This window comes from Chinchilla lanigera, unplaced genomic scaffold, assembly GCF_000276665.1.
Source record: "Chinchilla lanigera isolate Chin_1 unplaced genomic scaffold, ChiLan1.0 scaffold00063, whole genome shotgun sequence".
Taxonomy (NCBI): domain Eukaryota; kingdom Metazoa; phylum Chordata; class Mammalia; order Rodentia; family Chinchillidae; genus Chinchilla; species Chinchilla lanigera.
The window spans coordinates 6198499-6270587 of NW_004955464.1; the positions used below are offsets into that span (position 1 = coordinate 6198499).

The 72089-nt window shown below is 41.0% G+C and overlaps 1 protein-coding gene, 1 long non-coding RNA gene and 1 pseudogene across 2 annotated transcripts in view; 1 reads left to right on the forward strand and 2 right to left on the reverse strand.

Moving 5' to 3' along the window:
* Positions 1-25789, reverse strand: part of Scp2 (sterol carrier protein 2) — a 127047-nt gene extending 101258 nt beyond the window's left edge. The window contains exons 1-5 of the mRNA XM_005398565.2: positions 25597-25789; positions 13983-14040; positions 8544-8615; positions 6558-6689; positions 3680-3744 (exon numbers count right to left, since the gene is read on the reverse strand). Of these exons, the coding sequence (XP_005398622.1) occupies positions 3680-3744; positions 6558-6689; positions 8544-8615; positions 13983-14040; positions 25597-25665 (396 nt within the window). The 5' untranslated portion in view covers positions 25666-25789. The remainder of the gene's footprint in view (positions 1-3679; positions 3745-6557; positions 6690-8543; positions 8616-13982; positions 14041-25596) is intronic.
* A 2453-nt stretch (positions 25790-28242) lies between these two features.
* LOC102014757 lies at positions 28243-31681 on the forward strand (annotated as a pseudogene).
* A 2216-nt stretch (positions 31682-33897) lies between these two features.
* Positions 33898-53601, reverse strand: LOC102015089. The gene is made up of 3 exons (XR_263206.1): positions 53470-53601; positions 35762-36166; positions 33898-34082 (listed from the first exon to the last, which is right to left on the reverse strand). It is a non-coding gene; the product is annotated as an uncharacterized LOC102015089 (long non-coding RNA).
* Positions 53602-72089: the final 18488 nt, after the last annotated feature.

Sequence of the window (72089 nt, forward strand, 5' to 3'; positions counted from 1 at the left end):
AATCATACAGGAGGTGGCCCTGAGACAGACAGAGGGGGGGGAGAGAAACAGAGAGAGAGAAAGAGAGAGAGAGATTGATTCAGTCATTTCAGCACCCCAGCTGAGCCTAGCTTCAAGGGCCCATGAGGGATCGGACATGTGAGTACTCATTTTGGATGTTCTAACCACTTGAACCCTCAGATAACCTCCAGCCAACATTCTATGGTGTAGAAGAATTATTTAGCTGGGTGCAGTCACTTATAGAACTGTAAGCAATAAATCGCTCATTGTCTTAAAGTCATTAAATTTGGGGGTGACTGTTATGTAGTAATAAATAACAAAACAGTGGGAGAAAGGATCTTAGGCTGTATCACATGATGTAAACTAGTTTCCCTCAATGCCCTGATTTTGAAATGACCTCTGTCTCTGTGCCTGTCTGCCTGTCTGCCTGCCTGCCTGCCTGTCTGTCTCTCTCTCTGTGCCTCCATCTTCCTCTCTGTGTGTGTCTCTGTCTGCCTGTCTGCCTGTCTGCTTGTCTGCCTGTCTGTCTGTCTTTCTCTCTCAGGGACCAAACCCAAGGTCTAGACAAGTGCTAGACAAGTGCTCTGCCACTGAGTTACACTCCTAGCCCACTGCTGTCTCTCTGTACGTAAAATTCAGGAGTCCCTGTAGTTTAGAAATTTACAGCTCAAATTTATCAACGGACATTGACCTTAATACCCCAATTGTAACATTCACAATCTCTACCCTGATATAGTTCAAGCAGAAATTCGGCAGTGTGATGATCCCTTGGTCCAGGATCTTGACCCCAGGTAGAAAAGTTTTCCATCAAACCTCTACCCTACCTAGGAAATTTTCTTTATCTTTTTCTGTGAAGTCTGTTTGCAGTTTTTGAGAAGTTACAATTCCTTCTGCAGAATTCTTCCAGCAGATATAATATGGACCTTCTGCAGAATTCTTCAGCACTATTGAAGTCATTTTTGTCTGCTAATGCTTTTAGTAAGATTTTAATGTGCCCAGCCTTAATTACAATTGATTAATCCATTAAAATAAATAAATTTGGACTTTCAGTTGGCAGTCTCTGTTGTGATCTCTATGATCTTCCTTCTCAAGGCGCTGAAAGATGAAAATGTGTAATATCCTTGAAAATCAGCACTGATAAACAAATGTTGTGAGACTATAAGAGTTTACTAAACATAATAATATTCATAAAAATTAAAATGATTAATAGAAACACACCTAAAAAATAAATATGGATATTAAACACTCACCTTGTACTCCTTTTCAGCAAACCTAACCTTACGCATGAAGGGCTACATCATACCAGACATCCTTGGCAGACAGGGCCAGCAAACTCTTTCAGATATATTTCACTAACTTCTCTAAATTCTCTACAACTACCCACCCAATTATTAGTCCCATAACCTTTGATACTACCCTCTTCTATCAGGCCTCCCTTTGTATATACCATGAGCCAACACTTAACAGTCCCTTCACTGGAGACACTTGTCACTGTAACCACGCCATCACTACCAAGAGGCCACAGACTATCAGTCTCATCTTACCTCCTTACCTGAGGTAAATGGAAAGTTCACCCAACCCAACTGGTTTTCTAGACTAACCACTATGTCAGTGTCTTCCCCATGTCTAATTACTCATAAGCCCTCTAAACTCTTTTTATGGGATCTTGTTAACATCTCCATTAACTTTATTAATTCAAGCTACAATAGGAGCCTCCTTGGCTGGTTCCATCTTGGTTGGGAAAGTGAGCCAAGTCCCTGATTTAGGGGACCTATACCTTATAACCCCTTTGTTCACTATACCTCATGACTTGTCTGTTCCACTCAGGAATCTTTTCCCTTTACAGCCAGGAAGTCTACCTGTGCCCGCTCACTAACTAGACAGGAACATGTGCCTTAGCCTATTTCTCAATATCAACACTGTCTCCAACAACTATCCCTCCTTGATCCCATTACTGACCACATCCTCCAAAAAGAAGGCAGTCACTCGAATCCCCCTTCAAGTTACATGAGGGATATCCACAGCAGTGCCCCCTGCGGTGGGAGGACAGACTACTTCTCCCACCTCTACTGAACCTGCTCACAGGACCTACAGCACAGCCTCGATAATCAAGGGCCAGGTCCAGCGGGACCATTGCTGTCCTGTACCATCATCTGCCTCACCGAGACTCGCGGATGGAACATGATGCTGTCATGTGTGAAGACTGCCTTAGGTGTGGTAAGTGAAGCAAAGATTACTTCTGTGGTAGAGTTTCCTTTGTATTTTCATTGTGGTTAACATAGGAATTAATTTCTGCTGTTATTTTCTAGATTGTGTAAGCAGGTAAACGGTTGATGTTAAAAATGTTGATGTTTATTCTCCACACCCATTACATATTAAAATTTTAATATTTTATTTTCCCACTAAGTACACATTGTTTAATATAATAAAATTCATAAATTTAAAATTAATAATTCATAAGTAGCAACACTTCTAAAAGTAAACATGGGCATTACACACCCCCATAGTGCACCTTTTCTAAAAATTTGCCATGTTGCCCCCAGGGCTACAAGATGCCACCCTGCCTCTCAGGAGCAGGCTAACGTAGAGATTTCGGTGCCCTCATATGCTGTTGTATTAATATAGTAAATCTTTCTGCCTCAATGGGTCATCTCTGGGTCTTAAATCTACCTGACACCCCTAGATTCTGCTCAGTACTGAGGCAAATTATCCCTATAATCTTATAGAAGTAGACAGTTGTACTTCAAGTTCATCCTTACCTAAAGGGTTTACCCCTATACACAGAGTCCCAGCTTAATGTCAAGGATGAGTACAAAACTAATGGAGGGAGGGCCTGAGCTGTGACTACTTTCCCCTTCTTTCCAGCCAGCTATAAAACAGGCTCACTGCTTTCTGATCAGCAAAGGCCTTGAAAGCAAGAGAAGTTTCAAGTCTTGTTAATTCTCTGGCATCACCTGCAGTTCTGCTCTCTTGTCACTCTTCTGTGCCTTAAGGGCTTTCTCCTATTCTGTCCAAGCATTTTAGTTGGCATCCATGGTGAGGCACATGATAGTACAGAACAGCAATGGTGAAATAAGGAGTGTGAACTAGGCAGGGGTGGTGGCACAGGCATATAATAATCCCAAATACTCTGGGAATCTGACGTAGGAGGATCATAAATTCAAGACTAGCCCAGACAAAGCCAGGCATGGTGGCGAACGCCCATAATACCAGCACTCGGGAGGCTGAGGCAGGAGGATCATTGAGAGTTTGAGACCAGCCTGGGCTACAAAGTGAGCTCAAGGCCAGCCTGAACTACATAGCGAGACCCTGTCTCAAAAAGACAAAAAAAAAAAAAAAAAAAGATTAGCCCAGGCAATTTAGGGACTTAGGAAGACCCTGTCTCAAAATTAAAAATAAAAAATGGGCTGGAGATGTAGCTCAATGCGAAGACCCTGGGTTCGAATCCCCAGTACCAAGACTTTGAACTAAGGACCCCTAAGATTCTTCACTATTCTGATACACCAGATGTAAGTGTAGATATATGGTATCACCTTTCACCTTTGTTAAATCACCTTATTAAATAACTGCTAAATTATGTTTTATATTGCTTACTAACAGACTATTTTATGATCACCAGATGGGCAAAGTTCTCTCATAGTATTATAACAGTTCTAAAATAACAGTAAGTGAGATTTACCTTTAGTTGAAGGGATCCCTTCTCCATCTTCTCAAACCCCAGAGCCAAAGTACAATTTGCCAAACCTTAAAGGAAAACATAATTATTCTGAAAATTCAAATTCCCAGATGTCCAACAAAATACTATAAATATTTCAACTTAAATACATATGTCATGAGCAGGTACAAATTCTCTATGATGAATGTTAACACTATGTTAATATATTTTAGATGTATATCTATATAAGCATGTCAATTTCTATAAAATGCAAAAGCACTTCATAATCCTATAAAGTTTTTCTCTTTTTTTTTGGTGCTGGGAATCAAACTCATGACCTTGCGCTTGCCAGGCAGGCACTTGCACCACTGAGCTATATCCCTGGCTCCTATAAAGTTTTTAATTAATGAAACATACAGAGAAATTCTTACATGCTTCTAAATAAGAGGAAAAATTAAGGTACTTAATTCTTCCCTTGATTGTCAATACACTAATAAAATCTTTTATTAATGTGGAAGTATGTTTTAGAAAGACAAATATAAAAAGCAAGTTCTGAATTTTAAAACATTTTAAAATTTATTTTAAAAATTAATTAAATTTTTTTTAAAGATTCCAAACCAAATCTCAACAGAACTGTTTTTGGAGAAAGGGAACATCTACAAATGACACTAAAGTTCAATTGAAGGGCAAAACATGACACCCTTGCCAAAATTTTTCATTAAAAAAGTGAAAGGAGGCTGCTCAGGCACCCTCCCGGGGAGGGGAGGTCCCGCAGGGCTGGGGCACAGCCCCACCGCACAGGCTCCCGGAAAGGGAGGCAGCAGGCGCCCGGGAAGCAGCGCAGATACACGCGCTGGCCCTCGGGCCGGCCATTACCACGAGGTCGAGAACCGCCATGCCACAGAGAAGCACCGGCACAATAGGCCCGCCCGGAGACATGCGTGAACCATCCCGACCGGGAGAAACCTCTGGGAAAACATGCCACACGGCGGGTCACTCTTGGCCCTGCCCTTGATAGCCACAAAGGTCCAGAGTTAGCAGAGGAGCAGCTGATGAACCAGGACTCGGAGAACAGGAGAGCACCGACGCCCGACAACTCAGCGGTCCAGCTGACTGGGGACGCGGGAGCCATTCGGGAGCCGGAAACCAGGAGGACCTTGTGCTATACCCGGGGAGATGCCCTGAAGGCCATTCTTCCCCTAACTGTACAGGCTGCGGTGGAGGAGCGAGAAGAGCTCCGCAGAGGTCTGCACCGAGACTTCATGGATTACATGGGTGCCCGATATTCAGATTCTGTAGAACCGCCTTCATGGAGAAGGAGGAGCCCCACGAAATCATGACTATAGAGGAAAAAGTGGATGGCCCGTTCCTGAACACTGGTGCTGGTCTGTCGGTCCTTCTTTTCAGCCCTGGCCTTCCTTCCATCCGTCACACCTCAGTGAGGGGAGTCACTGATGAGGAGGTAATCCACTATTTCTCACAACCCTTTTGCTGTAACTACTTTTTGGATCTTTCTTGCATATCTTTGTTTTCCTGAGAAACCACTTTGAGGATGCCAACATGTAATGCAGCAGCCATTGATGATCTCCTACCAATCTGTCCATAACTCTGTAATGTTTGTATTGTTCCCATGCTATTTCATAAATGGATGTAAGTTTGTTACTACATGCTTTCAACAACAACCATTGAGAATAGTCAATGACTATTTCATTGATCACTCATGTATAGCTCAATTTGTTTTCCCTAGAGACCACTTTGGAGAAACCAAAATACAGTATAACAACCATTGATAACTTCCTGCCATTTTTTTCTGTATCTCACTATTATTTGTCTATTTGTTTTCCTGAGAAACTATCTTGAAGATACCAATAGGTAAAATAACAACCATTGATAATGTCCTAAAAAAAAAAAAAAAAAGAAAGGAAAAATAATGAAGGGGAAGGAGGGGCACTAGCTCTGTCAAACGTAATATTTCAAAACGCCAAGAACCAAACCCTGAGAAGTGGAATTGTAATTAATGATCAAAACAGTGAAACAGAACAGACAGCCTAATAAAAGGCCTTAAAATATTCAAAACTTAGAATGTGATATAGATCTGCAAGAACTGAAAACATGGCCACAAAATATTGTACACAAATGTTTACAGCAGCATTATTTATAGTAGCAAAAAGAAAAAAAAAAAAAAAACCCACAGAAACAACAATGTCCACCAATGATGAACAGATAAGAGAAAATATGGTACAGCTATACAATGGAATATTTGCCCATTAAATGCTGATAGATGCTAACATATGATGAAAAATAAGACATTATGCTAAGTGAAAGAAGCCACAAAATGCCATGTATTACAGGCTTCTGTTCATATAAATGTTCAGAATAGAAAAATTCACAGAAACAAAAGGATTAGTGGCTGCAAAGGACGGGGGCGGGAAAAGTGACCGCTGCTAGGCACAGGGTTTCTTTGTGGGTACGAAAAAGGTTCCATAATCAAACAGTGGTGATAGCTGCACAATTCTGTGAATATAATTAAAAGACACTACATTGTATACCTCAAAAGGATGAATGTCATAATATGTGAATTATATAGCAATGAACTTTTCTTTCTCTGACATACTGAGATTCAAACTCAGGGCCTATACACTGAGCCACATCCCCATCCATCCACCTACCTACCTATTTATCTACTTATTCATTTAAGACAAAGTCTCACTAAGTTGCTGCCCAGGCTGGGCTTGAATTTGAGATATTCCTGCCACCACACCCAGCTAGAAATAAAGCTTTTTTTTTTTTTTAAAGGAAAACATTATAAAGCAATCTCTCTAATGATAATGTGGAGAAATGATGAAAAGCGGCAATAATGTCACTTGTATTGAAGTATACTAGAAAAATGAGCATTCCTTACCACCCTGAATCAGCTGCCGGGCCATAAACAAAGCAGTAGAACCAGTAGAGCAGTTGTTGTTGACATTGATTACAGGAATTCCAGTCAGTCCCAGACTGTGATAGATAGCCCTCTGCCCAGAAGTAGACTCACCTACATGAAAAACAAATAAAAAAATTAATGCCTACAACCCAGGAATCATGAAGCCTGTGCTCTGCACACAACATGGGCAAGACAGGAAATTCACTGATGGCGTCTTACTCAAAAGCACACAGGGCATTAAGCATTACTTACTCTGCAAATACAAAAATTTATCAAAACAAAAACTGTATGTGTGGATGTATGTTTATTATTATGTGTTTCCTACAACAACCATTGAGAATAGTTAATGATTTTTCAATAGGTCACTCATGTATAGCTCTATGTATTTTCTTTAGAAGCCACTTTGTAGATACCAAAGTATAGTACAACAACTCTTGATAATCCCCTACCTCTTTTCTCTCTAATTCACTATTATTTGTCTATTTGTTTTCCTGAGAAACTATTTTGTAGACAATAATATGTAAAATGATAACCACTGATAATTTCCTAGCATTTTGTCTGTAATTTGCTAAGTCCCCCCTATTATTATGTTATCCTTCTTTTATTCTTTAAAATAAAAAATTTAATAAAAAAAAAAAAAAACTGTATGTGGACCTTCTTTACATAACACAGAAGTAGCAAACAATTCAATCTGATGAGAGCTATGTGACAAAGGAAGCACAAACACTTGACAGATATAAATTTTAAAAATAATACCAACTGACTGAAGATCATTATTTGTTTTTCATATAAAGATTCTATAACATCAGCTGGATGCAGTGGCACATGCCTGTAGCCCCAACTAGAGGCAAGCTCAGTCAGAAAACCACCTAAGTCCAAGTTCAAGACCACGCTGAACAGTGTAGCATGATCCTGTCTCAAAAAAAGATTCCACTACTTCAAAAAGTTTAAAAGACCCCGTGTGCCAAGGTATTACCAAAAAAAAAAAAAAAAAACAAATGTGATCCACATTGAATAGACATGTCATGCCTCCTCCCCAGTAACATAACCACCAAAGTAGAAATACTAGAGTGAGACAGCACGCCTACAGAATCCCAGCACTTGGGAGGCTGAGGTAGGCGGATCCCCCCCAAGTTCAAGGCCAGCTTTGGCTCTACAGTGAGTTCAAGCCCAGTTTAGAACGCATAGCAAGAGCCTGGATTAACTCCCCACCAAAAAAATAAAAAGCAGATTAGAAAAATGTATAATGGACTTTACTGTTTTATAGAGAAAATCTTTCTGGGCATCATGCCAGCACTCAGAAGCCTGAGGCATGAAGATCTTGAGTTCAAGCTACAAAGTGAGTTCACGGACTACATACTGAAGCCTTGTCTCAGAAAGCAAAGAAAGAGAGAAGGAAAAGAAAATCCCGTGTATACACATATTCAACCATATAATACTCACTAAAGGATATATACCAATAAATGAAAATAGCATGCAGGCTAGGATTAGAGCTAACTTGTTTCTTATGCTTTTTGTGGTTCCTTTTCTTTTTTTATATTAACAAATATATTTTTAATCAGAAAATGTTTAATGAAAAAAATTTCTTAGGTATAAAAAGTCAATAAATACAAATTTTAAGACAACAAAGACAAAAAATTATCTTCTGAACAATAACTTTAATAATTTAAAGCTATCCTTACATGATAGAACTATGGGTAATTCCGTTCTTTTTAAAGATCAAAAATGTTTTAAAATTTTTCTTATGTTTGCTAATGTGATAATGGAAAAAATAAATAAATTACACAAGGCCAGTGCACAAAGGAAATCTATGATTGAGAACGCAGAATGCCAAATTCCATGAAAGGAACTCAGAATTCTGAATTCTGAGTTTTGAGGTTAAAGTTGGCAAACACCTTTGCACTGTTTATGCAGTTGCTTTTAGATTTCAGTGAATCATTTTAGAACATAGAGTTTACTACATACCATAAACATAGCCGACACATGCCTGCTCCACTGCTGAGTAAGGGATCTGAGCGTCTGCTAAAGCCTTCTGACCTATAAAAACAAAGGATTTTTTAAGAAAAAGTACTTTAGCCATAAAGAAAGACAAACTTGAGGCATTTGTCAATAAATGGATGCAACCTGAAAGGATAATGTTAAGTGAAATAAGTCAGACCACAAGTTCAAACATCACATAGTTTCTCTTACATGAGAAATTATATATAATTATACATAATATATATACACAAATGAGCAAAATACAAGAGATAAGAGGTTCAAATACTTCCCCAAATTACACATTCCATTATTTTAAAAATATTTCAATATATATGTTAATTTGTTTCATTTATACTAACAGTTTATTTTAGTTCACTGAACAGAAAGTTAGGTTATTATCTACTTGTTTCTCTTTTGTAAGAATCTATTTGGTTTATGTCTTGTATTGAATCACTACTTTGAAGATAACAATTCACAGTGTAATAACTATCGTTATTCTCTTATTATTTGGTTATGAAAATTTGTTCTATTTTTTCATAAAATGAAAAGTATTTGCCTTAGGTGAGTAAAAATTAAGTTTAGAGTTTTCTCAGATTATAGTCACCTCTCTATGGTCTACATTCAACTCAAATGATAAGCAATCACTGTGCTCTAAGCTACTGCATCACTTTTCCATAGCTTTTTCTGATACTTAACATTTTCGGCTCTAACTGCATATCTCACTACATTAAATCCTTAAGTGTCTTAAAGCTCCTCAGTGGCAAGGTCCTCGTCTTGTTTATCTGTGTGGTTCCATCACACACCTGGAGGGCAAAATGAGACAGGATGTCATTGCTGGGGATGAGGGGAGGGGTAGAACTGATGTCCTCATCTTACAAAGCCAGGATCCAGAGGTGATCTTTTTTATGAAACAGGAAATAGAGTTTTAAGGATGCTATACAAAAGGGGCAGAAATGACCAGTGAGCGGAACTGAGGAAAATGATGTACATAAACAGGAAAGGAAGAGAAAGAGAGGCTGGGGCTGGCAGTGTAGCTCAGTGGTACAGCACTTGCCTAGCACACAATCCCCAGTACCAGAGAGAGAGAGAAAGAGAGAGACCCCCAACCATCCTTGCATATGTGTATCTCCCTTTCTGTCTACAATTTGGAGAGACTGTGTTAAGAAAAACATTCTCAAGCTGCCAGTGAGACTCTCACAGTCTGAAAAATAATTTGGCAAGAACCTTCAAAATATTCACATTCACTACATTCTGTCCTCAAAAATAACCAATGATGAGAAAAAATATTTATTTAGCAAAATGCTCACTACAATTACCCCAAAAATCAGAAAGTTGGGAACCTAAATTTTAACAAAAATGAGGGTATAAATATAAATATGTACAAAAACATTTTTTCAAACAATTTTAAGTAACAGGGAAATGCTCATAATAAAATAAGCTTTAAAAATTAGAATACAAGGAAATGCTTCTTTTATTTTATGGATGAAGTGTTGTCCAATTCCAGAGTCAAAATAAAGACAAGTAAGATCATTCTTTTTAATTAGGATATAAAATTACATTTAGAGTATGATCCTGTCCAAACCAAGGAAATATGCTGAATGAAATGCAATACAAATACACAAGGATGTTAACTGGCTAGGTCTGGCCCACAACATTCTGTTCTCACTGTGACATAATTCTATATGCCAATAACACACATCCATTGCTCTTATATCAGCAAGAAAGAACGAGCCACAAAGACCCATCATTGCTTACTGTCAGTTGTATCCTGCTTTGCAACAAAGTTTTGCTTTACTCCGCCCCTTCTTTAAATACCAACAGCCTGTTGTACCTCACAGCTGACCTGAACTTGCCTCATCTCTACTATGTGGTAGGGGCCTCGAGCTCTGCACACCACACCATTCTGAATCCTTCATAGTGAGACCAGGAGGAAGAAGAGACGATACAAGGCTTAGGGCAAGAACCTGAAAACACTAAAGGCGAGCTGAAATGAGCCTTGGGAAACTGGAGCACAGGGGACAAAAGACAAGTGCCTCAGTAAATGTGACAAGCCTCAGAAAACTGGAGTGCAAAGGACCAAAAAAAATAATAAAGTCATCTTTCCATACATCAAGAGCCTAGCAACAGTGGCAACTGCATTTCACATATCTGTCTGTCCCATCTCCAAAAGCTGCACATAAGCCTGTAGATCTGGACACTACTTCAGTGACGTCCCTTGGTGCCACTGCCCACTTGTGAGAGCTCACCTTTTGTTCTTTCTGTTAAGCCACACCTGGTTCCATTCCCCACCTCGCTTCTGTGGGCTTCACTTTTCCACTGCCCTCAGGACAACAGCCCAGGAGAAAAACACTGATAACGACAGTGCCCAGGAGACACTCACTACTTGTTGAAATTTCCTGAATAAACTTTCAGAGTAAAATAATTATTAAATGAAAATGTTAAAGGGATGAGAAAACAAAGAAGCACAGATGTTAACTATCTAAAACGGTTTCTCAGAGTTTGTATGTCGCTATCCAGATGTGTGTCATCTGTGTCTAGATGCAAAGGGTCCCAACCTCTCTTGGACAGAAGGGAGGGTGAACAAAGATATGAAGTGCTGAAATCCCAAAATAATGGAAGTGACAGGACACAATTCCGGTTGTGTCTTCTCCATTCCATGCACTCAGAACTGCAGGGACAGAAAATGGTGCAAGAACTGCAAAACTGGTTTGGAGGAGAGGGTAAGACCTCTGGATTTACTGTTAGCACCCAGTCTACAAAAGAATCCCCAAGCACAAAGTGCAAAATGATTTACAGCGGTTTAGAGGTTTACCTCTCTAAACTGTGCATAGAAAGACATTCAACAAAATGTCACAGATGTGGTTTAATGGTGCTTTTTGTGAGCTGTATGAGTCTTTTTTTATCTCTCTTTTTGCAGTGCTAGGGATATAACCCAGGGCCTCAAGCATGCTGGGCAAGTGCTCTACAACTGAGCTACTTCACCCAGCCTGAAGTTAAGTTTAAAGGCTTATTCTGCATAAAAATCCCTTGTTTTTTTCCTACAGTTCCTTCCAAAATAAGAATGATATTAACAAGTAAGCTGACTTGTTCAGGTTGGTTTTCCTTTTTCTTTTTCCATTTTTGTTTTGTGTTTTGTGTTTTTTGAGATGGAGTCTCACTTTGTAATTCAGGCTGGCCTTGAACTGGTTATGTAGCCCCAACTGACCTCAAACTCATGGCAATTTTCCTGCATCAGCCTCCCAAGTGCTGGGATTACAGGTGTACACCACCACACCCAGCCAAACAGGTTTTCTTACTACTAGTCAATTTCCACAAAAGAAGAATTTCTACACACAGGATAAACATGAGACAAGTAATGTCCTCATGAGAAACAACAACAGTTAATCAAATCTCATAAATCTTAATTTGGGAGTGGAAGGTGTCCGCCTGCTGGGGGTCCCAAGGGAGATTTTCGAGGGTGAGGTCCCAAGGTTAAAGAATGTATGTGTGCAAGACATCAACTACCACAGAGGCAGCATGGAGCAGAGCAGAGCACGAGAGCACAAGAACAAGAGCAAGAGCCGCCTGTATCTTTACTGTGTAATGCTTATACAGTTTGCTATCTCACATTTACATTCTTACATAGTGTTGTAACCAGTGTATGCGCAACCTGTGCTAAGTCATGGTTACATAACTGTCTCCCACTGTGCACCTGCATTAGACAAGCATGACCTCAAGTGCCCTCAGACACTCCTGAGCTTTGAAGCAATCTGAGTGGTTCCTCACAAAGGTTAGGATACTGAGTAATTCAAAAACATGTAAATACTGAGTTGAGTAATAAGTTGGTGCAGAATTTAAATATACATGTATTGGGAATAACCTCAATACCTTTTTTTAAATTTCCCAGCTCTTGCATATCTCCGTCTTCCTGAGAAACCACTTTGAAGATACCACCACATATTACAGCAGCCATTGATATTTTCCTACTAATCTGTGCATAACTCTGCAATGCTTGTATTGTTCCTACACTATTTCATAAATGGATGTATGTTTATTACTATGTGTTTCCTACAACAACCATTGAGAATAATCAATGATTATTCAAGTGGTCACTCCTGTATAGCTCTATGTATTTTCTTTAGAAACCACTTTGAAGATACCAAAGTATAGTATAACAACCATTGATAATCTCCTACCACTTTTGTCTGTAGCTCACTATTATTTGTCTACTTATTTTCCTGAGAAACTATCTTGAAGATACCAATATGTAAAACAACAACCATTGTTAATTTCCTTTGGTAAGCCCCCCTATTACTATGTTATCCTTCTTTTACTCTTTAAAATAATAAAAAATAAATAAATAAAATAAATTTCCCAGCAACAAGCTAGCAGGAGCTAAGTACAGGGGCTCCCCAGGAGGAGACTGTGCCTAACACAGGCACTTAAGCTTAGGCTAAATGTCCTTTCCCTCCCTTCTTTTCCGGCTCCCTCCCTCTCTTCCCCAGTATTTATTTATTTATTTATTTAATATTATTGTGCTCGCTTTGGCAGCACATATACTAACATTATTTACTTCAGCCATGCAAAGAAGCTCTCATGCTGAAAAAGAAAGATGAAAAAAGAATTGAAATGTTTATGTACCTGTACCAAATCCCTACAATGAAGGTAATCATTATGTACTGCAAACGTATAGTAACAATAAATAATAAATAAATAAATAAATTTTAAAACATAGAAACAGCACAAGAAAGAGAATGATGGGAGGAAATTTCTCTGCTGGAGCTCAGACCCATAGTGCAGGCAGCTGCAGCCAGGCCCAAGCACACATCTCTAAAGAATACCAAATGCTGAAGAAAACAAGAGCTTGGATCCTTCTCTCTTTGAGTTCCAGCTCACGAGTATTCAGCCAAGTCCTTTGCTTACTGGCTCTAACACTCACTAGAATAAACAGTGAACAAAGGGCAACACCTCCTTTAGCTATGCAGTAGCCTAGTGACAGAAAGAGAATTCTCTAATTTGACTCAGTGAAATGAAGAGAGAAAAGCCACCACATAGGTACTTCACACATTTTGAATTTGATTACCCCTTCTCCAGGAAAGGAAGACATAACAGTAATTCTGTCATAACTCCAAAGACACACTAGAATCAAGTCGTCTGCTTTAAAGATGCCACCTTTCTCTTCCACAGATCCCTTTAACACCCCAACCAAGAGCTGGACAACACATAAACCATAAGCCACAGTTCACTCTGGCTATGTAGCTGCTGAGCAAACACGCCCTTTCTCCTTTCTCTCTGTGTGCCCCTAAGCAATGCTCTGCATAAATTCTTCCCACAGACTAGGCTTCTTCATTGTGTTTGAAGGCGGCTGTAACCTAACCATGGAATAAGGACAGACCATACCCAATTAAGCAATGAATGTTCAAAGATCTGAATTTTCTCTATTACCTGCTTCTTTTGCCAAGTCAGGGTAGTCCCTTGAATTCGCACCTCCAGGCTTCACGAACTAGAATATGGAAGATAATAAATAGAAACAAACATAGTTAGATTTTTTTCAGAATAGTATCACAGAAATTCATTCAACTATGAATTAAAATAAAACATGTTATGGCAGCACCAGGGTTTGCTGGTGCACACCTGTAATTCCAGCTGAGGCAGAGGGGCTGAAAGTTTAAGCCCAGCCTGGGTGGCTTAGCAACTTAACAATACCCTGTCTCAAAAAAAAAAAAAAAATTTTTTTTAAACTTTAAAAAGGGCTGATGAGATAGCTCAGTGCAAAGGTCATGGGTCATTACCCCATACTGTGTGTGTGTTGCGGGAGAGAATTCTGCACACTGATGGTTAGCAGCTTTATTCAGTTGTCAAAACTTGGAAGTAACTAGTATGTCCTTCGGTATGTGGACATGTGGTACACCAAAAGACAGCGTATTATTGCACTAAAAAGAAATGCACTATCAAGCCAAGAAAGGACAGAGGAAAGAAATTTTACCTAGTAAAAGAAGCCAATGTAAAAAGACCACATACTGCATGATTTCAACTAAATGATATTTTGGAAAATGGTAAAACAGTAAAAAGATTAGTTGTAGCCTGGTGATGGTGGGGAGAAAAGAATGAATGGTGAAGCACAGGGGTTTTTTAGGGCAGTGAAACTACTCTGTATGGTACCATAATAGTGCATGCACGTCATTATATATTGGCCAGAATTCACAGAATGTACACCAAACTAGTGAACCCTTATGCAAACTACGGACTTTGGGTGACAGTGAAATGTCTCAGATTGTAACAAATGTGTAACCCCGGTGTGGGTTTCTTTGGTACTGAAGGCTGTGTGCTGGGTGAGGCGCACATGATATATGGGAAATTTCTGTATTCTGTTCATTTTTGCTGGAGCCACTTGGTGTTTTCTTTTTCCTTTGCAGTACTGTGACTGAACTGAGGGCATCACGCATGCTAGGCAAGCACTTTACCACTGAGCTACGTCTCCTGTCTTCTCTGGAGCTATTTCAAATAAATTTCTAAACCTCTCCAGGAAGGTGGTACCGTATAGGTGTGAACACTAGTTTTCTGGGAAAAGGGATGGAAAACACCACCCGTCAGTATTCAGGGCCTCAACTTTGCTTCCATTAAGCCTAATGGCCCAGATGATTCTGGAGCTTTCTCATCTGTTCGCTTTCTCTAGAGACAAAGCTTCCAAACTGTGCCCAGAAAAGATAGAGTCACCTGGTAATAAAAGAGATCCTGGGGCCACGTGCCACTCCCAGCACAGGCCGATGAAGAGTGCCGGGCAGCTGGGGGCTGACGCGGAGCAGCAGCAGCTGCTGTGACCGCCCACCAACCTCAGGCTGTCTCTGCGTTTTGCTTCCCCTTGGCACGAAGTAGCAGAGGAGGGGGCTCGCCGATGAGGCCAATGCCCAGAAGAAAAGTTATTTCAGGGCTTGGGGTTTTTGTCCTTTTTTCCCCATCTCTCTTTTTTCTTTTTCCTTTTTTAACATTTTTCTTCCTTTTCTTTCTTTAATTTCCTGTATTTTGTTCTGTTTTTCTTTTTTCTATTTTTTCTTATTCATCCCTTTCTGTGATTCTTTCCTAATACTTTCATTTCCTTTCACTCCTCCATAGGAGCCCCATCTCATTTTGCTCTCCCTTTCATTGACAAATTTTCCAAATCCTACTTTTTTTCATTTTCTGATTTGCCACCCCCTCTACCTCTGCTATTTAACTATAAATTTTTATGAATCTTTAGCTAGCCAGTTAACTCTGTTATTGTTAAATAATGATGTATTGTTAATGGGAAAAAGTAGCTCCATTTAGTAGATATTTACTATAAGTCAATATTTGGTTTGCTTAGTGTTTATACTATAATTACAGATCTCTCTTCTACGGTTAAGGGTGGTACATTATAGATTCTTAGGGTATGTCAACATTCAGCTTCTCTTTGATGCTATTAGTATTGCTGATTTCATTACTATAGCTAAGGTGCCATACAGAGTTGTTGCTAGTAACTGGTTCACTCTGGATGCCAACATCTGAATTGCATCTGTATCATTAAAAAATATTGTGACCCATGCCTGGAAAATTAGTTACTGGGCCAAGTAGGCAACGACCTCTCCTCCCAAATAAATGGAGGTGGCTGGATCCTGGGATAAAGGCAAAGGCCCACAGAGCATCACTGAAAATCAGATATTAGCTAAAGAGGACTCCACACTAGCAACAAAGCTTTCCATTATAACAAACCTGCAAGCCTTAGCTCAAAAAGCAAAGAAAGAAAGAAAGGAAGGAAGGAAGAAAGGAAGGGAAGAAAGGGAAGGGAAGGGAAGGGAAAGGGAAAAGGAAAGGGAAAGGGAAAGGAGAAGGGGAAGGAGAAAAGGAAAGGGGAAGGAGAAAGGGGAAGTGGACAGGGAAGGGGAAGAGAAAGGTGAAAAAAGTTAGCTGAGCTAAATAAAACTATACAACACATGAATGACCAGCTTAAAAAATAATAGGAGTCCATAAAAAAGCACCAGACTTACATTCAGGAGATTAAAACTTCCCTCTAAAAAATAGGCACCAGGAGGGATGAATGTGAGGACAGAGTATCAGAACTAGAAGACAGGGCTGTTGTCAGTGGCCAATTAGAGAGAGATACCTTGAAAATGACAAAGAACATGAAAAATAGATCCAACAGCTGCTAGATGAAGCAAAGAAGTTTAATCTAAGATTAACTGATATTAGTGAAAAATCAGAAGATGGCAAAAATGGCATTTTAAAAACCTGTTTACAAAAATAATAGCAGAAAACTTTGCCAATATGGGAAAAGAATTTAACACACAGTTAACTGAAGGATACAGAACCCAAATGGCCATGATCAGAAAAGAACCTCTCCACAACACATCATAGTCAAAATCCCTGAACTCCAGCTCCAGAACAAAATCTTAAGAGCTGTAAGAGAAAAGCAGCAAGTCACTTATAAAAATAAACCCATCAGAATTGCAATAGACTTCTCAACACAAATCTTAATAGACCAGAAGAGCATGAAGTACAGTGTTTCATGCTCTGAAAGAAAACTTCCAACCCAGACTCATATACCTTGCAAAACTATCTTTCAAAATTGATGAAGACATTTCCATGATAAAGAGCACCTTAAATTCATGACCACCAAACCAGCACTCCAAAAAATTCTCAAGGATAGCCTAGAAGGAGACAATGAAGCTAACAACGACACACAGGGCTGGGAGGATGAATACACCAGGTAGTGTGTACAGTTAATTAGAAAGGAAAGAAAAGGAGTCAGCAAAATGAAAATGCCGAATGAGTTGGGCTGGGGATATAGCTGAGCCGGGGATATAGCCCAGCAGCACAGCGCCTACCTGGCAAGCACAAGGTCTTGAGTTTGATTCCCAATATACGCCCCCTCAAAAAAAAAAAAAAAAGAGTCAACATTTCAGTAATAACTCTCAATATGAATGGTCTCAATTCCCCAATCAAAAGACACTGATTGGCAAAATGGATCAAGAAACAAAACCAAATGGATACTATATACAAGAAACATATTTAACCCAAAAGGAAATTCATAAACTAAAGATCAAGGATAGAAAACAATAGTATAGCTACTCCTGCTTGTTTTCTGTGCCACAGGAAACAAGCAGGAGTAGCTATACTATTTTCACACAAAGTAGTCTCCAAGCCATAACTGACCAGAGAAGCAAAGTTCACTATATATTGGTAAAGTGAACAATTCCAAAGGAAGAGGTAACAACTATTAACGTATATGCACTGAACAATGGTGCACCCAACTTAAAAAACTACTACTAGGAATAAAAGATCAGATAAATAGAACTTAATTATAGTAGAGGACCTCAATATCATGCAAAAACATGGAAATTAAAAAAATACCCTCTTGAACAATTAATTGGTTACAGAACAAATCAAGAAAGAAATAAGACACTTCCTAAAATTAAATGATAATGTCAGTAAAACATGTCAGAACTTATAAGACTTAATGAAAACAGACTTAAGAGGGGAGTTTATAGAATGCAATAAAGCATCAAAAAGATTATACACCATGATGAGGTAGGTTTCACCCCAAGGATGCAAGGATGGTTTAACATACACAAATCAATAAATGTAGGGCCAGGGATATAGCTCCATGATAATGCGCTTTGCTTAGCAAGCACAAGGTCCTGAGTCCAATTCCCAGTACCAAAAAAAAAAAAAAAGGAGACAACTTAGTCAATAAATGTAACACATCACATAAACAGAAGCGAGGGCAAAAATCACATGATCATATCAATATGTGCAGAAAAAGCCTTTGACAAAATCCAAAGTCCATTCATTAGAAAAACACTGAAGAAAATAGGTATAGAAGGACTTTATCTCAATCTGATAAAAGCCATTTATTGCAAACCTACTGCCAACATATTAAACTGGAAAAAAACAAAGTTTTGCTTCTAAAATCAGGAAAAGACAAGGATATCCACTATCAAAATTCCTGTTTAACAGAGTACTCAAGTCATTAGCCAGAGCAAGCAGCCAAGAAAAAGAAATAAAAGGGATATGTATAAGAAAGAAGTAAAATTATCACTGTTGGCATACAACATGATTCTTTACATAGAAGATCCAAACAAGTCCACCAAAACCCTCTTAGAATTAATAACCAAATTCAGAAGTGTAGCAGTACACAAAATCAACACACAAAAATCAATAGTGTGTCTGCACACCAATAATGAATTCAATGAGAAAAAAATTAAGAAAATATACCACTCACAATTAGCATCAAGAAAATTAAATACTTAGGAATTAACCTAACCAAGGAAGTGAAAAATCTCTACAGTGAAAACTACGGTGCTCTGAAAAAGAAGATCAAACAGGATATCAGCAAATTGAAAGATATTTCCTGTTCCTGGATAGGCAGAACCACTATAGTCAAAATACCAATACACCAAAACAGATGCACTGATTTACTGCAATCCTAATCAAAATACCAACACTGCTCACAGAAGTAAAGAAAACAATCCTAAAATTCATATAGAACTAAAAGACACCTAAAGTATCAGAAGTAATCATGAATAACAAGAGCAAAGCAGGAGGTATTAAAATCCCAGATAGGAAGTTATATTACAAAGCTACAGTGATTTAAAAAAAAAAAAAAAAGCATGGTACAGACATAAAAACAGACATGGATCAATGGGACAAAATAGAAGACACAGAGACAACCCCAGAACATACACTGGAGGAAAAATAGCCTCTTTAATAAATGGTGCTGGGAATATTGGCTGCCCACATGTAGAAGATTGAGTCTAGACCCATATCTCTCACCACATACTAAACTAAAACCAAAATGGATTAAAGATCTAAATGTGAAACCAGAAAGCTTTCATCTGTTGCAAGATAAAATAGGTAAAACTCTTGAAGTCATAGGCATAGGCAAGGACTTTTTTTTTTTTAACAGAACCCCAACTACACAAGAAACACAAGAATCAACAAATGGAATTACACAAAATTAAAAAGCTTCTGCACAGCAAAAGAAACCAAAAGAATAAAAAGACAACCAACAGAATGGGTAAAAAAATTTGGCAAGCTATTCCTCCGGCAGAAGACTAATATCTAGACTATATATATAACTAAAAAAAATTACACCCTCTTATGGTTTGTGTCTAGCTGTCCCCTCAAAGCTTCATGCTGTCACGAGGAGCAGGCTTTTCGGAGACGGCTGAATACAGAATTTGTGATTGACTCAAGATCCAGTGCTGGGATTAGGGTGTGAGTGATATACCCACCCTAGGACAGGTAGTCTGCATACAATATAAAGAACAGAAAGATTCATTCTCTCTCTCTCTCTCTCTCTCTCTCTCTCTCTCTCTCTCTCTCTCTCTCGCTCGCTCTCTCTCGCTCTCCTCTCTTCTCCTCTCCTCTCTCTCCAATCTCTCTCTCTCTCTCTCCAATCTCTCTCTCTCTCTCCAATCTCTCTCTCTCTCTCTCTCTCTCTCTCTCTCTCTCTCTCTCTCTCTCTCTCTCGTCACTTTTGCTGTCTTCCACCACCATGCACTGTTGCCCCTCTGCTATGTGCCACCTTGCCTTAGAGCCAGTCAATTATGGATTGAAAACTCTTCAAACTGTGAACTAAATAAACGTTTCCTCCTTTAACCCTGGGTGCTGGGTATTTTGTCTTAGGGATGAGAGAAAAGTAACTAAGACAGACCCCCTCAAATTAAAGAACCAATCCAAAAAGTGCACTAATGAAATGAAAAGACATTCTCAGGAGTACAAATGGCCAATAAATACATGAAAATATGTTCACCATCTCTGGCCATCACAGAAATGCAAATTAAAACCACATAAAGATTCCATCTTACTCCAGAAAGAATGTCTATTACTAAGAAATCAAGTAATAATAAATGCTGGGTAGGCTGCAGGAAAAAAGGAACCCTTTTACATTGTTGGCAAGTAGATAAACTATACTGTATAACCACTATGAAAATCAATATAGAGATTCCTCAAAAAAATCTAAAAACAAATTTCATTTAACACAACTATTTCCCTTCTAGGTATCTTCTTAAAAGAGTTAAAATCATATTACAGTGAATATGCATACCCACGTTTATAGCAGCACAGTTCATAATAGCTAAATCTTGGAAGCTGCTCATACCATCAACAGATGAATGGATAAAGAAAATGTGGTGAAGTATTACTCCGCCATAAAGGATAAACTTGAATCATTTGTAGGAAAATGCATGCACCTTGAGATTATAACGTTAAGTGAAATAAACTAGACACATAAATATCACATGGTTTCTCTTATACAAGAAACCCAAAATATAAATAAAGAGCAAAATAAAGGATAAATGACAATAAGTAGGGAAATGGATTGATGGAGACCAATAGGAAGCAGCCCCAAGCAGGACTTAAATTAACCAATTGGTTTTTTAATGTTTACTTGTGAATCTGTCCAAAACCTAGGCTGCTTGTCTGGAAGTGGACAATGGACGTATAGTAAGTGAAGCTCTGTGAGTCACTAATCCCTACTAAAATTTATAATGGCAGATGAAGCCAGAAAGCCTCAAAGGATAAGATAAGATCACAGCCAAGGACACCTGGATCTGATCTCAACTAAATAAAGACATCTCACTCCTGGGTGGATTAACTTAATCCTTATCACGGATTAATTTAATATCTTACTTGGAAGGTCCTTGAGTGATTTTGCCTTTCTTGAGTAATCCCCACCTGCCTTCTTCTGATAACCAAATATGGGTCACCCAGAGAAGGTCTTGGTCTTAGCCCTGAGAAAATCTTGAATTCTGTGAGACAGCTTTGATCCTCCTGGAGCCCTTAAATCATTCCATTTGCCTTTTTTTATTTAGCCTTTGCTGTACACTGTTCGAGAGACTTCAGACCTACTCATCCCGAGATAACTAGGGGATATTATTAACCCAATAATGGATCCTTCTCACACAGGAAGGAAATTAAAGGATGAAGGGGGAAATGGATAAGAGAGGAGTTAAAAAATAATTAAGGTGTGTCATGTACATGTACTAACTCCCCATAAGGAATATAACCATTATGTGCAGTATCACTTGTGCTAATGGTGGGGAAGAGAGACAGACAGAGGTATCCAACTGTTCCGTAGCACCTCTTTCCTGCGTTCCCTCATTCCCATCTTCTTTGACACCCAGTCTACCCAAGACTTGGGTCTTCTGGAGTTCTGCCTGGAGAGTCAGCCTGATAGTCCCTCTTCAGAAACTTGGGTTGTGGGTTCCTCTGCTGTGTCAGCAACCACTTCTCTACCAGCTTTCAATCTTGCCAAACTTTCCTGACATCTCTCTATTGGTTTCCTTTCCGATTCCCCTTGCTCTTATGGCTTCATACATTTTTATTTCATTATTGTTTTAGCAGGATTTGGGATGCAATAACAAAGATAAATACATGTTTTTCTATGTGCCACATTTAACTCAATGTCCCAAATTCTTTCTTTAATTACTTGCTTTTCTTTTTCTCCTCCAGACTGTATATTCCTTAAGAACAGGAACTTTGCTTTCCCATGTTCCCCATCCCTTGAATACAACACATACCATGTATACTGAATAGATACTGAAATGATAAGCATGCTCTCCATACCTCCCACCTCTTCCCTCAGGAGAGTTATCATCTTCCCCACCTCTCTCTTCCAACCTGGGAAACATGAACTACATCTCCTAATTTTGTAACAAAGTATGCTTTTCAATATAGCCCATATAACTAGAAATCCAACCTCCAATGGAAGATGCTTAAAAATGACATATTTTAAGAAAGTTTTACTCTTCACCTATATTAAAAGGCCTCTCTTCTATGAAACAGGATGATCTTCAAGCTTTCACCTTCCAACATATTAGTCAACTTTTCTATTTACAAGTATTGACTGAATTTTGTCTCTTTCCACAATACAAGATAATAAAAATGTTAAGGTTGTTGTCACAAAAAGAGAACTCTCCCCAGAAACTCTTTCACAAACTGTATCTATTTCAGATTGCTCACCTAACATTCACTAAGGATCTTCAAACACCTTCACAGTAGCAGAGGGATAGCAGTGAATAAGACTTGGTGCCCACCCTGGACCCACTTATATGAGAATACAGACACATAAACAGAGAATTTCAGTACACCCTAGGAAATGCTAAGATGGAAGTGTTATGGTTTATATCTGGATGTCCCTCTAAAGCCTAATGCACTTACAGGTGGGACTTTGGGGAGGTAATTGGATCATGGGAGTGTGATATTATTGGTGGATTAGTCCACTGATGAGTTTATAGCTAAAATGTGACATGGGAGGTGCAGCCTGGTTGGAGGAGGTCTAGCTCCTTGATCCTAGCTCCTCCCAGCTCATCCTCCCTTGATCTCTCTCCATCTTTCTCTCTCTTTGCTTCCCACTGCCATGCATGAGCTATTTCTCCTCTGCCATGCCCTTTTGCCAGGTTTCCCTGCCTTCGTGCCAGGGCTGAAACCTTTATGAACTGTGAGCCAAAATAAACCTTTACTCTTTTACTTTGGAAGTGTTGGGTTTTGTGACTCGGCAATAAGGAAGACAGATTTTTGCACCAGTGAAGTGGGGGAGGGGGTCGCTGCTGTGATGCTACCAGACCATGTAGTTTAGAAGCCTTTGGAACTGGCTTCCAAGAGGAGTTTGGAAAGGCTCGGACATGCTGGCTAGGTAAGCAGCCCTAAAATGCTTTAAGATCTTGATGAGAGATTCTGAACAGTTCAGAAGATCAGAGCGCTGACAGTAACGCAGCCAGTAAAGACCAGGCTCAGGAAGTTTCACTTGGGAACATGCACTCCATTGGCAAGTGGATCCAGGCCATGTGTGTGATCCTGTGGCAGAAAATTTCTCTGCATTCTGCTCATGTCCTGAGACTTTGAGGAAGAATACAATTTTGGTTTTTGTTTGTTTATTTTGAGACAGGGTTTCACTTATGTATTTCAGCCTGGACTTTGAACTCATGATGTATCTCAGGCTGGCCTCGAACTCATGGCAATCCTCCTGCCTCAGCCTCCCAAGTGCTGGGATTACAGTGTGCACCACTTCACCCAGCTGGAAGACTGAGATTAAGTGGAGTGGACTAATTAATCTGGCAGAGGAAACATCAAGGCAGCCAAACATTTAGGCTCTGGCTTGGGCACTGTTGGGGGCTTTTAGCCAACTCTACATTGAGAAGCTAGAATAAGCAGCCCTGCTAATGGTTTTTAAAGTTTTAAGTTTGGCCAGAAAGGAAGCTCTGGTAAAGTTGGGGTCTGCATAGAGCACAGGAGAGCTTAGTTACCAAAAAGATTAGCCAAGTTTTCTGGAACAGGACAATATAAAAGATGGCCTGAGGACATCACAGGGAATAGGACCCCACCTTTCCAAGGCTCAGAACTGCATAGGTGAAAAAGACTGCTTTGGGGAGAGACCCCCAGGGCACCATGCTCCTGAAGGGCCACTGCCTAGGGAACGAAAATTGATTCCCCAAGATTCAGTTCACCATTCTCAGCCATCCAGGCACTCAGAAGCCTCTGCAACTACCAGAAAAATGTAAAAGGATACAGCACTGTTCCAGGAGGCAAGAGACCTTGGTATGATCCATATGGTGCTGGTTTTAGGTGCATGCAAAATGTAAGAACTGTGGAATCAGGAAAGCTTCCACCTAGACTTCAGAAGAAAGCCTGGAAGGGAAGGCAGTGTATCACTGAGGGGGCAGCGTGTAAAGATGTGAAAGTGACACTGAAAGTGCAGTGCAGACCCCAGGATGCTGGAAAAGCCAAGAATATGCAACACCTGAGGAAAGCCCCAAGGAGTGAGCAACAAGAGCCCAAGAGAGACCACGAGGGCTATACAACCCCTGCCAGTGTTATAGGGGAAGGGCCACCCAAGCTCTTTGAAGTTCACATCTCACCACAGACTGCACTGGGTGCTGGACATGGAACTCTGGGATTTAATGTTCACCCTGCTGGGTTTGGTCTTGCTCTTATCCCATTCCATTCTATCCTCATTTCTCCCTTTTGGAATGGGAATGTCTACTCTGTGCCTTTCTGTGTCAGCACTGTTTAACTTTCTTCGTGAATTTAGAGAGAGTTGCCAGAGAGCCTGCCTTAAATCTCAGAGGAAACTTTGGACTTGGAGGTTTCAAGAATGTTGGAACTGTTCAGACTTAGTCCACTGATGAATTTATAGCCAAAACTGATTTGGGAGGTGAAGGCTGGAGAAGGAAGGTCACCGGGGGTGTGGCCTGGAAGGGTCTAACTCCTTCAGTTCTCCTTTGATCCCACTCTTCCTCCCGCCAAGAGCTGTTGCTCCTCTGCTATGCTGTCCTGCCTTGGAGCCAGTGGACCACCGACTGAAACCTCTACCAACTGTAAACCTCGACTCCTTTAACTTGCAGGAGTTGTGCACTGTGTCTCAGCGAGGAGAAAATAAGAAGGAAGGAGTACAGGACTGTAGGAAAGGCCAGCTGATCAAAGGTTTCCTGGAGAAGAACTGAACTGATCCTTTCAGACTGCAAAGCAGTTTTTAAAAAGTGAAGTCCACGGTCCAAGTAGTGGCGACAGAAGCAAACCAGCAGAAGCATAAAAGAACAGAAACTACAGGTAGTTTGGTGTTACTAGCGCCTGGAGATGGTCAGGGTGTCAGGAAATGAGGTTGTGGGATCCCCTAAACTCCTGACTGTCAGGCAGGCACCTGAAAAACGGAAGGCAGATCGGAGGATCCAAAAAGCCTCTGTGCCCAGACGCTGGGCTTTGCTGGCGTTTCCGGCCCCCAGCCCTCCGGCGGCTGCCCCTCCTCCTGCCGGGAGGGCACAGCCGCTGACACCCACGACCTGCTTCCCTGCTGGTACGAGCTCCGCACACCTGGGACTCCACTGAGGGTCAAGGAAGTAGGAGTCCTGGGACTACAGTGGGGCGCTTATCTGACCCAGCAGATCAGAGAAGGAGGAAGGGGAAAGAAAAGGCGGGGACACCACGATCCCAGAGACACGGACATCACAGCCCCCGAGCGGCCACGCGCTGCCGGAGGCATCTCCGGCCGGAAGGACCCCGCCAGCGCCGGGCTCCCTGACCGCGGGACTCGGCTGCCGTTTACCTTGGTCATGCCAACCCCCACCACAAACACCCGGCGCAGGGCGGGAGGCTTGCACTCGGAAGAAAGCATGGCTCGGCAGCGCGGGACAGAGCGAACCGCAGGAGACCCGGATCCCGCCGACTGACGCCGGGGTCGCTGTGCGCACGGACAGGAACGAGGCCTTGGCTAGGGGCGGCGGGGCGGGGCGCGGCGGGGCGGGGCGTCTGCGCGTGCGCGAGCGCGTGCGCTTGCGCAGTATCGCCCAGGGTGCGCGTCCCCGTCTAGTGTCAGCTGGCGTCCTTCAGGCCAATGAGGCTGGAGCCAAGCTCCGCGATTGACCAAAAGGCCCAGTCCGGTCGAGCGCCTGACCCTCTCCGCCGTGTCTAGGTCCTTTATGATGCGTGAGGAGCCTGCAGTAGGGCCAAAGACAGGAGGGGCTGGCCGGAAAGGGGACTCAGAGTGGGGTGTAAAGGGCGCATGGTCCAGGAGTCAGCTCTCACAAGACCGACCAACGCCCCTGAGGAGGAGGGTGGACTGTACCCGTAGGCATGCTTGAAACGAGCCAACGGGGGCCCCGACCCTTGCACTAGGCATTGAACCCAGGGCCTTTGCACTCCCAGCTCTTTTGAAATTGTTTTGTTTACAGCAAGGATCTCCCTAAGTGGCCCAGACTGGGCTCATACTTATGATCCTCCTGCCTCAGCCTCCCAGAGTGCTGGAATTACAAGTGTGCACCACCTTCACAGCTCAAGTTTCTCGTTTAACAATACAGGCTGGGCTTATTATTTGAAGATTCTATCCTAGTCAACTTGCCTACTCCCCTTCACTTGTAACCTCCAAGTCAGTGCTGGAGTCTCCAGGTTGGTGAATAATTTGAGTTGCCAAAGCCACGTTCTCTGCGGAAGTGGGTCAAGGCCGCGCTCCGCCTTCTTGATGCAGCCCACATATTGCAAACAAGTGCCTTTGCCACGACCTATTTAGGGCCACAGTTTGTTTTTGTTTTTGTTTCTTTTGCTTGTAGATCTTGCTGTTTTAAAATCGCCTCCAGCCATGGTGGTGCGCCTGTAATCCCAGCACTGGAGAGGCTGAGGCAAGAGGACTGTTGCGAGTTCGAGACCAGCCTGGGCTACAAAGTGAGCTCAAGGCCGGCCTGAACCGCATAGGGAGACCCTGCCTCAAAAATAAATAAATAAATGAATAAATATAAAAATTGCTTCCAAGCATAGTGCTGAAATTGTCTCTGGTGTTCCCGTGTGCAAGAAAGCTTAGGTGAAAATACCTTATAGAGAAAATACATATTTTTGGTAAACATGTCAGGCGTGAGTTATACCACTGTTGGCCTTGCAGTGTTAATAAATTAGCAGTGCAGAATAAATAATTATTTTTATACATAAAACCAGGAAGAATTTGTATTGATTGATACAGGTACTTCACCCTGAATTCCCTCTAGGAGCAATGGTTTGGTATTCAGTAATTCAGTGCTCCTGTTAACTTTATAGGACACACCAGGAAAAAAGAGAAATCTAAGTTTCTAACCTTGCACATGTATTCCAACCTACTCAGAAAACAGCCTACGTAATAGAGCAAGACGTCTATTTCAAAAACATTTTTTTAATTTTGTGTGTGTGTGTTTGTATAAAACTTTTTAAGCCTGTTCTAGTCATAAGAATCTATGACAGCCCCTTATAGATTTCCATGCCAAAAACCACTCATTCTGGGACACCTCTTGTAATTATTCCTAGGGCTGCTAGAATTTAAATCTAGGTACATGCTTAACAAAAACTCCACTTTGCTGCCAGAGGAAGACAGCTGGAGAGGAAGTGAGCAGACGGGACACTTTATTGCAGACACAGCTCAAAGCATTGGACAGGAGAGGGCCCTGAAAGCTACAAAGAAACCCCAAAGAACTTTAGGGCCAAGCAGAGATTTTCTGAGGCTGAACAGGAAACAGCCTCCTCAGGGGTTTTTCTCTAGCTGCATAAAATTAAATTATGGATGTACCATAATATATTTAACCAGCCAGGCATGGTGGTGCACTCAGGTATAAACCCAGCTGGGTATAATCCCAGTACTCCAGAATTCAAGGATAATTTGGGCTACATAATGAGTTCAAGGCCACCCTGAACTACACAGCAAGACCCTGTCTAAAAAAAACAAAATAGGCAGCTGCCGCTGGAGCCAGTGTCCGGGCTGGTAATGGGGTTCATTTCCTTTCGTAAGACTCTTACTTATACCCACCCAGACCTGCCATCGCCCCACTGCGCTGCGCTCCAACTGCCTCCACCTCAGTAACGTGGGCCACTGAATAACATGATATATTTGGTCAAAGACAGTTCATTTCAGCCCAGGAATCTACAGTGGTGACAAGGACATGGGACTCCTCCTGCCAGATTACAGATGGTTCAATACAATTGACATCCTGGCTCACAGCTGTGGAAAGGAAGCTTTAGTTATTTTATTTTATTTGTGTGGAACACCACAATCCCAAATCAATAGACCACATCGGGCTTCAAGTCCCCTGTAGAACTCTGAAGTAACCTTTGCTAATGAGGATGTCTGATACTATTGCTATAAAAGAGGAAACTGAAACAATAAAGGATTTGGGGGGCTGGGGATTTAGCTCAGAGGCACAGCGCCTGCCTGGCAAGCGAGAGGTTGTGAGTTCGATTCCTGGTACTGGAAAAAAAAAATGAAGGATTTGGAGGCAGAAATGAAAGATACACCCACAGTTGAAAATCTTATCAAATCAGAAAACTATGGGAAGATTTTGGCAGAAAAGAATGAACGATATATTGACAACAATATTGATTTGCAGGAAAGAATTCAGATCCAGTTAACACAATCATTTGAAAAAGATGAGAAGCCCTCAAAAGATGAAGCAGAAAAGGGAAAAGCCAGTGATAAGCTGCCCAGAAAAGTGTTATCAAGAGATTCCAGTCAAGAATACACTGATTCAACTGGCATAGGTCTACATGAATTTTTAGTAAATACATTAAAAGAACAATTCCAGGGACAGAATGATGCTGCTGAAATTGGAGTAAAAAATTTTGGATTTCATTGGTAATGAGTCTCCATGTAAAAAACTCCCCTCAATAACGTCTTACCATAGGATGCTATTACACATAAGCTGCTTACTTTGCCTTAGACTACAGTGTTGATCAGAGTGGAAAGTCTGTCATAGTAAACAAAACTAGCAAACCAGAATGGAGATTACCCGCTACAGCCTTCAACCAGTGGTGCTATGGATGCCAACAACCCAGTGTCCACTGGGGTGTCTCAGAGGAGTGGGAAGTTGACGATTGCAGGACAGTAAATTTAGGCATCTATAAAAGAAAGAGAGCTGATCAGAAATTTAAGGAATATATTAAAGATGACAGAGGTGAAGATTTTCAGAAACAATATATCCTTAAGAGAGATAACCCTAGCTTTGACAAAGATGATAACCAGATGAGAATACGATTGAAAGATGACAGAAGCCAAGGAAATAACTGAGTGGCACAGCACCTGCCTGGCAAGCATGAGGTCATGAGTTCGATTCCAGATACAAAAAAAAAGATATGAAAGATGACAGAAGAAGCAAATCTATAGAAGAAAGGGAAGAAGAGTGCCAGAGAGCTACAGACCGAATATTTTCCCAAGATTCCCTGTGTTCTCAAGAGAATTATATTATTGACAAAAGAATCCAAGATGAGAATGCTAGGAGTACCCAGCAGAGGGGCCCGATATTTAGAGTTAGTAAAGATGCTTCAGGAAGATCAACAAATAGTCATCAAAGCAGCACTGAGAATGAGCTGAAATCCTCTGAACCTCGACCACGGAGCAGCACAGATTGAGACAGCTCCCCGAGAAATCTGAAGCCTGCTGTAACCAAAGCCAGCAGCTTTAGTGGAATCTCAGTCCTGACAAGAGGAGAGTTCTGGAAGCAGCAGAAGCATAGGCAGGCTTTCTAACACAGGTTCTGAGTCTTCTGGTAGTGTAGGGTCATTTACTGGCTCTCTTTCTCATCAGCGGCCTCTTCCAGGTACAGCTCTCGGCCAGTCTTCGCATGGCACACCTGTCCTCTGTCCGGCTGTCAGCACCCGGAGTTCTCCGTCCGTCAGTGGTGGCCTGAATGGGCAAGTCGCATCCCCTAGCACTAGCTTCTTTGTGCTTCCTTTGGAAGAGGCAGGCATACCACCTGGCAGTATTCCGATCAACCCAGGTCAGCCCTTCGTAAACCCAGATGGGAGTCCAGTCGTGTATAATCCTCCTATGACTCAAAGCCAGTTAGAACCCAAGTGCCTGCACCTCCACAGCCACCTCTGCAACTCCCACCACCTCAGCAACCAGCAGCTAATCACATTTTCTCACAGCAGCACGATCGCTGATTAGACTGACTTGGTTCTCAGTTCAGCCCGCCAGCCATGGTGGTTCTGACCCGCACGCCGCCACATTCCAGTCTACTGTTGTGCTTCCGTCTCCACAGCAGCCTGGTTATATTGGGACCGCAGCGCCTCCAGCACACCCTCCTCCACCTCCTCTGCCACCTCCTCCTCCTCCTCCCCTCGCGCCTGGGCAGCCAGTCCCCACTGCCACCTATTCTGCCTCCGGTCATGCTGTCAGCCAGCTTGTGCTCCAGCGGCAGGGAAACGTTCAGCAGCCCTTGCCACGGATGCCAGCCTGGTGCTGTGCTCCCGGCCACTATCACCCCCGTCAGCCTCAGTTCCGCCCTATCCCTTCTGTCCGTTCCAGTTCCCATCTAAACCAACCACTGCCACAGCCTGCACAGCAGACAGATTCAACATGTGAGAGAAAGCATGCAAACTTTGACTTTCTGAGTCTGGCTTTACGTGACGATCTCCAGTTCCGCCCGTTTTCTTGTTATCAAGTTATGCCCAACCAGCCGCAAAACTACCAAGGAATAGTTGGAGCTCAGCAGCCCCAGAGTCAGAGCCTAGGTGGAGGCCAACCCAGCAGCACCGGAAATCAGATTCAAGGAGTGGTCACCCGCGATCCTTCAGTGCCATCATACCAGCTCTCACCGCCTCAAGGTTCTCTAGGAGCAGCCCATCAGACTTATCAACAGCCCGCTGTGTTCTCTAGTCAGTCTAATCAAGGATCTATGCCCGCAGCAGGAACGCCACTTTACTACAGCGTCGTTTCACCTGGCCAACAAAATAATTTAAGCTCTGCAGTAGGTTACTTGCTACATCCAGGATCGAAAGTATGGTTTCCTCGAGTTACTTCACCGTTTCTCAGCAGCTTCAAGGCCACCAGCGAGCTGCGGTGCCGCCAGCGCCCCCTGGTGGAGGAATGATGCTGCAGCTCAATGTCCCAAACAATCTACAATCTGGTGCCCACTCACCCACGCAGTGGAAACAGAATAAATATTACTGTGACCACCAGAGAGGGCAGAAGTGCGTCGAATTTAGCAGTGTAGACGATATTGTTCAGCACAACCCTCAACTCAGCAGTTCCATTATTTCAGCAGCTCAATCACTGGCACCAGCTCAGCTATCCACCCTGAAAACTATACGTCCCTCTGGACCACCACTTTCCATCATGCCCCAATTTTCTAGAACTTCCTTCCCTGGGCAGGGAGACGCCAGGTACCCATCACTTGGTCAGCCACTGCAGGACAACCCTCCTGCGGTTACGCGTGGACACATTCCAAGCCAACAGGGTCAGTCTGGCAGCAGACACGGAACCGAGGAAGGAGACAAGCTAAGGAAGCCGCATCCACGGACCTTGGAGCAGGAAAAGCTGTCGCCGGGAAAGTCTTGGAAATTACTGAACTACCAGATGGAAGAACTCGAGTGGAAGCCGAGAAACCTGTGGGGGAACTCTTCAAAATTGGCGCCAGGATCCAATGGCTCCGGACCCCCAGTTGCAGCCCCGGCTGCGTCGCCCCGCCCCCTGCTGTGGCAGTGGGGACAGCACGGTCAACCCTGAATGCTCCAGACCCAATGACCTGGCCTCCACGTATACTGTCTTAGCCACATTCCCCTCCATTTCAGCTGCACAAAATGCACTGAAGAAACAAATTAACTCAGTCAACACATTTAAGCTGAGAACAAGCAAGAAGCACTATGACTTTCACATTTTGGAAAGGGCAAGTTCTCAGTAACACAGCCACCTTTGGACCCTTTACCTCTATGATCCTCCTGCCCTCTCCCTTCTCTGATTGGTTTGGCATTTGGAGCTCCTGTTAACATTTAGAGACTCCTAGGATGTGTGGTGATGGTGTTAGAGCTGTTGGGAAAAGGCCAGTGATCCAGCAAAGGGGGAAAAAGAGATACACGTTATACTCTACTGATTATAGGAATCCATACCAGAATGATACAGAACCAGCAGCTTTTTCTAAAGAAATGCTGTTCAAATGCCTCCTAACTTTTATAGTTATTTTGTTTCATAGCTCTGAATTCTTGTATCAGATCCAAAGCTCTATTGTACAGCAAGTTATTCTTCAAAATTGCTATAACCAGCTTCAACCTGTATTTCCTTTTGCAGTCAGCACAATGTGAGCCAACTTAGGATTTGGGGGGAAAAGAATGCAGGCATGGAATAACCAAGTCAAAAACCATGTACCAGGGGCTGGGGATTTAGCTCAGCGGCACAGCGCCTGCCTGGCAAGCGCAAGGTCGTGAGTTTGACTCCCAGTACCGGAAACAAAAACAAAAACAAAACATGTACCATTCTTCTGGAGGGCTGAGGGTACTAAAAGCCCACAAATAGAAGATGACTTCCCCTGAATCTCTAAACATGGAAGCATTTTCCAGAAAATACAGAACTCCTCCATAGGATCCCTTCCTTATTCATTTAGGTAGTATGAATGTTAAGTGTGAAGTAAATTATGTTCTTAATGCACTTAATCAAACTACTTAAATTCAAAGGGGAACAGGAGTCATCCAAGTCAGGAAAATATGCTCACTTTTTTTTAAGCGTCCCTCCGATAACTAATTGTCACTTATCTGAATTCCCCTCCTTGTGGATTTCTTATCACCTAACAAAATATATTTGATGAGTGCTGGAGACTTCTTAAGTGGTTTAAAATTTTTTCCGTTGTTTGCAGATTACTGGACATCTAAGATTCATTGCACTTACGAACAAAGAACCTTCTTTTCAATTTCTGTGTAATTTACAAGGCTTTACAATGTGTACTAATGCAAGCCCTTTTCAGTTCAAGAGAATAAATGTTTACAAAATTTTAAAAAAACAGTATAAAATTGAAATATCTGGGCCAGAGAGGCCATACTGGGGACAAGAAAAGAATATATATCTATATATCTATATAGATATATCTATATAGATATATATATGGTCCACCAAAAAACGTAGCCATACTTCAGGAAAAGAAAAACTTAAAAACTTGTATAAATATTTTAATACTAAATTTATAGGGAATCATGAGATTAATACAAGTTACCTTTGGTCTCTACAATTACAAGAGTTGCTCAAAGTGGTCACTATTAACTTTCAGACATTTATTGGTAGAGTGAACTGCTGCTTGGGTAACCATGAAATTGCTGCACATACATTTTCAATTTCTTCTCTAAAGGCCAGCAATATACTGGGTATGCTGCAATGTATGACATCCTCTAGGGTCCCCCATAAGAGGGTAACACCATCTGTTGAAAAAACATCATGCTATTTTTCTTTTCCTGAAGAGTGTATACATATTTTTAGTAGTGTGGGGAACCACTCAGACTGTTTCAAAGCTCAGGGCCATCTGAGGATACCTGAGGATGTGACCCCGCTTATCTAGCACAGGTGCACAGTGGGATACAATTATGTAACCATGACTTAGCACAGGTAAACACGCATGCACTGGTTACAGCCCTATGTAAGAATGTAACTATGAGATAACAACCTGTATAAGCATTATACAATAAAGACACAGGCAGCTCTTGCTCTTGTTCTTGTGCTTTCCTGCTCTGCTCTGCTCCATGCTACCTGCTGTTGTAGCTGATCGCTTGCATACATCCATTCTTCAACCTTGGAACCTCACTCATGAAAATGTTCCTTGGGCCCCTCAACCAGGCTGACAGGTGGACTCTGTAAATATATCACCCAGTCTGGCCTTAAACTTCTGGACTCAAGTGATCCACCATACCCAGCTGAGGCTATGCATTTATAATTCTGACATATACTTGCCAAATGCTCTCCATTTAAAGACAGTCTCATTAGCAATGTGAAAGTGCCTTGTACATGTTGCTTTTATACCTAGAATAAATTTTGTTTTAAATTTAGCTATTAGAAACTGAGAATGTAGCTGGCTCAATGGTAGAACACTTGCCTATCATCCACAAGGCCCTGAGTTCAATCCCCAGTACTGAAAAAAAAAATTAGATATTGGTTCAGAAGTCATTACTAAGGGAGTATTTCTTCTTTTTTTTTTGGAGTATTTCTTCTTAAAACTGTAGCATTTAAAAAGGAGAAAAATATTCCTCATGGCCATGGAAGCTACTGTCCCACTGCTCTTGCTCCTTGCTAAGCTCTCTTGCAATCCCAGAAACCATAATACTTTCCTGTAAGGAGAAAGAAGCAAGAGAAACCATTTTATTTTTTTTTAACAGGGCACCACATTTCCTCTCAGCAAAATATAATCAGTTAGTGTGTGAATTTGCTATGGCTGTCACAACAAAATAATAATATAGACTGAGTAGCTTAAGCAAAAGAAATTTACTTGGTCACAATTTTAGAGGCTACAAGTACAAGATCAAGTTGTCCACAGGATTAGTCAACAAGAGACCCCAGGTGAAACCAATCCTATCTAGGGATTAGGGATTAGGATTTCAACATATGAATTTGGGGGTGTACAATCTGACTTGCACCAGTTAGCATTAACCTCTGTAAAGTATGAGATGAAATCCTATAACTTCTCCCAACCATCTGAGAAAATCAATCACATGCAGCCTTATATCTGTGATTTTTGAGGGAGTGAAGGAACTGGAGTTATGACCACTAAGTTACAGAGAAGGAACATGGAGTGATAACCAGATGATCCATAATCTGGATTAATTTATTCATTTCTGATGCATGGCATCAGAAATAATCAGGATTGGTATAAACCCCAATTACTTTTTCCTTTTAGTTTTATTTACTCATTTATTTGTGCTGAGAATTAAACCCAGGGCTTCCTACCTGCTAAGTATATACCCTACCACTGATCTAGACCCCCTAGTCAAAACCTCAATTAACCTTGAAGGACACAGGGAAGAATTTAGACTTGCCCATTACCAGCAAGAGGTTAGGGCCCAGTTTTTGTTTTTTAGTGTTGTTTTTTGTTTTTTGTTTTTGCCTTTTTGAAACACGGTCTTACTATGCAGTTCAGGCTGGCTTTGAGCTCACTTTATAGCCCAGGCTGGTCTCAAACTTGCAATGATACTCCTACCTCAGCCTCCCGAGTGCTGGGATTACAAGGCATGCACCACCACGTCCGGCAGGGCCCAGTTTTGTTTAAACTCTAACTGACTTAGTGACGGCCCCAGCAAGCTGGAGGATTTGACAGATTATTCAAAGTAATTTCTACAAAGAATTCAAAACACAAAATAACTATCACCAAGAACTCAACATTTACTGTGAGTCAGGCACTGTACTAAATTATTATATCTTAAAAGGTAAAATAGCATCAGTGGTTTAAGGAGTTGATGGAGCTAGAGGTCAAATGTAAACCAAGGTACTTTCTAGTCATTCTTTGTGCTCTAGGGCACTGCTTTGCTTAGCAAATGTAAACTGAAAGTGTTAACAATACCGATAATGAAGATCAATCTTCCCAGCCTTTTTCTCTGGAATTGGTTTATTAAAAGTATAACCTAAAAATTATGATTTTCCTTGTCTCTTTACTACCTACCTTAGTTATTCTATCCTGTGTTTTCCCTGAGGTTTTGGTCCCTTATTCTTAAGGAGTATAAAGGCACCTATCAGGTTAAATAACCCATAGTTATTGCGGGCTGATCAGGCCCACAATCTTTGAAGGGAGTGGATGGCAAAGGTTAAAATAAATGAGACAATTGAAGTGGTTTCAGGGCTCCAAGAGGGCCTAACTCTCTTACAGCATTTGATATTCTCTGGGTTTAGACCAAGACTTCTCTGGGTAGCCCATATTTATTTGGTTTATGAACAAAGAAGGGGGATACTCAAGAAAACTCAAGAATCTGAGCAGGACTTGGGAAACTCATTACAGAATTCTCCAAGTAATACTTACGTTAATTTAGGGGAATTATGTTATCTCCATGAAGGCCTTCACAGCAGGAGTGAGATGCCTGCAGCTATAGTCTCCTTTAAGTTAATTGGGGTTGGAGCCAAATGTCCTCAGCTGTGGCCTTATCTCATTCTTTGAGGCGTCACAGATTCACAGGTCAATATAGGCCTCAGGGGTGACCAGTGACTCATAGAGGTTCATTTACTATGTCTGCTGCCCATCTTTGGACAAGGTGCCTAACCTTTAGACAACTCACAAGTAAACATGCAAAGCCAATAGGTTAATATTCAATCCTGCTCAGAGCCTCTGTGTAGTGGTCTCCAATACAGTTCATCTTCTTTGGATGCTTCCGGCTGAAGTGGGCACTGACTCTGCCTGCCAAGAATCAGAAGTCTCATCCTGACCGACCTAAAAAAAACAGAGGAGTATAAGGGTTGTTGTCAGCATGTCATAGAGGTTTAAGGCAGAATCTGACATTACATTAATTTGTGAATGGAAGTTTTGTAATGAAGAAGACAGATGTAGAGTTGTTAAGAATATATACAAAACATTGTTTTTATAATAGCACAGATGAGCATCAGCTTGAGTAGAAGCTGGAGATATAAAAGTTATAAGCATGTTAAGCAAGGAAGAGCCAAAAATTGAAAATAGAATGATGGATTAATATTAACCTCTATGTCTTGAGATGTTTACCCAGTAGAATAGGTAGAGTGTAAGAGTATATAGACACCTCCCTCTTTTGTTAATGAGAAATTCAATTTATTTTAATTATAAAAATGATGAGGTAAAGATTATCCATGTTTCTATGAGACTTTGCCATTAAAACTCTTGTTATAGTGTTTAGAACCTGGGATTACTACTTTGTAAGTTCAAACATCTTTGTAGTGACTGACCATAAATAACATGCAAATGTATACAATCTGGAGTGGATAACAGAAAGTTCATACCTGGCTATGGTTCATACCTAGATTGCAATGGCAAGCAGAAACACTGAAAGGACACCTAGGATTTGGAGGCGGATTTATTGACGTTGATGGGCACTGATTGGGATCATTCCCAAAATATCAGGCCTTGATCTCTGGTGGTGTAGGGTTTATATGAGACAAGCAAGCAGGAAGTACAGAGGCAGAATGCCTGTCAATTGGGTTTATACAATGTGCATCAGCGTGACCAGCTGTCTCTAGGAGACAGGAGCAACCAGAACTGGAACAGGAACTATTACCTGGGCAACTAACAAACTGAAGTATACTGGCAGGAGTGGAGGGGCATTTTCTGTTACAAGATGTCCCCCCAAAGTCTTACACGCTCATGGGTGGGACTTTAGGGAGGTGAGTGGACCATTGGTGTGTGCTGTTAATTCAGTGGTGTGATACTGGATTAGTTCACTGATGGGTTTATCTCTGGGTGTAATGTTGGAAGGTGAAGTTCAATGAGAAGAGGTGGATCACTGTGGGTAACGGTGTATGTCCCTCTTCTTCTCTTTATCCCTCTCTGCTTCCTGCCTACCATGACATCAAACTGTTTCTTCTCAGCCATACCACTCCACCTTGGAAATGATATAGATGGAAAGAATGGCACAAGGCAGAGATCAGCTGAGACAACAGGGCTTGTGTAAAGACAACATGGCATGGAGTTTATTGTACCTGGGTGCAAGCAGACAGAGCAAAAAACCATCTGTAGGGAGCAAGAGAAGTGAGGCTGTTTTTATAGGGTTTGAAAGAAGGCAAGGGACATTAGGCAAGTAGATCTTAGTAAACATCAGTGGTCAAAGTTCTCTGAATGTTTCATTCAGAGGGCAAAGTCCTTGGGGTGTCTGGTGTGAATGTTTAGGTGTTTTTAGATGTCCAGGTGCTTATAAAAGTCCATGTTCCATCTTATCTCTTTTAAAACAGCATGTGTTTCATGCTGAACTAACTAACCCTTCTGCTGGCAGATGGGTTGAGTATTGGGAACGTTATGTCTGAATCCAGCCTTACAATAGGACCTTCAGATCACATACAGGCAACCAGAACCAGAACAGGAACTATTACCTCGGCAACAAACAAACTGAAGTATACTGGCTGGGGTGGAGGGGCATTTTCTGTTACAAGATGTCCCCTCAAAGTCTTACATGTTCATGGGTGGGACTTTAGGAAGGTGAGTGGAGCATTGTAACTCCGGACCTGCTAGCTGTCCAATATGCCAAGTTTGTGTTCTCCAAAATCAAAGAATGACTTTTAATGAATAATGGAAGTTAAGAGTAGGAAATTTTACTGAGAGAGATAGCTCCTCACAGAGACAGGAGGGGACCAAGTGGTTTGCTGTGGACCCTACTTGAGTAAGGAAGTTTTATAGAGCAAAATCACAAGGTGGGTACAATGTGGACTAAAGCTATGATCAGTGAATGAGATTATAAGTATAGCTGCTTGGGCAATATTGATCCAATGGGGAAAGAGGTCACATAGCAAGTGTGCATGGAAGGAAAAAAGAACTTTTCAGAAAGAGATCAGTCTGGGAGTCTTGGTCATCCACCGGGGTAACTGATGTCTATCTAGACTTTCTTGGACCAAGTGTTACCACTTGTCCCTCGGGGCGGCGTGTAGGCCTGGTCATTCCACCTTTAGCTTGAGGCCTGGCTTCCAACAGATGTGCCTCTGTCCACAATTGTAATGTGTTTTTATCTTCTGTATTGACTCTCTTGAGGGCCTCGTCCTGTCTGACTGCCTATAATATTTCTATCTAACTTAGCTGTCTAGAATAGAAACAGCAGGGCATGGTGGCACGCACCTGTAATCCCAGCACTTGGGAGGCTGAGGCAGGAGGATCTTTGTGAATTTGAGGCCAGCCTGGGCTACAAAGTGAGCTCAAAGCCAGCCTAAACTGCATAGCAAAACCCTGTTTCAAAAAGACTAAAAAAGAAAAAAAAAAGATAGAAACAGCCAGTTGTGGAATGAAACCTCTAAAAATTTGAGTCAAAATAAACCTCTCCTTTTGCTTGTGGGTGTTGGAAATTTTGTCCCAGAAATGAGGAAAAGGACTAAAACAAATTTGATAACAGAGAAGTGGGGTTGTTGCTATGACTGTTACCTCACCACATGGTTTAGGAGCCTTTGGAATTGGCTTGCAGAAGGAGTTTGGAAAGTTGGGAGAGGCCAGCTGGAGAAGCAACCTTTACAGCAGGATGCTGTAAGCCAAGCTGGATAGGAGACTCTAGTCAGAGATCAGAAGGTCAGAATACTGATATATCAGGTACCGTAATACTCCATTTCTAAGGCAGCTGGTAAAGACCAGGCCCAGGAGGTTTCAACTGGGACCATGGACGGCACTGGCAGTTGGACCCCAGGCCATGTGTCTTATGATCTGGCAGAAAATGTATCTAAATTTTGCTCCTGAGAAATTACAGGCAACTGAAGATATGTGTAGTGGACTAATTAATCTGGCAGAAGAAATTTCAAGGGAGTCTTAACGTTGAAATGGTGGCATTACTACAGGTAGCACAATTGGGGCTGGAAGACCACTCCCCCTCCACCCACCTGAATTTGGGCAACTCCAGGGCCAGTCCTACTTCTATTGTTCTAAGAGAAGCAGGGACAAAAATAACAAATGATGCAGCAAATCTCTATAGCTCCAGGCCAGAGCACAAGTGCATTAGCACATCTGTTAGTTCACTTGTGGACTGACTTCCACTAACCTTTTCCACACTTGAACCTCATTAAATATTTATGCATATGGACTGCATCTCATGTAGGTAACTTACTCAGAGTGAATTCTGGGACAGACATGCGTGTCAGAAGCCCCTGAGATAACTCAGCACCCTGTCAATCATCCCTGTCAATCTTGTTGCGGCAAATGCGCTTATTTAATTGAGTCACCTATGGAGGCTGGCTGCAGACAAGCAAGTTTATTGGGGTCAGGGTTGGGCACCCAGTACATGACCAAGTACCAGACCCTGAAGGGCAGGAGGGAAGACTAGTTCTACAGTTCTAGTTCCAGGTCTAGGCGGGTGATACTGATATGATTTAGTGCACCTACAGAAATACTACAAAGCATGGGCTTAGCTTATGACAAAGGAACAAAGGTGTTTGACACTTTACATAGGGGACAGTCTTATGACAGAGCATGGGGTGGTATCAGGTTAGGTAAGTGATGGGTTTCTCACCTCACTATAATTCCTGCTGAGTCGCTATGGTGCCACCCACTTGAGGCCATGTGCTATGGCGCTGAGCCAGTATGGCTCCAAGCCAGTATGGCACAGGCCACTAGAGGCCATGTGCTAAGCCCCACCCTTCCTCTGAGTCAAATTATGACTTCCTACTTCCCTTTTTGTAATATCCTGTTTCCTTTTCCCACACTCCTGCCCAATCCTGGTCCGTCACATCAGGTGGTCTACCCCCTACACCCCACCTCCAGCCTGACCCTATTTAACTTTTGTCCCTAGGCCATGCCTTCAGAAGCTCCCCATCCCTCCTTTCTGATGTGGTCTTCTCCGCACCCACAATAAAGGCATTTTTATTTTTGTTCTATTCTTATCTGCACCAAAAAACCTATCAGTAACCACAACAACATTTATAAGAAACAAATTTAAGGAAACAGATATTTAAACTTTAAAATGTCACTAGAACACAAAGTGGCATTGGTTTAGTTTTCTTTCTCATATCAGTCTTATCCAGAAACCTGGGCCGGGGATATAGCTCAGTGGCATAGGCACCTGCCTAGCAAGTGCAAGGTCCTGAGTTCAATTCCCGGTACAAAAAAAAAATTCAGAAACCCAGTGAGAGGCACTCAGGGTGAGATGTACCTCTTTTAAAATCCAAAAGCCTAATTTATGTGTGTGTTTAACTTCCTGTCATCCTGACATCACTTTTCCTTTTGTGCCACCTGAACACATCTTCCTGTTATCATCAATAAATGTGGCTGTTTCTTCTTTTACCACTGGATGTAGATTTACAGTTCATTGCTTGCCATGCACAACAGCCTGGAATGCACCTGTCAGATCCATCACTTGGTACCAACATGGTTACTGTTGGGGCTTTTAGCTAACTCTAACTTTAGAATCAAGTGCAAATGGCCCAGCAGAATAATTTTAAAGTTTTGAGTTTGGCCAGAAAGGAACCTTTGGTAAAATCATGACCTGCAAAAAATGGAACAAAGGAGAACTTGGTTGCTAAAAATATTAGCAATAAAAAGGCAAGTACTTTAGAACAGGACAATTTTTTAAAGGCCTGAGGACATCACAAGAACCAGCAGGATTCCACCCTTTGCAACCTCAAAATTGCAAAGGTGAGACTTTGCTTTGAGAAAGGTCCCAGGACAACATGTTCCAGAGGGGTGATCTAGGGAAATTGTTTCTTGGATTGGGTTCATAGTGTTCAGCTATCCAGGCACTGGACTTCTATGGCCATCAGAGAAGGAAGCCTGGCTACTGTTCCAGCAGGTGGCAGACCTTGGCATCAGGCCTATGGTGCTGGTCTTAGGTGCATGCAGAATGCAAGAGTTGGGTCAGGAAGGCTTCCACTCAGATTTCAGAAGGCCTGGGAGGCCAGGCACTGGGCCCCTGAGCATAGAGTGTGCAGCTGTGAGTGTGAAGCTGAAAGTGCACTGGAGATCCCAGAAGCCAGGAACATAGACAATCTGAGGAAAGTTACAAGAGTAAAGCCAGCCCAAGAGTGAAGCCACAAGCAACAACTGACAGCACTATAGGAACAGAGCCACCCAAGCTCTTTGGAGTGCACAGCTTGCCACAGCTTGCCCAGGGGCTGGACATGGAACTGCAGGATTTAATATTTGCCCCGCTAGATTTTGGTCTTGCTTTGATCCCATTTCTTTCTACCCTCCTCTTTCTATCTTTTAGAATGGGAATGTTTATCTCGCGCCATTGTGTGTTGGAAGAGTTTAACTTCCTTCTCATACTTACAGGGGAGCACATATTTACAGGGATTAAAGGGAGTTTACCTTAAATCTCAGAGAAGACTTTGGATCTCGACTTTTTAGCACTACAGAAACTGTTAGGACTTTGGCAACTGTTAGAGATGGACTAAATACACTTTGCATAAAGGGATATATGCAAGTCTTTTGGGACCACGGGCAGCATATTATGGTTTATATCTAGATGCTCCCCCTCCCCCCAAATCTCACACACTCATAGGTGGGGCTTTAGGGAGGTGAATGAATCATGGATGTGTGATATTGTTACGGCAGAAATTCCCCTGGCATAAATTGGGCTGTATTCCGCAAGAGACCCGAGTCTATTGAGAACAAAACCGGAGTTTAATTTGCGGCTAGCCATCCTCACTTCCATTTGCCAATCTGGAAGCGGGCCAATGGCCAACTTTGTTTCTCCTTATATACATTTTGGTTTCCATTGGCAACAGATTGGGATGTTACATTCGCTGACCCCGGTGGGCATATGGTGTTTCTCTCATCCTGTTGGACCCCAGGTCAGTTGCAGGTTGCATGTCTAACCATGATAGGTGTTTCCCCCATTATATTCCATTTCTCTCCTTTTTTACAACCTATGCATTCCTTCAGGGTTACAATGTTTACCTAGGGCAAGGAGATGGAACTGCCCAGGCAGGGTCACAGAGGGTTAACTAGGCCTAGGCGCCCCTTATATCGGGGAGACATTCCTGGGCAGAGTTGATCTGGGGAATTAGCTCTTACACTGTCCAGGGAGGCTTCCCAACACACTATGTAGGCTTTTACCAAAACTATTTTATCTAAAATAATATGCTAAGATTCACCGCCCCCTACAATACCAGGTCAGTGGTGTCTGATACTGGTTAGTCCACTGATGGGTTTATAGCTGGGTGTGATGTTGGGAGGTGAAGCCTGGTGGGAAGAGGTGGGCCACTGTGGGCACAGCCTGGAACAGTACCTATCCCTCCTCTTTCCCTCATCTCTCTCTGTTTCTTGCTTGACAACACGAACTGTTTCTTCTCTGCCGTACACTCTACCTTGGAACTAGACAACTGTGTACTGAAACTGCTACAAACTGAGCCAAAAGAAACCTCTCCTCTTTAACTTGTGCATGTCAGGTATTTTGTCCCAGCAAGGAGAGTAACTAAGACAAAGGTAAAAAGCTCAGTAGCTAGAATATTTACTTTGGCTTTTTTATCCTATGGACATACCTATACAAGAAGCTAAATCTTAACCCAAGGACCACTTGCAAGTACATCAGACTAAAATAATGGCAATACACTGAAAGGGGGAAGAACGTATTTCTGAAACAGTTAGTGGGAGACTGGGAATCATAATGTCTTATGGCTATAAACTAAGACATTGTAGGTGAAGCTAGAGACTGCCAACAGTAGCTAGTACAGGGTTGCAGCCCCCTTCTGTATCTAGCTCACTATTTTTTGTTGTTGTTTTTGGGGGTTTTGAGACAGGATCTCATGATATACTCCAGACTGGCCTTGAAGTCACTATGTAGCCCAGGCTGGCCTCGAACTCACAGCAATCCTCCTGTCTCAGCCTCCCAAGTGCTGAGATTACAGGAGTGCACTGCCACGCCTGGCTTAGCCTCAGTTTTTAAATTCTCCAATCTTTTAAGTGAGTTTGGAAACCATTCAATATCAATGTAACCAGTTTTTTAAACCAGCCCTAACAGAGCCAAAAATCTGTAAGGGCAAAAAAAATTTTTTTTAAGAAACTGATATGAGCTAAAATATTTTTTAAACAGAGCAGCTACAGGCACATCAGTCAGTTACTAAAAACTTGTTAGGAGGCAGACAGATAAGAAAACATAAGAGGGGAGGGTGGGGAGAGGATAAAAAAGAATGAAGATGTGCTACGAACATGTACCAATTCACCGTGATGAATGTAATCATTACGCATGGCAAACATATACTAATAGAAGCAAAATTTAAAACTATATGGAGAAAAATGTATATAACACATCCGATAAACTTCACTTTTTAGATGCAGTGGCCATGCTAAATTATAATGATCTTTTTTCTTAGATTATAACTATAGACCAGTGATGGTGAACCTCTAAGAGAACAAGTACCCAAGCTGCAACCCCAAACCCACTTACTTATCTCAAAGTGCCAACACGGAAATTCAACCTGAATATCCGATGCTCAGCTGCTGGGTAACTTGGCTCACGTGCCAACAGAGAGGGCCCTGTATGCCCAATGCAGCCACCACTGCTATAAACTAGCTCCCTGGGGGTTATCAATTACCACTTCTTTTTCTTATTTAAATCAGAACAGTATATTCTTTATTACTCCCAGCTACTCTGAGTACTTTTCTCCCAGTTGATTAATACCACAGACTTAGAATCAACAAGTCAGAAGGATGAAAGAGAGAAAAGTTAGCTGGGGATACAGCTCAACAGCACAAGTGCGCTTGCCTGGCAAGCGCAAGGTCCTGAGTTCGACTCGCAGTGCCAAAAAAAAAAAAAAAACCCAAAAAGTTAAAGATTTCTAGGTGAAAACTTTGTTTATTTTTCCTCCTTTTTTTTTTTTTTTTTTTTTTTCCAGTATCGGGAATCGAACTCAAGACCTCCTGCTTGCCAGGCAGGCGCTGTTCTGCTGAGCTAAATCCCCAGCCCCCCTCCTTTTAATAAAGCCAAGTTTGAGGTCTTATCTTTTTTATTCTCTTACATTTAGAGAAATATAGAGGAAAAAAATGAAACTTTTTTTTTATCCTCCATTTTAAAATGTACCAGCTTTGTAAAATATAGTCTGGGGACAACATCAACATCTTGGGGACAGACACTGAGTTATCTATAATCATTTAAAAGTGTAGTCTAACAGCTTTCTTTTGTACTTTTGAAACAAGACAAAAAGAAGAAGAAAAAAGAAAAGGCAGGATCCCTTTACATTCCCGGGGTCGGGCTGCTCAAGATGCCCGTGCCAACTGTCCTGGGGTCAGACTGTGCACGCACCATGCCCCACTTTCCTGGTGTAAGCAGCTCCCTTCTGCTCTGGGTCTTTGGGCTAAGGCGACAAAGACTGAAGTAACAAAACAGCAAGCAGTGGGGAATAACCAAGTGTATGTTTTATTAGAAAAAAATAAAAAGAAAAGACCCTGTTGGGGTGGGGGGGAGTTTTCAAAAGGCAGAAAAGCCATAGACATTTAAGTCCAGAGGCTTTTTTACACACTCTTCGATACAAGTATATGTGACAGATCACAGGCATGCTGCTTGTGGCTGCCAGGCCGTTAGTGTTCAGAAAGCAGGCTGTTCTGCTTACATTTTGTTTTGTTAATTCTGTTTACAAAAGTCCAAGGTCCCTCTAGTTTACCCAGGTTAGCTATTTGGGCTAACTTACTCAGGCCCTGACCTTTCGTTTACTCAAGTTAGATATCCAGGCCCTTTGCCCTATTTGCCTAACCTCCTTCTACCCGCTGGCCTTACTGAGTTCAAAGTGCACATGCAGCCCAACCTTTCAGTCATGTATTCCTGCCAGCCAAGCGAAATCTATCCCAGGATTGATGGAGACTACTATGAAGCAGCCTAGAGCAGGATTTAAATTAACCAATTGGCTTTTATGTTCACTTGTGAATCTGTCCAAAGCCTAGGCTGCTTGTCCAGAAATGGGTAATGGACTCATAGTAAGTGAACCTCTGTGAGTCACTGATCCCTACTAAAACCTGTAATGGCAAATGAAGCCAAAAAGCCTAAAGGATAAGATAATATCACAGCCAAAGACACCTGGATCCCGATCTCAACTAGATAAAGACTATAGCCTCAGGCATCTCACTTATTAAGGATTAATTTAATACCATACTTGGAGAAGTCCTTGAGTGATTCCGCCTTTCTTGAGTACTCCCCTCCCTTCTTCTGATAACCAAATAAGTATGGGTGACCCAGAGAAGGTCTTGGTCTTAGCCCCAAGAGAATCTGAAATTCTTTGAGAGGGCTTTGATCCTCCTGGAGCCCCAAAATCATTCCATTTGTCTCCTTTTATTTAGCCTTTGCTATACACTTGTTTGAGAGATTGTGGACCTGACCACCCCATAATAACTAAGGGATATTATTAACCCAATACAGGACCAGGCAACTCTGGACAGTTTTACTGCTGTTATAATCAGAGGCCACTTGCACATGGGTACTTCCAGACACTGACCCCCAGAAAATATGGGTTAACTTCTTTGCATCTTTTAAAATAGATCAGAAAGGTAGGAAAAAGAAGTCATATACAACAGTTGGACTCTACTCAAAAAGTTCCACCAAAGGTATTTATATATAGGGATCTGTAATATGTATATATGAAGAACTCAGGGAGGATTTAAAGAACTATCTGGAGAGGCCTCTGTCAACAGAACAAAGAAAAAAAATACTGTTTTAGACCAGAAAGGTAAACTTCTTTGCTTTTGTTTGTTTGTTCGTTTGTTTTTGTTTTTTGAGACAGGGTCTCACAGTAGGTAGTTCAGGCTGGACTTGAACTCACTGTGTAGCCCAGGCTGGCCTCGAACTTGAGGCAATCCTCCTGCCTCAGCCTCTTGAGTGCTGGAACTACAAGTGTGCACTACCATACCCAGTCAAGCCAGAAAGGTAAACTTGAAGCTATTTTTTTTAAGCTAAAATCAAACCAGGTAGAAGGAGAATGCAGGCTGACATTAGGGTCATGATCCAATAAGACCCCAGAAGAGTGAGGAACTATAGGGATGGAGCAGACAGCTCTAGAACCAAAGAAGGTTATAGCAAATGTGGGTGGTGGCAAATGCACCATGAATACCTGCAGAGGTCTGAAATGAAGTCCTTCTCATGGGGGATTGGGAGCCTGTGGACACAGTCCTAATGGCACACATTTTTAGGAAGTGGCTGGGTGGAAGGGGAATGTTTCATCTCTTCCCCTTGCCTTTGTCAACCCAGTAGTTTGGGCATGAATTTCTTTCCTCTTCAAACAGTACTATGGCACAGACTGGAAACATAGAATAGGCACTGCCCTTCCCTTCCCACACAGAAGAATAGCTGCCCTGCAAAGCCAACTCGAGGAAATTCGGGGATCCCAAGCTTCTACTCATCTGCTACTTACCTGATAATTAACATCAGAAAAGGTTAAAGGATTTGAGTTTCCTGGCAGATGAAAGCCTCAGAGTGAAAGAGGAGAAAAGAAAGACGGGACTGAGGTTTTTAGGGAAGAGAGAAGAAGAAAAGAAAACCAGTGAGCTCCTCCTTGGTTGCGTACAGAGACTGCCAGATTCCAAGGATAGCTACCAGCTATTACCTAAGTGGCCCCTCAGATCTGCACAGCTTAGGACATGTTCCCAGCCACCCAAAGGAGGGAAACCTCGGCATTGGACAGATTGAGCCTCTGCCCTCAAGTTTTGAGAATTAGAGAGGTGAGGAAGGGAGAGAAAATGAATTAAAGGAATAATTTAGAGTCTCCTTTTATCTGAAATGTTTGAAAGCTGAAGATGTGCATAATTTACAGAGATAGCTTCCTCAGATGGCATCCTGAAGCTGGACCTCTCCACTGTGTTTCTGGACTAGTCTTCCCACACCAGGTATGTGAGGAAACTGCGTGAGACACTGGGCAGGTCTATACTTGTCTCCAAGGTGAGCAATTTTTAGTTCCATCTGACCCAGGAATGGGAACAGGATATGTTGACCTGATAGGATTTCTAATGAGGCTGCTATTCTTCCTACATGTACCTCTTGACAACAACTGCTTTGTATCTTCAGTTCTTTCATTTCTTTCTTATCTCCTTAGCAATATTTTTAGTATCATGTAATTGCTTTACATAATGAATGCATTATTTGTGCAGAATTCATACATATAAAAATCACATTTTAATCTTTTTACTCCCCCTCCTCTCCTTTACCTCTCTCTCTATCCCTGGCTCTCCTTCCCATCTGCAAAAAGTCTAACTACCTGTTTCCTATTATCTTTTATTTTGTTCTTTAACTTATTTATACCTTCAGTTTCTTGTATAAGAGAAACTATGAGATATTTAATTTTATGTATCTGTTTTACTTTGGTCAGCATTATGATCCCTAAGTGCATCCATTCTCCTACAAATGACTTCAATCTATCCTTATATATGGCAGATTAATACCCCACTGTGTATAAATACCACATTTTCTATATCCATTCATCTGTTGATAGACATAGAAGCTGCTTCCAAGATTTAGCTATTATGAGTTCTGCTGCTATAAATGTGGCTATGCACATGTTGCGGTAATATGATATCTTTTAGGAAATACTGGGTCAAAAGAAATTTCCACTGTAAGTTTTTTGAAAAATCTCCATTCTGATTTCCACAGTGGTTATACTAGTTTACATTTGCACCAGCAGTGTAGGTTTCCTTTTTCCCTGCAGCCTCACCAGTATTTGTTGTTTTTTTAGATCATGATATTGTAGGCAGCTAAGTTAGATAGAAATTAACAGGCAGTCAGACAGAGAGACAGGCACTCAAGATTGCAAAAGACAAGAATACACTGTGTTAGTTACTGTTCTCTCATTGCTAAGACAAAATACTTGATGCCCAAAATTAAGGAAGGAAAGGTTATTTAGCTCACAGTTTGTGGAGGTTTAAGTCCATACGCAGCTGGCTCCAAAGCAGGGTGGCACATGGCAGAGGGCAAAAGTTCATGGCAGCAGAAAACAGCAAAAGCAGTAAGAGCAAAAAGGGAGGAGTGGCAGAGAGCAAGCCTTTTTCCCTCCATTATACTGTAAGCAGACTACCCCCCCTGGAGTGGGTGTAGCACTCACACCCATAATCCTAGCACTGAACCATGAATCAATCAAAAAACTCAGAAGCCTGCTCCATGAGGCTTTGTGGGGACATCTAGACACAAACCATAACATTCCACCTCTGGCCCCCTAAAGACTCATGTACATCCCTTTATGCAAAATGCATTTCAATCCATTTCTAAGAGTTGACAAAGTCCTAATAGTTTCAGCATTGTTGAAAAGTACAAGTCCCAAGCCTGTAACAAGTTTAATATCTCTTGAGAGTTCTTAATGTCCTTTCCCCCCACCGTAGTCAGGAGGCCCCTTTCCTGGAAGATGGCACCATGTACATGTAAAGTAGCAAAGGCACATCTGGAGTCAGTGGAAATATTTACTCTTTTATCCTTTCCTATTTCTAAAGCCCAAGTAAGTGCCATCAGTTTGGCCTTTTGTGCTGACTTTCCAGGAAGCAAAGCCTTGGACCAGATAGTCCACTCAAGGGGAACAACTGCCTCTCCCGCCCTCTGAACCCCACTGATTAACATGCTGCTGTCATCCAAGAACAGCGTCAAGTTGGCGTTGTGGAGGGGTGTTTCCTGTACATCCTGTCTGGCTTAGTACATTGCCTCGATGTTTTCACATAGTTGTGCTCAGGTGGCTCCAATGATGTCAGTAAAAGGGAGGCAGGGTTGAGGGCCAGCAGGTCCCCTTAGTAGAGTACATTTTCATTTCCCCCTCTAGATCTTCTCATTCAAAAGTGAACAACTCTTGGGAGGCAACAGATAAAGGAATACAGAAAAAACATCTTTTAAATCCAACACAGTATACCAAGTCCAAGTAGGTGGAAGTTGACTAGGCAAGGTATAGGGGCTGGGTATAGTACAGTGCAGGGTTACAACAAGGGCATTTATCACTTACAAGTCCTGGACTGGGTGATCCGCGTTTGTCCCAGGCTTGTGAGCTGCCATAAAAGGAGTATTCCGAAGAGACTGACATTTGTTTTGGAGGGCTGGGGCCACATTAGTTATCCCTTTAGCCCATCTACCTTTTTAATTTTGGTCTCAAAACCTCAGTTGCTGAACATCCAGAAGAGCCTTGAAATATGAACTACAGCCACAGAAATGTTACTTTTTACCAAGCATGAATATTCTAGTAGATGAATCCCTATAGAATGTTAACAGAGAGCAAGTATATAGATTTATGGAGAAAAGTTAAACATAGTATTATAATGTAACAGTCATGATGACATCTTTGTAACACATTTAAATCTCCATCTTGGAATAGAATAGTCTTTTAGTCAGTTATCCCTACCTAACACATAAGAAGCTTTTACCTAATTTGTTGTCCTTATGTCACTGGAGAAATCTGTAACACTGTCTGGGCTGTTATCATCAGTTTACATAACTGGTTGATTTTTCCTAAACACATTATATGCTCCTTTTAAGTAGGGATGTTTTATAATTTTAAAGTCCTAATAAAGTGTCCGATTATATGTCTGTATATGTAAGTGCTTCTGAAAGAAAAGATACCCTGGGAAGTACAAGGAAAGGTCAGTTTATTTAATACATCGTTTCTACAGAAAAATATAAAAGACCCAGAGAAGGTAAGTAAAATTATTTATGTCATACCACAAAAATTTGGTACTAAGAAAGCCCAAATATCATGTGTCCATGTGCAACTTAACTAGAGAAAAGCATGAAGATATTAGCTCAATGGCTAACAAAATAAACAAATTAATTCTGGTAATAAATGAAGTGACACAATGCCAAACTGGTATAATACTCATAGCCAAACAGGATCTGTATAGCTTGAGTTTCTACAGAATTCTGCCATTATAAGCAGCTTATCTAAACAGAGCAATACACCTAATAAGCACTATGTACATTAACTATTACAATAGTAATATTATTTTTAATATACTGACAAATAGAACTTGTCAAATTACAAAGGACAGTTTAAAAAGTCTTAAAATCATATATACATGAAACAAAAATAAAGAATAATATTTAGGCATACCAACATGTAATATAAAAACACTTCAAAATAAATAAAAAACCAAGGTATTATGAAAATTAAACAACTATAGAGTAATAAAGACATAAAGCAAAATCAAAGTTAGTAGTGAATTACCGCTAAAATTACTCATGAAAGAGAGCTTTGGCACTTTGAAAAGACCAGATGCCTATCTTTCTAGGTCATCATGTTTCATCCTAAATTAGTGCTAATAATAGCTCAGATGGTTTCCATTATTATCATTTGACTGATGACCTTATATTGACTCGACATGAACCTCTTATCTCTCTGGAGCACAAGAGAAAGGCAGATGTCAGAATCCGAAAGAAAATGTCTATCGCTATAAACAATCCCAGTTTTACAATTTAGACTACTGTACATTTGGAAGGCATGAATACATTTAATACACCATGTAATTAACAATAACAAATTGTCGTTATCTTGTTTCTTCATTTAGTTTTGTACCAATAGAATCTTTTTTTTTTTTTTTTTTTTTTGGTTTTGGTTTTTGTCCGGTACCAGGAACCAAACTCATGACCTTGCACTTGCCAGGCAGGCACTTTGCCGCTGAGCTAAATCCCCAGCCCCTAGAATCTTTTAATAAAAAGAACTTATTGTCTTGTTTTTGAAAACTCAACTTTATGACAATGACTAATGTAAACATAACACAATAATATATTTTGAATGATATTTATTGGGGTGTCTCCCATAATACTATGGAGATTACTGGAGCTCCTCATTAATGAACAAAAACTGATTAATGTTATTCCAGTCATCTGCTTTTCATTTATCAATCAGAGTCCTGTCTAATAGTCTCTCTCCACCCTAAGATTTTTCTGTTTATTTATTTTAACAAATTTTTGATAATCCATGAAAATACAATCTCAATACTTAATACATTAAATTTGAACAATGGGAGACTCTCAAATCATAATACATAAACAACAATAAGCATTATATTTATAAAACCAATTTTAACATCATTTTGACCAGTTGGCATTTTTTGGTGGAAGCATATCTTTAATTTAGGTGATGTTTTTATATATAAGCCAAATTAAATTTTAGACAATTGTTTCAAAATTACAAAAAAATACAAAAAGAAGAAAAATTTGTTGAGCTCAAATAAAATAGCTGTTTACAGATCAGACAGAGAGAAAAACAAACAAAAACCACACCAGACAATTTTCTTATAAAATCAGAGTGCACTCAAATATATTTTGGCCAAATTAAATCATAATAGTTTTTTTTTTTTTTTTGTCTTTTTGAGACAGGGTCTTGCTATGCAGTTCAGGCTGGCCTTGAGCTCACTTTGTAGTCCAGGCTGGCCTCAAACTCGCAATGATCCTCTTGCCTCAGCCTCCCGAGTGCTGGGATTACACATGTGTGCCACCATGCCTGGCTGAATCATAATAATTTCTTTTGACCTAGGAGTGGAGCTATTGTGTGTGTAACTTCTGATACATACATGCCCATGTCTATTGAAAATCTAACAGGTTTTTTTCCCCTACATTGGTGGTTAGCATGGATTTCCTGGGGCCGAGAGACAGGGACCCATGATCCTATCAATCTGAAACTTCTTCTGATACCATCACAAACACTTTCCTTTTCTTTCTTTTCTCCTTTTCTAGCAGCTTTTGACATTCCTGTTTGTAATTCCTTTTTCCTTGTGATAGGCACACTGGTCTGGATCTAGAGGAGTGCAACAACCTCCTCCCTGTTTGTCTCTTTTCCTAGCTCTTGACTGGGCCTTCTTCTTGTAAGCTGCCAACACTATCTTTCTTTTTTCCTGCTTAAATCTCCATTCTGCATCCTCTCTATTATGAAACAATTTTGGGGCAATCTCTACCAGCTGGCACAAGTTTATCCCTGCAGCTTGTGGTGGATATCAGAGGCCAACCCTTCTGCTACCTTATGTAGGTCAGTGGGGGGATGATCCACAGAAAGAAGCCCTTTCCTCAATGCCTTACGATTTTTTCAAAGCATTTAGTCCCTCCTCAGTGTTGCAATCCCGGTTGGGGTTTCCTCGTCCTGTATAGTTTTCCCCATATCTAATCTCATTTGTTTCTCAGCCACCTCTAAAATCCTTTCCTTCCCCTCAGAAGAAAGCAAATTTAACATTATCTGTTGACAATCATTGCAGGTGAGGAGGTGAGTCTTAAACACCAATTCCAGTAAAGTAATTAAAGCCCAAATCTACTCTGAAAAGGGGGATTTTGAGTTTTTCAGTTGTAGAATGAAGGTTTCCTCCTGGTGCCATTAGAGCAGCCTGCCAGAGAGGCAAGACTGGGACCAGACCTAAAGAGAAGACTTCCTCGTCTGGATCTGTTATATGCTTGGGGGAAGGCTGCCTGCAGCAGTGAGAATGGAAAGCCACAGGGTCAGTGCTGCGTCAGGGCCCTCTTGCTCCGCTGTGGCCCTGAGGAGGAATCCCCCACTGAGGCAAGCAAAGGGGGATGTGCAGCAGCTTGGCAGGAAGATTGGGAGAGGGCTGCAGCTGAGTTGGGGGACATAAAGGAGGATCATCTTCCTCAGGTGCCAGGGCAAAACAGGGGTTTCTGCTTAGGGGACCTTTCCTTAATTACCAGAACTCAGCCCAGGAATCCACAAACACACACAACCTTTAAATTTGTCAAAATTCTTAATCATGGATAAACCAGAATGGTGGGCTCACTGCCAAACCCATGATAGCTCAGCTTAGAACAAAGAGAGAACAGTTTACCTCAGCAGGTCTTTCCTCCCCTACTCAGCCAACGAGCCAAACAAGAGCCCAAGGCTGCAGCGACCTGAAATCGCAGGTGCATTTGGGAGAAAAACACAGAGCAGACAAACAAAGCAAAACAATCCCGTGAATTATGAACCGCCCCCAACCATCAATTTGAAAAGGTTTAGACTCCAGAACTGACCAAATCTGAAACACACTAAAAACTAATTCCAAACAAACCCAGAGATAATCTCTGGACAAATGCAACAGCAGAAATTCTACTCAAATTCCCAGCTATGCTGAGACCAGATGGCTGCCACATCTGGAGCCCGGGCCTATCAGACAGTCTGGAAAAAAAGAAATCAAAGAAAATAGATTCCAATTTTAAATCTTACCTAGGTTGGAGAGCAGGGCTTAGTTGTTCTGCTTTCACAGCCTTGGCATCCTGGCACTCAGCTGTCCCCAGGTGGCCAGCTGAAATCAGCCAGGGCACCCTGCCACCTGAAAAGTGGCTGGTGAAGCCAGGAGGCACAGGGCCTCCTCAAATGAGAGTCTTTTCTCATGAGGCCCAGTCTCATACTCAAGGCCTCCAGATGATACGACAAGTGGCAAGCGAGTCCAATGAGACAGGCACTCACAAGAGACTGAAAAGGCAGAAACAAACCAAACTTTACTGGAGAACCAGCTGATGGACAGCCTCTGACCAGAAGCCAGAAAAGATGTCCACCCTGATCTGGGTCTCACCATTTAAGTACATTTTTAGGTTTCTATATTTCTCATATTTGGGAATTTTACAAGAATGTCACACAATTACCACAAGGTTCAACTTTTCCAGGAGCTGTCAGTCAGCCAGATTCCAGATGACCATTGTGGTTTAACATTTAACCTGCTTCTCAATTTGTCCTGTTTGTTCTATTCCCATTTGGTAACTCTGCTATTGTTTATGACTAACAAAAGGGAGGAAGTTTAAGTACAGTTTAAGTGAACTTTGAGTGGCTTCTCTTAAAATGGAGTTACAAAAAGAAAATGGAGTTTCTCTTACCCTATCAGTTTTAATTTGCACTTCTTAAGTAACCAAAGTCTCTTCACTCTGTTGGTAGTTTCTCTTGCTATGAAAAAGCTTTATAATAACATGAGATCTCAGTTGTTGATTCTTTGTGCTATGTCCTGTGTGATTTGGGTTTTGTTCATGAAGTCTTAGCCTATACAGACATCCTCAAGAATTCTACCTGTTCTATCTTCCACAGATTTAATGTTTCTGTTTTAATATTTAGATCTTTGATCCATTTAGATTTTAGTTTAGGGGGCTGGGGATTTAGCTCAGTGGCAAAAGCGCCTGCCTGGCATGCGCAAGGTCGTGAGTTCAGTTCCCAGTACCAGAGGAAAAAAAAAAAAAAAAAAAATAGATTTTAGTTTAGTGCATGATGAAAGATATGAGTCTAGTCTTAATCTTAGACATGTGGAAAGCTAGTTTTTCCAGCTTCATTTGTTAAAGAGACCATCTTTCTTCCAGTGAAAGTGTTGGCTTCTTTGTCAAACATTAGGTCACAGAGTGTGTTTGGAGTTATTTTTGTTCCATTGATCCTTGGGTCTGGCTTTTTTTCTGATTTTGGGGTTGTTTTTTTGGCCAGTAACATGCCTTTTTTAAAAAATCCCAGTAGCTTTGTAGTATAACTTTAAGTCAGGGATTGTGATGTCTCCTGCCTTGCCTGTGTTGCCCAGAATTGCTTTTGCTGTTCTAGGTCTCTTCTGGTTCCAAATGAATTTTTGGATTGTTTTCTCTAATTCTGTGAGTTATGCTATTGGTATTTTGATTGAGATTGCATTAAATCTGTATAACAATTTTGGAAATATGGCCATTTTCACTATATTGGTTCTTCCTACACAAGAGTAAGGTGTATCTTTGCCCTCTGATATCCTCTGGGATCTCCTTTTTCAGAGTACTGTAGTTTTCAATGTAGGGGTCTTTTACTTCCTTTGTTAGATTGATTCCTAGGTATTTATTTTTTCGACGCTATTGTGAAAACTGTTGTTTCCCTAATTTCTGACTCAGGGAGTTTGCAATCATGACATGGCTTAAGGGTCTTGTGATGATTTTTTTTATCACAGTCTCTCCTAAGCTGGCCTGCTACAGTGGTAGCAGGTGAGTTTAGTCATTGAGCTCTTCTTGGAGCCCCAAGAATCAGATTTATGGCCTATTCCTTTTAAGAACACAGCTAAAAAAGCCACTTTCTCTTGGTCTCTGTTTTCTCCTGTTGACTTTCTCTTGGACTCAATTATAAAATACTGAGGAGGCAATTCTCACTAAAGTATCAGATGAGCTATCTGGAGCAAAAGCCATCTTTTGTAGCTTTCTCCTAATATCTGAAGATGTCTGGGTAATATACTTGTCTTTAAGAACAATTTGTCTTTCTACCTAATCAGGAGACAAGGATGTATGTTTTCTCAATTCCTTCTTGTAAATGATCTAAGAAGGCAGAGGAGTTCTCTTTTTTTATTTTTCCTGATGAATAGTTGACAATTTGAAATAATAGAAGGGCTTAGTTTTTGTCCTTCTTAAACCTTTAAGAATATAAGTCTGGGAGAACTTCATGGAAGATAGCAGAGTAGTAAGCAGCAGAGAGAGAGCCTCTCTGAAATATGCTTTCCATGCCCTGGAGTATAGCAACATGTGGAAGAGAGGAGGCAAATGGGTCCCTTGGACCCAGGAAGATTCTGAAGTGAGAGTTGAAGCCCATTTGGAGAGCAAAGAGAGAAACTTCAACAAGCAAGAAGGAGGTGGTGGGCAGAACCTTCTCTGGGAGTTAGGACTCACTATGTGGGAGGAGTGTTTCAAATCTATGGACACACAGTGACAGCTGGAAAACCTAGAGGCCTCCACAAAGAGATGCAGCAGTGCAATGGAGGGGTGGAAGACGTAAACTGCACTGGCTGGTGAGTGGGCCGGATTTGGCTGTTCTTCAGGAGAGGGCAATTGGCAGGGAGCTACTTGGCAGGAGCCAACTGAGCTCAGAACTCAGAACAACTGCTGGCTCCATCTAGCAGCTCCCAGCTGAGTTCAAGCCTGTAGAAGGTGTGCGGACTGCTGCACACTGAACAGGTCTGGTACCAGCCTCACAGCCAGAAACCCACCTGAACTTCAGGGGAAATAAAGATTCAGGCTACTGAGATTAGCCATTACCTCACCATTAAGCTTCTGCTGGCTTGCTGGGATACATCAACATGGATCTGGACTCTACCTCCACACATTGCCTACCAGCAGTAGCAGAGCCAAACCTCGAAGTGAATTTCTTCCTATCTCTCTTGTTTTTTGTTTGTTTGTTAAATCTTCATTGTTTGGTCTTGTTTTTATGAGTGTGAATGTGTTTCTAGCTTTTCTGTGGTTGTTGCTCTGTTCTGTTTTTCATTTTTTTTCTTCCTTTTCTCTTTCCCTCCTGTCTTTTACACCAGTTTCACAAAGCTTGCATGATCCTCTTTTGTCCTCCAGCCTTGCATCTAATCCTTGCCTCTTCTATTTCTCTATTTTTTTTTACCCTAGTCCCTTTTAAGCTTTCTTCCATGAGGGCAAAATCACCATATTGAGGGCTTATTTACTATATACAATTTTCTGATTTTTTTTAGATCATGTTATTGGCTGGGAATATAGCTCAGTGGCACAGTGCCTGCCTTGCAAGTGCAAGGTCCTGAGTTAGATTCCTGGTACCAGAAAAAACAGAAACAAAACAAAAACAAAACAAACAAAAAAGAAAAACCTAGATTTTGTTATATAACCACAAATACAGTTCATACAGTTAAAGGTGGCAAATTACTACTTGCCACAGTTTGTCATTTTCTAGGCTGTGTTTGATGCTATTGTTTTCACTGATTGTATCACTTTAGGCAAGGTGACATAATTGTTTTAATCAACTGTTCTTCCTGGTATACCAAGACTGAGATTGCCTAAGGGTCATAAAAAATACTATAGACCAGTATCAAAGAATTTGGCTGGGCCAAATAGGCAGCCATGTCTCATCCCCAATAAACTGAAGTGATAGTATATTGCAACAAAACCCTCAAACCCAAAAGGTACCTACTCCTGACACCTCTGAGAAGTAGTCATTCCCTAAGGGTTCTAACTACTGGCAATAAAGCTACACACCATAGGCAGTTTACAAGCATCAACACAGAAATTAAACTAAAAAAGAAAAGAAAATGAGAAGACACTTAAGTAAGATGCAACCCCAGACATCCGGTTCACCAAAGCCAAACCCAGAGGGTAATGAGGTGGGACAATCTGAAAGCCACCCACCTAAACTCTCTGAAGTAGTAGCAACACAGCAAAAGAATGAAGCTGTAGAAAAAAATCAAATCAGAAATAATTTGTCAGACAACTACAGAGATGGTGACCAAAATGAAAGACTAGAGCAGATACAGATTTTTTTAAAAATAGAGGATCTTAGGAAAATGATGGAAATCATGAATGCTCAACATAGGAAAGAAGTGGAATCCATAAAACACATTCAAGAAGATATTCAGGAGATTAAAAATTCCATTGAAAGTATTCATAGCAGAATAGAGATCAATTTGAGGACAGAATCTCGGACATAGAAGACAGGATTGTGGTCAGCAATGATGAAAAGAAAAATTTCTTAAAAATAACAAGGGATCATGAGAATCAATCCAGCAACTACTAGATGATGTAAAGAAGAATAACGTAAGATTGATTGGAATCAATGAAAAAACAGGAAGTAGTACAAATGACAAAAAATATCTTCACAGACATCATAGTAGAAAACTTGATATAAAATTAAGTGAGGCATATAGAATTCCAATTAGCCATGGTCCAAAAAAACTACAGCAAATCATATAATAGTTAAGATGCCAGAAATTCAACACAAGAACAGAATCTTAAAAGCTGTTAGGGAAAAGAAACAAATCACCTGTAAAGGAAAGCCCATCAGAACTACAGTTGACTTCTCAACACAAATCTTCTAGTCAAGGATAACTTAGAGTGAAGTATTTCAAGCCCTAAAAGAAAAAAAAAACTCCAGCCCATATTGATGTACCCCACAAAACTATCTTTCAAAATTGATGGAGAAATTAGGTACTTCCATGAAGAACAACTGAGGAAATTCATGAACACCAAAGCAGCACTCCAAAATGTTCTGAACGATATTCTAGAAAGAGACGATAAGGATTACAACTTCATGAACCCTAACAGAATGAATCCACAAGGCAAGGCAACCAATTAAACAGAGGTGGAAAAAAAAGAAAGCCAACAACAGGAAAATAATATCACAAGGATAAGTCAATACATATCAGTTACAACCATCAGCGTTAATGATCTCAATTCACCAATCAACTTGTTAGATGTCAGATGTGCCAAATTTGTGTTTCCCAAAATTGAAGAATGAATTTTAAGGAACAATGGAGGCTAAGAGTAGGAAATATTTCTTGAGAGATATAGCTTCTGAGAGCTAGGAAGGGACCCAAAAGTGGGTTGTCATGGACCCTGCTTTGCAGAAGTTTTATAGCATGAAATCATGAGGTGGGTACAAAATCATGAGGTGGCTACAATGTGGGTCAAAACTATGATCAACCAATAAGATTATAAATATAGCCACTTAGGTAATATCGATCTAATGAGGAAGCAGATCACATAGCAAGCATATAAGGAAAGAACAAAGATCTCTTTAGGAAGGGATAGATCAAGAGGTCTCGGTCACCCACTGGGGTGACTGATGTCTATCTAGACTTTATTGGACAAGGTGATACCAATTATAGTATACTGCTGATCCCTTGAGGAGGTGTGTAGGCCTGGTCATTTTTTCTTGAGGCCTGGCCTTCAGCAGATGTGCTTCTAGCCACAGTTATAATGTATTTTCATCTTCTGCACTGACTCTGTTGAGGGCTTAGCCCTGTCTGACTGCCTAGAATATTTTTACCTAACTTAGCTGTAGATAGATAGATAGATAGATAGATGATAGATAGATAGATAGATAGATAGATAGATAGATAGATAGATAGATAGATAGATTTTTTTTGTCCTAGTTGACATCTTCTCAGTGTGGATAGAGGCCTTTCCTACATCAAACCAAAGATCCTCCACAATAACACATATCCTACTTACTGAAACCCTCCCTGGCTTCAGACTCCCAACCTCCATCCAAGCCAATAATGAACCTGAATTTACCTCACACATCACCCAAAAGGTAGCCTCCTCCCTAAATATAACCTGGAAGTTCCACATCCCACATTGACCCCAATCCTCAGGTAAGGTAGAAAATCCTAATCACCTCCTTAAACAGGGAGCCTAGCCAAGTTTTCCCTCCAGGCCCACTTACACAGTACTAAACTCCTACCCTTAACCCTTTTCAAACTCAGATATCCTCCCTGCAAACCTCTTATGCTCAGCACCTTTGAAGTTCAATATGGAAGGTCCCTTCTTGACTTCACATTCCCTAACTCCAATCCATACCTATCCTCCACTCTTTCAAGTCCCTTACTTAACATCCTTAGGCATCTCATTTTGAACTATGCTGACTCCACCCATCCCAAACCCTCCAATAGCCTAGGCACCCTCACTCCTCCATCCTTACCACATGGAGACTGGCTATATGTAAAGCCACCAAACTTTTCACAGGGATTAAAACCAAATGGACAGGCCCCTTTCAAGTAATCCTGACCACCCCAATAGCAGCAAAATTAAAAGGTCATTCCTCCTTGGTCCACTTCTCTTCTTTAAAAAAGCTCCCCTTTTCCAGTGCACACTAGCTGTGCCTGTGTTCCTGAAGATCACCAGGCTACCTCCTGTGACAACAGATCAAAGACACAGCTGGACAGCCCCATGAGTCTCTCTTTTCATAACTTTGGCCACTTCTTGACCATCCTAATAGAAGAATTCCCCCCGTTATTCACCCTGTTCCTTTCTAGACACCATTATCCAACACCTATCGCTACAAAGAACCCTCTCAGACTTCTCCCCAGAATAAATTACCACCTTCACTTCCTGTGTTCTGCTCTGACCCTTTCTTTCTCAATATTACTCACCCTCCGAACCCCTAATGCCACAACACAGACCCTTCCTAGATACCTCAAGCAGACACTCACATCAATAAAATCATCCAAACCTTTAATAGAACCACCTGTCTTAATTTCTTTTCTCATTGCTGCTACAAAATTCCCAACACCCACAAGTTAAGGGAGGAAAGGCATATTTAGCTCACAGTTTGTAGAGGTTTCAGTCCATAATCACCTGGTTCAAAGGCAGGGTGGCATGGCAAATGGGCATCAAAGAGGAGAAACAGTTCACAGTGGGCAGAAGTTAGCAAAGCAAGCAAGGGACAAGACAAGCCTCTTCCTGTCCCTTATATTGTATCAAGGCTACCAGGATCAGGGTGGTACCAAACCAATCAGTGGATTGATTTACTAATCACCCACCCTTAATCCTAGCATTGCATCATGAATCAGTCACATACTTTAGATCCAACCACCTCTGAAAAAGCCCCACCTATAACTGCATGAGGCTTTGGGGGTTATTTAGACACAAGCCATAACACCATCCAACCACCCTGCTAGGTCTGCCTCCATCTTTCCCAGATAGCAGACTCAGTGACCTGCTCCCCTTTCCCAGGTAGCAAACCTGCTCCCCTTGAAACATGGATAAACACTTCTGCAGGGCAACATTTCACCAAGATGGCCAGTCTCTTGGGACAGCTAATCCCTTCAGCCCTAGCTGAAGGATATGACATCAGACCCCTGGAGGCATTAAAGAGTATCAGACAGGCCTTAAAGGTTTACTGACTGCCACAGCAGCCATAACCAGTCCTTCCCAAAATACACTCCATCTCGCCCATCTGCCCCTCCGTGCATTTCTCCAACCAAACAAGATCGCTTTATCCCAGTCAGATCTTTAGACCCTTCTCTCTGAAAAGCTACTATCCATTTCCTCCCACCTTCTGATCACCACAGTTTTAACCATCTGGGAATTCTTTCCTGGATACCTGGATACATTTCCTTCCAGGGCAGTCTAAATGCTACCACACCTGAATATTGCCAAAATAGGGAAAAGGATCCCTGAAAGACACTCCCCTAGCCTGTAAGTTGCCCAAAAATGCAGATGACTCAATATGCCTGACAGAAGAGTCTTCCTAAACCAAAAATTCACCCCTCTTAGCCAAGAGAGTCCTGCGGTATTACAACCAGCCTCACCCCTTTCCCCCTTGACACCTGCAACTTTTTGCTCTTCCTTCCATATAGGCACAAATTTGAGGCAATACAACATTTACTTCATAACCACCCCAGACCTCCTCCCCCTGTCCCAGTTTGCTCTCACAGGATGCCTCTCCCTAGCAACAGGCATCTTCTGGATGTGTGGAGACAAGGCATACATTTTCCTACATTCCAACTGGACAGGAACCTGTACATTAGGCCTCCTCACTCCCACCCTTTCCTTTCCTTAGCAGCCTCTGATCTACCCATGCCGATCTCATCCATAATCCATGTCAGGGCACAATGTGCCAGACAGCTGGTCCCCTTAATGGCTACCCTGGGAATAATCACAGGAACTAGATCAGGACCCAAGGAGTTTCTCTCTCAGCATTCACCAGGCTGTCAAAAGAACTTTCTGAGGCACTCAAGTCTGCCAAGTAGGACACTTGGAAGACCAAGCAGACTCCATGGCTTCAGTCATCCTCTGAAATTGCAGAGGCCTCCTGACAGCTTCACAGGGTGGCAGATGTGTGCCACTCCAAGAACAATGCTGCTTTTATACAAACAAATTCGGTCTGGTCAGAGGCAGGACAAAATGCTTCCATAAACAGCTTCCAAACTCCTTGAGGTTTCTTCCAATTATCTGTTTCCCCTTCCTCTTCATTGGCCATTATCCCACCAGGCCCCTTTAATACTTACTACTCTTTTATCTCTTTTCCTTCCCTCTATAATTAATCTATTCCAAAGATTTTTTTTCAGAAATAAATAGCAGCCATCTCATGGGCAACTACTCTAGAACACCTCTAGAGTAGAATGGGCTTGCTTCTCCAAAACATAAAAAAAAAGAGAAGAAGAAAAACCTTCATCACCCCCTCTCAGCATGAAGCAACCAAGAAAAGAATGAGAACCCACTTTCCTTTAGAGCCAAGAAACGATAGAGACCAAACAGGGACACCACCAGTTCAAAGGATTGTACATAAGTCATGGAGGACATGTCAGTAGGTCACACAGGACTTGTTCAACAGGTTTTGAATGGTCCCTGAGGACATGTCAGCAGGTTACAGATGATATAGAAGACACATCAGCTCACCATTTCTTTGACCCACTCTTTCAAAAGCCCACCAAAAGTGCTATTTTTTAAAAAAAGTGCCTTAGCCTATAGGAGATGCTTTCTTTGACCTATCTGCACAGAGAGGTAATAAGCCTGCTTGGACTGTTGAGTTTGAGTTATCCATAGTCCTGATGCCTCTTTATGTCCTACCATTAGCTAGAAAAAATAAATGCCACTGAACAAGTTTCCAAGAAAGTCCCTGAAGCAGAAATGGGGAACCTTGACTCATCCTACTCATGGGATAAGTTACAGTTTCACTGACTTCCATCACAGATAAAGAATCTTCAGGATGCATTAGTGACAGACACAAAAAGATTTATTAGGCAAATTTTTGAAAGTACGCACTCAAAGAAATGGAGTGCAAGCCCTCAAGAAGGAGAGAGATATGCTACACCCACCCCAGAGCAGATAGTCTGTATACAATATAAGGTAGAGAAAGAGGCTTTTTCTCTCCTCTTATTGATTTTGCTGTCTTCCACCACAATGAACTGTTTCTCCTCTGCCATACGCCACCCTGCCTTGGAGCCAGCCAATTATGGACTGAAACCTCTACAAACTATGAGCTAAATAAACTCTTAACTTTGGGTGTCAGGTGTTTTCTATCAGCAAGGAGAAAAATAACTACGACAGAATTTGGTACCAGAAGTGGGGTCAGTGCTGTGACTATACCTGACCATGTGGTTCAGGAGCCTTTGGGAATCGCTTGTGGGAAGAGATTGGAAAGGTTCAAAGATGCCACCTAAAAAAGGAGAGCTGAATGCTGTTCTGTATAAGAGATTCTGGCCAGAGCTCAGAAGACCAGAAATCTAGTAAAGACCAGGCTCAGGAGGTTTCTGATGAGAAGGACTGCAGTGATATTTGGACCCCAGATGATGTGTGTTATGGCTTGGCATAAAGTTTGGCTGCATTCTGCTCAAGTCCAGAGGCTGAGGCTGAGATTAAGGGAATCTGACTAATTAATGTGGCAGAAGAAATGTGAAGGTAGTCTAACGTTCAGGCAGTGGCATAGCTACTGATGGGGGTTTTTAGCCAGACTTATGCTGAGAATCAAGAGCAAAAATCCCAGAAGAATAATTTAAAACATTGAAAGTTTGGCCCGAAAGGAACCTCCAGTAAAGCTGTGGGCTGCAAATGCAGAGTAGAAGAGATCTTGACTGCTGAGAAGAAACAGAATAGAAAAGATGGCCTGAGGGCATCACAAGAAGCAGCAGGACTTCAGATTTTGCAGCCTCAAAATAGCAAAAGTGAAAGAAAACCACTTTTGCTTCTTGCTTTGAAAAAGAAAACCGCACAGCACCAAGATAAAGCACAGAATGACAGCACCCATACCATATTTCAGAAGCATGGTAGCACAGATGATCTGTTCCTCAGAATTGGATTCAGAGTGCCCCGTGATCTAGGCACTCGACCCCTACAGCCAAGAGAGAGGGAAGCCTGGCTACTGCTCCAGCTGACAGTAAACATCATCCATATGGCACTGGTTTTAGATGCACGCAGAATGGGAGAGTTATGGGGTCAAGAAGACTTCCACCCAGATTTCAGAAGGCCTGAAAGACTTGGAACTTGGACTTTTCAACAGCATTGAAACTGTTAGAAATTTGACAGTTCTTAGAGACGGACTAAATGCCTTGTGCAGAAAAGAATGCACATGAGTCTTTGGGGGGCTAGGGGCTGAATATTAGGTTTGTGTCTAGATGTTCCCCCAAAGCCTCATGCACTTTTAGATGGGGCTTTTTTGGAGGTAGCTGAATCAACAGTTTGTGATTGATTCGTAGTACAATGCTGGGATTGAGGTGCTAGGATTAAGTGTGGGGGGTTGCTGGATCAGTCCACTGACTGGATTAGCACCATTCTAATCTAAGCAGTTCGGATAAGATAAAAGGGGCAGAAGGAGACTGTTTCCCCCTTTTTGCTCTTGTTGCTTTTTCTGTTTTTCAACACCATGAACTGTTGCCCCTCTGCCATGTGCCACCCTGCCTTGGAGCCAGCCAAATGGACTAAAACCTATACAAACTGTGAGCTAAATAAATCCTTCCCCCTTTTAACTTTGGATGCTGGGCATTATGTCTCAGCAATGAGAAAACTAACAAAGATATATACATAGCAGAGCCAACTAATGTGAAGATAGAATATCAGATCTAGAAGACAGGGCTGTGGTTGGTGATCATAAGATGAAAGGCTTCTTAAAAATAGCAAGGGACCATGAAAAATCAATCCAAAATCTGCCAAATGATGCTAGATGATGCATGAAGACTAATATAAGATTAATTAGAATCAATGAAATCAGAAAATTGCATAAAGAGCATAAAAACACATTCACAGAAGTAACAGCAAAAAACTTTGCAAGCACAGAAAAAGAATTTGACATACATATAAATGAGGTATATATAACTTAAATAACCATGGTCAAGAAAAAAACTATACCAAGGCACATAGTAGTCAAGATATCAGAAATTCAACATAAGAACAGAGTATTAAAAAGCTGTTAGAGCAAAGAAACTGTTACAGCAAAAATTCAGACTGTATTCCGCAAGAGACCAAAGAGAACAGACAAAGTTTTAATTTAGACTGGTCACCTCTCATCCCAACTTGCAAGTCAGGGAAGTGGGTATGGACGTGCCTTTCTTCCCACCTTATATATATTTTTGGTTTCCATGGTAACAGACTGGAATGTTGTAGCCCTGGCCACATGTTGTTTTCTTTGTGCCACGTGACCAGGTCAGGTTCCTGTCATGAGTCCAACCACAATGATATATACTTGCTGTACTCTGTTCTATATGTCCCCTTTAGATAACCATACATTTCCTTTATGGTTACAATGTTTATCTAGGGCCAGGGAGGGGATGAAACAACCTAGGCAGGGTCATAGGTGTTATCTGGACCCTGGTGTTCTTTGTCTTTGGAGAAGCATTCCAGGGCTAAGTCAGGACTGCAAAGTTAACTTTTTATAACCCTCCAGGATGTTTCTCAAGACACATTTTGAGGCTTGCATTAAGACTAGAATTATTCTATCTTAAAATGATATGCTAAGAGTCATCGTTCCCTACAAAACAAATCACCTATAAAAGGAAAACCCATCAAAATCACAGCAGACTTCTTAACACAAACCTTAAGTCAAGGAGGGCTTGGAGTGAAGTATTTCAAGCCCTAAAAAAACCCCTCCAGACTAGACTGGTCTACTCCACAAAATTATTGTTCAAAATTGATGGAGAAATAAAATAGTTCCATAATAAAGAATACCTTTAGAAATTGATGACCTCCAAACGAGCACTCCAAAAGGCTCTGAAGGATATTCTAGAAAAGGACAATAAAGAGAAAAATTGTGAGGATCACAGTAGAATGAATCCATCAGGCAAGGCAAGCAATTAAATAAAAGGGAAAGAAAGAGAAAATAATATAATGACAAAGATAAAGGACAAATCAATAGCTGTCAGTTTAAGTACCAATGTACATGGTCTCAATTCACCAATCAAAAGAAACAGGTTAGCAGAATGGATGAAGAAACAAGATCCAACACTATGCTGTATTCAAGAAATACATTTAACTCAAAAAGAATTTTAGGGCAATCCATTTGGGACCCCTTCTGTCTCTCAGGAGATATTCCTATTCCCCATTCCCCAATTCCTATTCCCCAATAAATTTTACTACTCTCCAACAAATTTTCCTACTCTTAACAAAAGAAAAAAAAAAAAGAATTTTAGCTGGGTATAGTGGCACACACCTGTAATGCTAGCACTTTGGAGGCTGAGGCAGGATGATTGCCATGACTATGAGGCCAGTCTGGGCTACATATTGAGTTTCAGAACAGTTTGAACTACATAGCGAGACGCTGTCTCAAAGAAAGAAAAGAAAAAAATTATAGACTGAAAATCAAAGGATGGAAAACAATATTCCATGCAAAAGGAAACCCCCCAAAAAAGGAGCGGAATCTATTCTACAGTATTTGCAGACAAAGTGGATTTCAAGCCAAGGCTGACCAGAAAAGACAAAGAAAGTCACTTCATACTTGTTAAGGAAACAATCCAAGAGGAAGAAATAAAAATCACAAATACATATGTACCAAATACTGGCACACTCAGCCATATGAAACAAACACTAACAGATACGAAAAATCAGATAAGCACTAATACAACTGTAATGGGGGACCTCAATAGCTCACTGTCACATATAAACCAACTAGACAAAAATCAACAAAGGAATATCAGAGCTGAACCAACCTTTGAATAAATGGATTTAGTAGATATCTATAGATTGTTTCAACCCATAACAACAGAATACACATTCCTCTCAGCAGCACATGGGACTTTCTCCAAAACAGACCACATACTAGCTGATACAACATGCTTAAGTAAATGCAAAGGAATTAAAATTATCCCATGCATATTATCAGATCATAGTGCAATGAAAGTGGAAAACAACGGCAAAAGAAACCACAAGAACTACATAAACACATGGAAATTACATAATACCCCCCTGAACAACCAATGGATCAGAGATGAAATTAAAGAAGAAATTAGACAGCTTCTACAGTTAAATGATAATGCCAATATGACATACTGGAACATATGGGATGCAATGAGAGCAGTCCTACAAGGGAAGTTTACTGTAGTGAAATACAGAGTGAGCTGAAAAACAGAGCAAGCTGAAATAAATAAATTTTGAAATAAATATTGAATCCAAGGTTCTAGAAAAAGAATAGCCAGTTAAACCAAAAGGTCATACAGGGAAGGGAATTATAATGACGCTGAGGAGAAATTAATGCAATGGAGACTAAGAAAACAATACAAAGAATCAATGAATCAAAGAGTTGGTTCTTTGAAAGATTAAATAAAATTGGCAAACATTTAGCCAACTTTGTGAAAACAAGAAAAGAAAAGACTCAAATTCATGCAATTAGGAATGAAAAGAGAGAAAACACAACAGACCTTGCAGAAATCCAGAAGGCCATTGATACCCACTTTGAGAACCTATACTCTAATAAAATGGCAAATTCAGAAGAAATGGACAGACTCCTAGATACATATGAATTACCAAGCTGATGTAAGAAGATATAAATTCTAAATAATCCAATATCAATCCAGTGAGATTGAAGAAGTAATTTTAAAAACTTACCAACAAAGAAAAGCCCATGTCCTAGTGGATTCACTGGAGAATTCTACAAGAACTTTAGAGAAAATCTAACACCACTATGCTTCAACTCTTTAACAAAATTGAAAGAGAAGCAATAGTCCCAGATTCACTCCTAGAAGCAAGCATTACCCTGATACCAAAACCAGAGAAGGACCCAACCAAAAAGAGAACTGTAGGCCAATGTCCTTAGTGAACAAAGATGCAAAAATCCTCAATAAGATACTAGCAACCAATGCAGCACATCATCAAAACATTGTACATCATGACCAAGTAGGATTCATCCCAGGGATGCAGGGATGGTTCAAAACATGCAAATCAGTAAATGTAATACATCACATTAACAGAACTAAGGAATAATTTAAATGGAATTTTAATTTCATATGATCATCTCAATACTTGCAGAAAAAGCATTTTGATAAAGTACAACACTCATCCATGATTTTAAAAACTACAGAAAATTGTAATAGATAGTTTTTCTCTTAATCTGATAAAAGCCATCTAACAGCCAAAGTCATGCTAAATGGACAAAATGGACAAAAACTGAAGGCTTTCACTCTAAAAGCAGAAACAAGACAAAGAGACCTTTGACCACCACTCCTGTTCAGTATAGTTCTGGAAATATTATCCAGAGCAATTAGACAAGAGAAAGAAATAAAAGGAATATGGATAAGAAGAGAATTTAAGTTATGATTATTTAATAATGACATTATATTCTACATAGGAGACCCCAAAAATTCCACCAAAAGACTCCTAGAATTAATCACCAAGTTCAGTAATGTAATGGGAAACAAAGTCAACACTCAAAAATCAATAGCATTCCTATAATGAATAACAAACTCATTGAGAGAGAAATTAGGGAAACAACATCTTTCACAACAGCATCAAAAAAAATGAAATACTTCCAGACATGGTGGTGCATGGGTGCAATTCCAACACTCAGGAGTCCAAGGCAGGAGGATTGCTGGGAGTTCAAGGATAGCCCAGAATAAATACTGAGTTCAAGCCCAGCCTGAACTGCACAGTGAGTCTTTGTCTCAAAAATGAAAAGAAAGAAGCAAAAAGAAAAGAAATACTTAGGAATCAATCTAATGGAGGAAGTGAAAGACCTCTACACTGAAAACTAGAGTACTCTGAAGGAGATCAAAGAGGATATCAGAAATCCCGTATTCTTAGAAAGGCAAAACCAATATAGTGACCATACTTAAAAATAGCTATACAAATTTAATGCAAGCCCAATCAAAATATCAATAGCATACCATAAACATATGCCAATTATAAGATAAACCTGTCCTCTTTTAAAAAACAAACAAAAAATATCAATAGCATAGAACTGGAGAAATTCATTCATTAAAATTCATTTGGAACCAGAAGAGACCCAGAATAGCAAAAACAATTCTAGACAACAAAGGCAAGGCAGGAGGCTTTATAATCCCAAATTGGAAGTTATACTGCAGTGCTACCATGATAAAAACAGCATGGTAGCCAGGCATGGTGGTGCATGCCTATGACCTCAGTACTCAGGAGGCTCAGGCATGAGATTAGTGTGAATTCAAGATCACCCAGGCTACGTAGTGAGTTCAAGAACAGCCTGAACTACATAAGAAGATCTTGTCTAAAGAAACAAATGAGGGGCTGGGGATTTAGCTCACTGGCACAGCACCTGCCTGGCAAGTGCACGGTTGTGAGTTCGATTCCTGGTACTGGAAAAAAAATTTAAAAAAGAAACAAATGAAAAACCCAGCATGGTATTGGCAAAAAAAAAAAAAAAAAAAGACACAAAGATCAATAGAACAGATTAGAAGATGCAGAAACTACTCCAAACACACTCAACCACCTTATCTTTAACAAATAAGCCAAACACCTTCACTAGAAGAAAGCCTCTTCAATAAATGGTGCTGGGAAAACTTGCTTTCCACATGCCAAAGATTGAACTAGACCCGTATCTTTCACTATGCACTAAACTAAAATCAAAATTGATCAAAGATCTAAATATAAAAAGAGAAACAACCTGTTGGAAGATAAAATAGGTAAAACTCTTGAAGACATTGATGTAGGCAAAGACTTTATGAATAGAATCCTAATAACACAGGAAATATTACAAAGAGTCAATAGCTGGGATCACACCAAATTAAAAAGCTTTTGCAGAGGAAAATAAACCACCAACAGAGTGAAGAAACAACCCACAGAATGAGAAAATTTTACCAGCTACTCCTCAGGTAAAGGACAAATACCTAGGATATATAAAGAACTTTAAAAGATCAGACCCCCCCCCAATTTAAAGACCCAATCCAAAAGTGGGCATTTGTAATAAACAGACACTTCTCAGATGAAGAAGTACAAATAGTAAATAAATATATGAAAAATGCTCAACATCACTGGTCATTGCAGAGATGCACATTAAAACAACACCGAAATTTCATCTCACTCCAGAAAAAAATGGCTATTATTGAGAAGTCAACCAATTGCAAATGCTGATGAGGCTGTAGGGGGAAAGGAACCCTTCTCCACTATTGCTAGGAGTGTATACTGCTACAGCCACTTTAGGAATCTGTATAGAGATTCCTCAAAAACCTAAAACTAGTGGTCCCATTTGACCCTGCTGTTCACCTTCTAGGTATCTTCCCAAAAGAGTTAAAAACATCATATCACTGTGATATTTGCTGTATGTTTATAGCAATACGAGAAATGTATGAGAAACTCAGAGGGTAAATAAGGTGCATACTGGAGGATAGATATTGGGAGTAGGACGAACATGTTCAAATGGGAAGGAAAACAAGGGAGGGGGCCGGGAGAAGGGAAAGAAAGGAAAAGGAATTTTAAAAAAGAGAATGCAAGGAAAAAATGGAAACAAAGTTTTTGTAAATGAGGAGGGGAAGAAGGGTTAAAGACAGGGAAGGGGGAAAACAAGAAGAAGTGAGATATATTACGTGCAGGTACAAATTCCCTATGATAAATGTGATCATGATGTATGGCAAATATATACTAATTTAAAATAATAAAAAATAATTTTCAAGAGGCATTAAAGAGGTTTATTAGGCAGAATTTTAAGTACACACTCAAAGAAAATAGTGTGGGCTATTTGAGAGAGGCCTGCTTCGTTATATTTATTTTTTGTTAGCAATATTTAATTTTAAAGAGCAATTTATCTTTTTTGAGGGACCACCATACCTTTTCTCACACGGGCTATACTATTTTTTTTTTTTTTTTTTTTTTTTTTTTTTTGGTTTTTCTCTGGTACCGGGAACCGAACTCACGACCTTGCGCTTGCCAGGCAGGCGCTTTTGCCGCTGAGCTAAATCCCCAGCCCCGGGCTATACTATTTTACAGTCCTGCTAACAGTGAACAAGGATTCCAACTTCTTCACATACTTGCAAACACATTATTTTTTAATATTAGCCATGCTGATGGTCTTGAGAAGCTATCTCATTATAGTTGTAGTTTACACTTCTGCAGTGACTATGATGTTTAATGCCTTTTCCCCCCCAATACTGGAGATTGAACCCATGGCCTTGGCACTGAGCTACATTCCAGCATTTTTAGTTTGAAACAGTCTTACTGAGTCACTAAATTGCCCACGCTGGGTTTAAGGTTGCAATCCCCAGAGGCTGGGAATTTAGCTCAGCGGCAAAAGCGCCTGCCTGGCAAGCGCAAGGTCGTGAGTTTGGTTCCCGGTACCGGAGAAAAACCAAAAAAAAAAAGATTGCAATCCCCCTGCCTCAGCGTGGATTACAGGTGTGCAGCATCATGGCCCAATTCAAGCTCTTTTAACGCACTTATTTGCCATTTGTATATTTTCTTGGGAGAAATATCCACTCAATTCCTTAGCCCAGTTTTTAATAAAAGTTTTAAAATTTTTTGTTGTTCAGTTTCAGAAGCTTTCTCTATATTTTGGATATCACTGTCTTATCAGATATAAGAACTACAAATATTTTCTTCCATTCTGTCAGTTGTCTTTTTGCCATACTGATGGTGTCTTTTTTGTTTTGTTTGGAGATTGTTTTGTTTTGGGCACAGTATCTCACTATGTAGTCCAGGCTTGCCTTGAACTTGACCCTCCTGCCTCAGTCTCAGAGACCTGGAATTACAGATATATGCCAGCACATTGGAAAAATTGTGTTGTGTTGTTTTTTGTTTTGTTTGTGCAGGGATTGAACCCAGGATATTTGCACTGAACTGCATCCCCAGCTCTGTTTCATTTTTTATTTTGGGATAGAGTCTCACTAAGTCACTGAATTATTACCCAAACTGGATTCAACTTTCTGATGTTCCTGCCTTATCCTCCCAAGGTGCTGAGATTATAGATTTGGCTACATAGTGTCATTGGTAAAGTTTTAATTTTCATGAAGTTCCACATGTGTATTTTTTTCTTACATTGCCTTGCTTTGGGTGTCATATCTAATAACTTATTGCCAATATTTTAAAGGTTATTGCTCTGGTTTCTTTTGCGAGTTTTATAGTTTTGGGTGCTCTTTGGACCATTTTGAGTTAATTTTTACACGAAGCATTATGAAAGGGTACAACTTCATTCATTTCTATGTGACTATTCTTTTTCCAGCAACTTTTGTTGAAAAGACTGTCTCTTCC